General features: G+C 44.6%; 2 protein-coding genes across 3 annotated transcripts in view; both read right to left on the bottom strand.

The window, feature by feature from the left end:
* The window catches only part of RGL2 (ral guanine nucleotide dissociation stimulator like 2), a 106,264-nt gene extending 102,939 nt beyond the window's left edge, over nucleotides 1-3,325 (bottom strand). The window contains exon 1 of the mRNA XM_073598213.1: nucleotides 3,177-3,325. Coding sequence (XP_073454314.1) covers nucleotides 3,177-3,215 — 39 coding nt within the window. The 5' untranslated portion in view covers nucleotides 3,216-3,325. The remainder of the gene's footprint in view (nucleotides 1-3,176) is intronic.
* Nucleotides 3,326-10,216: 6,891 nt separating this feature from the next.
* On the bottom strand, nucleotides 10,217-53,315 carry TAPBP (TAP binding protein). Of its 2 annotated transcripts, XR_012235911.1 has the most exons (9): nucleotides 53,005-53,315; nucleotides 38,922-39,110; nucleotides 33,921-34,145; nucleotides 29,084-29,425; nucleotides 26,789-27,112; nucleotides 23,695-23,784; nucleotides 19,640-19,686; nucleotides 10,764-14,747; nucleotides 10,217-10,606 (listed from the first exon to the last, which is right to left on the bottom strand). XR_012235911.1 is itself a non-coding variant. In XM_073598220.1 (8 exons), exons 1-8 carry the CDS (start codon nucleotides 53,051-53,053, stop codon nucleotides 14,736-14,738), a joined length of 1,278 nt encoding a protein of 425 aa, XP_073454321.1. In that variant the 5' UTR covers nucleotides 53,054-53,315; the 3' UTR covers nucleotides 10,217-14,735. The 2 variants fall into 2 exon arrangements, 1 of the variants encoding a protein (XP_073454321.1); XM_073598220.1 differs by having other exon boundaries at nucleotides 10,217-14,747.
* Between the last annotated feature and the right edge of the window lie 4,241 nt (nucleotides 53,316-57,556).

The raw sequence follows: 57,556 nt of genomic DNA on the forward strand, positions 1-57,556 counted from the left end.
TGTCGCAGTCATGATAAAAATCGCTGATCGCCGCCATTACTAGTAAAAAAAATTAATAAAAATGCCATAAAAACTATCCCCTATTTTGTAGATGCTATATCTTTTGCACAAACCAATCAATAAACGCTTATTGCGATTTTTTTTTTTTTTTTTACCAAAAATATGTAGAAGAATACGTATCGACCTAAACTGAGGGAAAAAAATGTTTTTTTCTATATTTTTGGGGGATATTTATTATAGCAAAAAGCAAAAAATAATGCGTTTTTTTTCAGAATCGTCGCTATTTTTTTGTTTATAGTGCAAAAAATAAAAACCGCAGAGGTGATCAAATACCAGCAAAAGAAAGCTCTATTTGTGGGGAAAAAAAAGACGTCAATTTTGTTTGGGAGCCACGTCGCACGACCGCGCAATTGTCAGTTAAAACGACGCAGTGCCGAATTGCAAAAAGTGCTCTGGTCTTCGACCAGCAAAATGGTCCGGGGCTTAAGTGGTTAAACACCACGGCCTACCTGAGTATTGTTGCTGACCATGTCCATCCCTTTATGACTACAGTGTCCCCATCTTCTGATGGCTCCATCCAGCAGGATAATGCACCATGTCACAAAGCTCCAATCATCTCACCACTGGACAATGAGGTCCCTGTACTCCAATGGCCTCCACACTCACCACATCTCATCCAATAGAGCACCTTTGGGACGTGGTGAAAAACAAGAGAGAGAGAGCAGCGCCTCTAAGTAAAAATGCTTTATTCCATGTGATGAAAGAAAAGTAGCCACTTACATATTAGCAAAGAACGAAGCTCTCCACAAGTAGGTAACAGATAGTGAGGCTACGAATCCAAACACAAGCTCGGGGAGTGCCACTGGTCCGTGGCTGCAATGATGGCGAGGAACCGGGACGGGAACAGCCGATCATGCAGGGGAAGGAAGAGACAGCTCGCAGAGCCAGCGTGTGATGTCAGCTGGGTGAGGGAAACACAACGCATTTCAGAGCATGCGCAACGTCCGTGGGGAGCATGCGCGCTCCTTTCTCAATGGCAACGGTTGCTTGCCAGTCTTCTTCTTAGCACTCCCCCCATTTTTCACCAATGGTAACCACCTCACCCTTACTCTCCCTGTGTTGCCACTCGTTTTTCCACTCTCTCCCTTTTTCACCCCAGAGATGCCTCATGGTTCCATGCCCACCCTGGAGGGGTGCCTGTGTGTTGTGCTTCCGCGGAAATGCCCACCTCGGCTCCCGGGGAGGGGTTGTTCTCGGAGGTCTGTGACACCCTACCACCATAGTACACAGCAAATTCCAGCCCCAACCAGTGAGTACACCCTGAGGTTGGGGTTGTTTATCTGATTGTGTCCATATATTTGTAGACACTCATTGCTTCTTTATACTTTCATTGTAGATATTTCACGTGCATGCTCCTGACGAGTGGCGCAGTGCCACGAAACGCGTAGAGCTTCTTGGTGCCGTGTCTTTGCCCAGCTATAAAATGATTATCAAGCAATTCCTTTTTTTTATTTGCATCTGTTCAGGCTCAGTGAAGCCATGGGTCCTGCAGGCAGTACCTTGAATTCTACATCAACACTAATATCCATTTGTTTATGGTGAACCATGGAACTTTATAAAATGAGATTATCTGGTATACTACTTATTAACTGTACTATTGCTACTAGTGGTTTCATTATGAGACATTCTGCTAGCATTATCTGTACTGTCATTATCGTTTTACCAATTGCCTTATTATCTGTGATGTTTTACTATACTAATAAAGTTCTGCTGTTCACCGAATACCTCTTTGCTGCCATATGGTTCATTTAAAGTCCCAATTCCCCTCCCTTGTTCTGGTTCTTTGTTTAGATATGGGATGGAAATATATGACTTTACCGGGCCATAATTTCAATTAAAGTCCCGAGGGATGGAAACACAGTCTTACCAGACAGTGGATTCCTGAAAGTCCCTTTTATACAATTCCCTCCTCAAATTAATATGCCACAAAGAATTAAGGCAAAAGAGGGTCCAACCCGGTACTACCTAATAAAGTGGCCGGTGAGTGTATTTATGGAAATGCCTTATTGTAGCGTGCATGCATACCTCCCAACATTGAGATAGGAATGAGGGACACCTACTAGCAAATGTATGTAGGCAATGGGCACGCCCCCTGCCACACCCCCTTAAAGGAGAATTAACCAAAGAAAATTTAATTAAATCCACAAGTGCTTTTTTTTTTTACCACTACTATTCCTTTATATTGGGTTTTACAAATGCAGCAATTTAGAAATTGGATGAAAGGTTTATCACTGGGAATCACTTTTTGAAAAATAAAAAGTGCATTTTATATACAACTATATAGATCAGAACAAAATGATGGGGAAAGAGGGACAGAGGGACATTGCTCCAAATCAGGGACAGTTGGGGGCTATGTGCCTGAACCAGATTTGATACCCTTTCAGGGTAAAAAGCAAATGGAGGCCTTCTGTGTGCCAAATTCACACTTGCAAATGGGGCCGACTGTGATTTACCTGTGGGAGACTCAGTGGGGGGTTCCCTATGATTATCTGTAAGCGGGAAGCCCCTTTTAAATCAATGGGAGGCTGACCGTGCCCACAGATATTCATGGCCATACGCGTGTAATCAGTTATGCAGTGATCCTATGGATATGACTGGTCCTGGACCCAGGGAGAACCCCACTAATGCCCCGTACACACGATCCGAATATCATACAACAGATCGTACATCTTTTTTCGCTTAATAGTAGAAATTGAATAGGTAACTAAAGTCACGAAAATTCTCGTACGACAGAAAAAAAAAAAAATCAGAAGTGATGTCCTGTTTTGTATTTGTATTGTATTTTCGGATGACAACTATACTGACTAAAGGAAAATCGCACGATCTGGTATCGTACGAAGAAAATTTTTGCGCTTGTGTGATCGAATAATATCGGATGAACTGTGGTGATCAGCTCTCGAAAGTAGTGTACATATGATCCGAAAATCGTATGATTCTTCCTCGGAAGGTTTTCCTATGATATTCGGATCTTGTGTACGGGCCATAAGTCTCCCGCTGGTAATAACAAACAATCCCATTCATAAGTGTGAATGAGGCCTTAGAGGACATCCTGCCTTTCCCTCAGCTAGCGGTACATATAAACATAACCGGAGCATGTTGGGGCATCATCTGTTTACCTTTCTCTGTAAATGTAATTGCTGATTTGTTACGGTCATTGTGCACAGCACATTCTTCCTCTGTAGGTGTTCCTCCGCATTGTGAGGAAAACGCTGTCCGTGTTCACTTGTGAGAGTTTCAACTGCGCTCTGATCTGCAGGCAACCAGCATAGGAAGTGTTTTTTTCTGTGGTGTACTTTGTACTTCTCCATGTTTACGATTCTATAAACTAGGACACAGAGTTATTGCTCTCAATTCAACTGTGCTACTTCTACCACGCTTCTGTCATAGGAAAACTGGGCTTCATGCACGCAGACACAAAAAAATTCTTATCAATATTTTTTAAATGTTTTTATTGATTGGAATCAGTGGCATCTCTAGGGGTGGCTTTTGGGGCTATAGCCCCGAATCTGGGGCCCATAGCCCAGAGTCTCTGCAAGGGTCCCCAAAGGGAGGGGAGGCTCTCTGGGGACCCTGATGTAAGTGGGGGGCTCTCTGGGGACCCTGATTTAAGGGGGAGGCTCTCTGGGGACCCTGATGCAGGGGGGAGGCTCTCTGGGGACCCTGATTTAAGGGGGAGGCTCTCTGGGGACCCTGATTTAAGGGGGAGGCTCTCTGGGGACCCTGATTTAAGGGGGAGGCTCTCTGGGAACCCTGAGCTGCTGAATGCATGTAAATGTTAGCACAAACATTTACACTGGATATAAAAAGTCTACACACCCCTGTTAAAATGTCAGGTTTCTGTGATGTAAATAAAAATGAGACAAAGATAAATAATTTCAGAACTTTTAATGCGACCTATGCTTGCTTGCATCCTAGCAATGGAGGAAGATTGGCAGCTTAATTGAGAAGCCGCCTGAGTCTTGGCAACAGAGGACACTAGGTGGCAAAAGCGGGCTGCATCCTAGCAACGGAGGAAACTAGGTGGCTTCCTTGGGAATCTGCCTGTGTCCTAGCAACAGAGAATGCTAGGTGGCTTTCTTCAGAAGCTGACTATGTGCACATTTAAGAACTGTTAGTGCTTGCTTGCATTCTAGCAATGGAGGAAGCTTCGCAGTTTAATTGAGAAGCCGCCTGAGTTTTGGCAACAGAAGACACTTAGGGGGCAATAGCTGGCTGCGTCCTAGCAACGGAGAAAACTAGGTGGCTTCCTTGGGAATCTGCCCGTGTCCTAGCAACAGAGGATGCTAGGTGTTTTTCTTGAGAAGCTGCTTGTGTCCCAGCAATAGGGCCTTTTACTATGCGCACACACTCAAATGTTACATGCATAACAGCATACATTTTTATGCAGGATCTTGCTGCCAGCTTCTTGCATACTAGTTGTCAAATGTTTTATACAGCTGTGTGCATGTTCTATAAAGTGTTTGTTCAGCTTTGGATGGCAGTTATTTGGCATTCCAAGGGTGAAAAACATGTGAAATCCATTGTTTTTAGCGCCAGTGGAGACCAGCACTAAAGGAAGATCAGATTTCTGTCTGTGTCTCCCTGCTACAGATTGTCCCTCACTTCCTGTCTGTTAAAACTGTTAGTAGCTGGACAGGAAGTGAGTTTTTTTGTCTTGTTAAAGGGGTTGTAAAGGTTTGCGTTTTTTCACCTTAATGCATCCTACCGGCGCATGCGCTCTGAAGGGACGGTGTACCTGCGGCCGTGACTCCCATGAGCATGCATGGGAGAGACGTCATTGTGGCTCGTCCAATCAGACGGCCGGAGCATGTGAACCCAGAAGGAAGACTGGGTGAAGATGGAAGCCCTGTCAGTGGTAACAGCGCAGCGCTGGAGGTCTTCGCTCAAAGGTAAGCATTTCATAATGTGCTAGCATGCAATACATACTAGCACATTATGGCATTGTCTTGCAGGTTATTTTTATTTTTAAAGGATGTGGTTTACTCCTTCTTTAAAAGAGAAGTATGGCCACATTTTTTTTTTTAGCTAGACTTCTCTTTTGGGCCACAGAGTATATTTACTAATGTTCTCCTGTGACCCAGAGTCAGCTGACAGGGCAGAGTAGTGTCATATTCGGCAAGGATCCCAACATCCCAGTGAGCAATGGAGAAGCAGAGCGGTGGAATGACCGACACTCACCATTCTCCACTGTGAGCAGATCCAGAGTCACCTGAACACCGGTCATGTGATCTGTCAGCTCTCGGTTTTAGCCCAGGTTCACACTGACAGCGGATTGAATTGGTGCGTGTTCAGCCTTCATTCCCGCATGTCAGTCCTGGCGATTTCAGAGACATCTGTGTGGGCTCCTGCAGAGATGTCTATTGAAATCGCACCCGAATTTGCCAAAAGTAGTACAGAAACTACTTTTGGGAATCGGCGTCGCACCAATTCGGATGGTGCCATTGCTTGCAATAGCCACCGATTTGGCATGCGATCTGACACGTCAAATCGCATGCTAAATCGCATCAATGTGAACCTAGACTTAGAATGAGCGTGGGAGAGCTGCCGCGTCACATAGAGGTTACAGCATGGACATGAGTATGTATGTTTGCTTTTGTTATTAACCGCTTCAGCCCTGGAAGATTTTACTCCCTTCCTGACCAGAGCACTTTTTGCGATTCGGCACTGCGTTGTTTTAACTGACAATTGCACGGTCGTGCGACGCTGCACCCAAACATAACTGACGTCCTTTTTTTCCCACAAATAGAGCTTTCTATTGGTGGTATTTGATCACCTCTGCGGTTTTTATTTGTGCCCTCCACCCCCCCACAGTGATCCCCTGTAACACCCACCCACAGTGTCCCCCTGTGCCACCTACCCACAGTGTGCCCTCCACCCCCCACAGTGTCCCCCTGTGCCCTCCACCTCCCCATAGTGTCCCCTTGTGCCGTCCACCCCCCCACAGTGTCCCCCTGTAACACCCACCCACAGGGTTCCCCCAGTGCCACCTCCCCACAGTGTGCCCTCCACCCCCCACAGTGTCCCCCTGTGCCCTCCACCTCCCCATAGTGTCCTCTTGTGCCGTCCACCCCCCCACAGTGTCCCCCTGTAACACCTACCCACAGTGTCCCCCTGTGCCACCTCCCCACAGTGTGCCCTCCACCCCCCCCACAGTGTCCCCCTGTAACACCCCCCCCACCGTGTCCCCCTGTGCGATCCACCCCCCCACCATGTCCCCCTGTGCCATCTACTCCCCACCATGTCCCCCTGTGCCCTCCACCCCCCCCCCACAGTGACCCCCGTGCCACCCCCCCATGATGTCCCCTGTGCCTTTCACCCCCCACAGTGTCCCCTCTGTTGTGCCCTGCACAGTGTCCCTCTGTGCCCTCCCCCCCCCCCACAGTGACCCCCTGTGCCACCCAACCACAGTGTCCCCCTGTGCCCTCCACCCCCCCCACAGTGTCCCCCTGTGCCCTCCACCCCCCCCCACAGTGTCCCCCTGTGCCCTTCAGCCCCCCCACGGTGTCCCCATGTGCCACCCACCCACAGTGTCCCCCTGTGCCCTCCACCCCCCCCACGGTGTCTCCCTGTGTCCTCCAACCCGCCCACAGTGTCCCCCTGTGTCTTCTCCCCCAACGGTTTCCCCCTGTGTCCTCCACCCCCCACTGTGTCGCCTTCCCCCCTGATGGCTACCCTGAGACCCACTGTGCTGAGTCTGAAGGATCCCAGTGCTCTACTGTGTGCCCTGTGTTTTTGTTTGTGCCCTGCTATTTGCCCTACTGCTTGCCGCATGGCCTGTGATGTGACCTGCTGTGTACCCCCTGATGTGCCCTACTTTGTGACCCTTGCCCTGTGATGTGTCCTGTGCCTTGTGATGTGCCCTGCTATGTGCCCCATGCCCTGCTGTGTACCGCCTGTTGTGCTCTACTGTGTGCCCTGTGATGTGCTCTACTGTGTGACCCATGCCCTGGGATGTGTGCCTCATGCCCTGTGATGTGCCCTGATGTGTACTGCCTAATGTGTCCTGTTCCCAAGGATGTGCCCTGGGATGTGCCCTACTGTGTGCCCTGTGCTCTGCTATGTGCCCTACTATGTTCCACATGCCCTGTGATGTGCGGCATGTCCTGCTGTGTATCTCCTGATGTGCCCTGTAATGTGCCCCGCTGTGTACCCACTAATGTGCCCTGTACCCCCTGTGATGCACCATGCTGTGCTAAATAATGTGGCCTGCTGTGTACAGCATAATAAACCCTGCTGTGTGCCCCATAATGTGCCCCCTGATGTGCCCTATTGTGTGCCCCATGCTCTGTGAGGTGCTCAGTGCCCTGCTGGGTGCCCCATTATGTGTCCTCCTGTGTACCCTGTGATGTGCACTACTGTGTGCCCCATGCCCTGTGATGTGCTCAGTGCCCTCCTGTGCCCCATGATGCGCCCTCCTGTGTGCCCTTTGATGTGCCCTACTGTGTGCCCCATGATGTGCCCCATGATGTGCCCCGTGCTCTGCTGTGTGCCATGTGATGTACCTTACTGTGTGCCCCATGATTTATGTAGGTGGGGCATTGTGTAGGTGTGGATTGCATGTGGGAGGAGACATAGGGAGCCCCATGATCTTCTATTGCCCGGGGGGCACCATGAGTTGTCAGTCCGCCCCTGGTAAGAACAGCATGTAATACATCATTTGTTGATAATTGTTTATGATTTGGGTTTAGCTACACATTAACCGCTTCAGCCCCGGAAGATTTTACCCCCTTTCTGACCAGAGCACTTTTTGCGATTCGGCACTGCGTCACTTTAACTGACAATTGCACGGTCGTGCGACATTGTACCCAAACAAAATTGACGTGCTTTTTTCCCCACAAATAGTGCTTTATTTTGGTGGTATCTGATCACCTCTGCGGTTTTTATTTTTTGCGCTATAAACAAAAAAAGTGCGACAATTTTGAAAAAAACATTTTTTTTTTTTTAAAAAGCTATTTTTTTTTCAGTTTAGGACGATATGTATTCTTCTACATATATTTGGTAATAAAAATCGCAATAAGAGTATATTGATTGGTTTGCACAAAAGTTATAGCGTCTACAAAATAGGGGATCGTTTTATAGCATTTTTATTATTATTTTTTTTTACTAGTAATGGCGGTGATCTGCGATTTTTATCGTGACTGTGACATTATGGCGGACATATCGGACAATTTTGACACATTTTTTGGACCATTGGCATTAATACAGTGATCAGTGCTATGAAAATGCATTGATTACTGTAAAAATGTCACTGGCAGTGAAAGGGTTAACACTAGGGGGCGATCAAGGGGTTAATTGTGTTCCCTCGTGTGTGTTCTAACTGAAGGGGGGAGGAGACTGACTAGGGGAGATGACAGATCGCTGTTTATACTTTGTATGAACAGACGATCTGTCACTTCTTTTACACACACAGATCCCGGTTCTCGCTGTGTCACGAGCAGTTGCGGACCGCCGGGCACTCGCATCGGCTCCGGGGGGGGGGGGGTGAGTTAGGGCTAGTGGCCGCCTTAAGGAGCGAGGTAACATGACGGCAATTCGCCTGCCCGTGCCATTCTGCCGCAGTATGACTGCGGCGGCTGGACGGCAAGCGGTTAACAAGTTGCCAACCGCCCACTGTAGCTTTACTGGTACAGTGAGGGCCGGCTGTGCAGAATCACGTATATAGGTGCACGCCACTTGTGCTGTGATTAGTCGCAGCACAAGCTGATCAGCGGGTGCCGGCCAATGGATGACCGCTGGCACCCGCTGATCAGCGAGGAGGAAGACAAGGTGGAGCTCTGTAACCAATGCAGAGCTCTGTCCTGTCAGCATGGATGTGCTGGATTTTGTTTCCCTGCAAGGCACATCCCTTAGCAGGACACATATACTAACATAAACACTGGTTGAGCACACATTTAACCCTTTGATCGCCCTAGATGTTTAACCCCTTCCCATTGTCATTAGTAGGGGTGCAGCGGATCATCATCGATCCGTGATCCGATCCGCGGAGGTTGAACCATACGGGACACCCGCGATCCGCGGAGCGCTCTGTGGCCTCGGCCATAGGAAAGGCCGCGGCTTCGGCCTAGCTCCGGAGCGGCCATCTTGGTACACCCGGCGGCCGTTTAGCTTGTGATTGCTCCGTCAAATGACGGAGTGATCACTTGTAACAAACCGGCGTCATGTGTACTGATCTGTACAGTGGAGGGGAGAGATCGGATGGCAGCAGTGCCAATACTCTGCAATGCCCTGCCAATACTCTGCAATGCCCTGACAATACTCTGCCATGCCCTGCCAATACTCTGCCAATACCCTGCCAATACTCTGCCAATACTCTGCCAATAGGGAGATTGTGGATATTACAGTGGGGGAGATTTTTTTTTTGTTGATCCGAAAATGATTCGAACCGTGACTCCTGATCCAAGGAACGATCCGAACCGTGAGTTTTTTGATCCGTTGCACTCCTATTCATTAGTACAGTGAAAGTGCATATTTTTAGCACTGATCACTGTATTAGTGTCACTGGTTCCCACAAAGTGTCAAAAATGTCAGTTAGTGTCAGATTGTTCGCCGAACTATCGCAGTCCTGCTATGAGTCGCCGATCGCCACCATTACTAGTATAAAAAAAAAATTCCAGTATATATCGCATAGTTTGTAGACGCTATAACTTTTGCACAAAACAATTAATATTCACTTATTGGGATTTTTTTTTAACCAAAAAAATGTAGCAGAGTACACATCGGCCTAAATTTATAAAGAAATTGGATTTTTAATTTTTTTTTTATTGGTTATGTTTTATAGCAGAAAGTAAAAACATATTATTATTTTTTTTTCACAATTTTCGTATTTTTTTTGTTTATAGCCTAAAAAATAAAAAACCCAGAGGTGATCAAATACCACCAAAAGAGAGCTCTATTTGTGGGGAAAAAAAAAATGACAAATGTAATTTATGTACAGTGTTGCATGACCGCGTAACTGTCATTTAAAGTAACGCAGCGCCGTATTGCGAAAAACGGCCTGGTCATGAAGGGGGGGGGGGGTAAATTTTCCGGCGGTCAAGTGGTTAAAACTTACTGGCACTGGATGCACCGGGTGCAGTGGATGACCGCGGCCTATACAGTATTCGATGCACCCAGCAGAGCGAGTGATATTCTCCCTTTAAATAACACAGAGACCACCTATAGAAGAATCTCAATTTTATTGAGAAAAACAATGCACAGAAAAAAACTATTTTTTTAGATGCCATTCAACAATCACAACAATCATGGATCATCTTTTTTCTCTACTTAAATAAAGCATAAATCACCGACATACTAAAACAAAATGAAAAATTCTGCTTGCAGCAAAACAAAAGCAAAGAAGCACCCGAGATACTATACAATGTATTGATTAGGTACCAATAGAAAAGTGTTGATGTGGTTCTAGAAAACCATAGAGCTCCTCCGCAGCTGTGATAATCAATCGCCCACAATGTGGTCTCACAGCCACACTGACCACTCCAACAGACACTCATTAGACACCTGTGTGACATGGGAAATCACGTTCACCTCATTTAGGTCTGATTCACACCTATGGCATTTTTAGTGCTTTTTGCATTTTGCAGATTTGCACTACAGAACGTGTTCCATAGGAAACCATGATAAATGGACTGTAGTGCAAATCTGCAAAATGCAAAAAGCACTAAAAATGCCATAGGTGTGAATCCAGCCTTAGGCCCCATTCACACTTGTGCAACCTGAAAGTCGCGTGACTTTGACGCAACTTGCAGCACTGCCTGTGTAATCTTAAAGGTCTACGGACCGCAAGTCGCATCAAAGTCGGCCCAAAGTAGTGCAGAGATCTACTTTGAAGTCGCTGCGACTTGAAGACACACAGATCTGAACGGTACGCATTGGAAATCATGGGGGTACGGCTTGTCATGCGACTTTGCAGTCCCAAGTCGCAGGATAAGTCGCATAAGTGTGAATGGGGCCTTACTGTACCTGTACAGTCACACAGCAGATCTCTGGCAATTTAAAAGGGGATATGTCTTGAGGAAAACACCTATGTGTGAAGCGCTTGGCTGAAGCTCCCCTACTCCTAGGCTGTGTAGAGCACTAAGGCTCCATTCACATCTATGCAGTTTTAGTGCTTTTTGCATTTTGCAGATTTGCACTACAGAACGTGTCCCATAGGAAACAATGTTAAATGGACTGTAGTGCAAATCTGCAAAATGCAAACAGCACCAAAACTGCATAGGTGTGAAACCAACCTGAGGCTCGATTCACATCTATGCATGTTGCTTTTGAGCGTTTCTGCAGTGTTTTTTGCGGTGCTTGGCGCGTTTTTGAACAGCGTTTTTACAGCGTTTTTGCCGCGTTTTGCTTTTTTTTTTTTTTTTTTTTTTTTTACTGTTTTTTTTTATACTGTATACAGTGTAAAAAAAAAACAAAAATGCAAAAACCGCAAAACGCGTCAAAAACGCTGTACTTGCATTTTTTATGCTGGCCCATTGAATTCTATTACATGCAAAACGCTGCATTTTGCATGAAAAAAAGTCCCCGACCCTTTCCAAAAACGCAGAGGCACAAGAATGCATTGATGTGAACATGTTCCATAGGAACCCATTTTAAAAAATCCCCATGCATTTCTGCAAAATGCATCAAAAAACGCATTAGTGTGAATCGAGCCTAAGGCTCGATTCACACCTATGCATGTTGCTTTTGAGCGTTTTTGGATTTTTTTTTGTCATGCTTGCCACGTTTTTGAGCAGCGTTTTTGTAGCATTTTTACAGCGTTTTTGCCGCGTTTTGCGTTTTTTTTTTTTTTTTACAGTTTTCTTTTAAACTGTATACAGTCTAAAAAATTTTTTTTAAAAATACGCCAAAAACGCATCAAAAGCGCATCAAAAACACTGTAAAAACGCTGCAAAAATGGTGCACTTGCGTTTTTTATGCTGGTCCATTGAATTCTATTACATGAAAAACGCTGCATTTTGCATGAAAAAAAGTCCCTGACCCTTTCCAAAAACGCAGAGGTACAAAAAGGCATTGATGTGAACATGTTCCATAGGAACCCATGTTAAAAAATCCCCATGCATTTCTGCAAAATGCATCAAAAAACGCATTAGTGTGAATGGAGCCTCAGGCTGTGCCATTAGTAACATCGCTGCCCTGGAACTGGCTTACAGCCAGGAACTTACTCTGGGAGTGGCAGCTTCTATCTAAGGCTTCTCACGCATGTATTCTGCTTCAAGGCAAATTCCTTTTTAATACTGCAGGTCAAGGCACAAGGAAATCCTATTTATTTTAACTAAACAGATTATTCCTAATTAGGAAAAAATTGAAAAATTGCTTGATGACGTGCAGGAACTGCAAACAATTCTGGAGGGTCAATTGGGTTGTGCAATGCAAAAAGTGCAGAAGATAAGCAAAGTGCCGTACGCCATCGCAATCAATCGTCTGATCGGACCAAAGAGGACCTGAAATGGGTTGCTGTCCTTTGCACGCTGCATTGACCGAAGACTTTAGAGGACAGTAAAGACCTCCTCATTCTAGGAAAGGGAAAGATGGCGCAAGAACCAGAACACGCACAGCAAATTACAGTTTAAAAAACACAATATAGGAATTATTAAGATGAGGCGGTTGCTTTAGTTTTCTTTTCTTTTTTCTATTTCAGGCTTTTCTTCCCCCTTGGCGATCCTGCAATCACAATTCCTTTCCATGGGTGGCCATGCTCATTCCTCCACTGTATCTATGGAGGAAGCCATGGTGGCCACCTAGGCTGGACCTCCCTTGCTTGGGGGTTGATGGGATTTTTGAGGTTTTTTTTTTTTTGTGTGTCATTTTAAAATGTTCCATTTTCAAGGTTACAATAAATTTCACAAAAGAACAGAAACTGTGTTGTTCTGTCTGAATTCACATTACATTGTATTTATCAACCACTGGCCCGAAAAAAGGCTAGTTGCCTGGCTGTTGTACTGACCCCTAGGCTTCAATGCTTTCTGAGTCACTGAACAAGTAGGAGAGAAGTCAGAAGTCCTGATCCGGGACAGTGAGTCGGAAGTCTTGAAGCCTGGGGTCAATTTGACCATAAGGGCCGGTTCACATGTATGCGAATCAAATGCGTTTTTTAACTGCATCCAATTCGCATAATATGTGAATCAGACCGACTTTGAATGGGGTGTCCGCAGTCCATTTCTGAAAAGGGTCCTGTGCGATTTTGGGTCCGGTTTAGGTGCAAATTTAAATAAAAATATGCACCTAAATCGCACCTGAACAAAACCGCACCGGACTGCAAATGGCAGCTGGACAACCTAGCCTTAGCATTTCCAAATGTAGAGGTCAGCAATGGCTGCCTCCATGCCAGGTTTCTATTAGCTGTATCGCCACCTGCTGGTCACGAGTAGTACTGTTATTTTCTCCTGCGATTTCTTATCAGTACAGCCCAGCACAGGAGCGATACCGGAAAGGACTCCGCCACGCCGGGTGAGCAATTTCAGTGTTACACAAATGGACTCCTACATGGAAAGCAGTGCCCAAGAAATTTTAGGGGCTGCCCATAGAAACCACAACAGATAGTCTAGTTTCTTTTAAATGTGTCCCAATTATCATCAGACAGCCATACACACTCTGGGTCCAATAGACTATCAGTGGTGCAACATTAAAATTGTGCAGACTTTATTATTTTTTTGAGAGTCAACTAGAGATTCGAACATAAAGGCACCACATCCCAGAATTTTTTTTTTTAAATTGCAATTTTTTTACTAGTGTGACAAATAAACAATGATTTGCAATGCATGTTCCCGTTGAATGCAACACGTGCGCCAGAAATCGGGTAATCCTTATTTGCGCCATTTCATAGAAATGTTGCAGTTTGTGTGTCCTCTCACTGAAAAGTCTGCATATATTTTGGGCGCAAAGTATAAGCACATTCGTGTGCCAACCAGCAGGTGGCGCAGGACTCCTTGTAAACTATGAACACTGCAACACAATGTAGAATTTGCCACAATTTGCACCATTTTTGTGACAATTTTGCACATATTTTCCCAATTGCAAATTCACACACTGCACCACCAAAACTTTATCAAACCCTCTGTGTCACACACACAAACTCTAGGCCTGGCAAGGAGATTATGTACAAAACTGTCATTACAAAAAAGTCGCAAGTTTGAACTAATTTAGATCTTTTATGTCACAGTGACCACAGTTTATAATGAGCCCTTGCGCCACCTACTGGTTGGGACACTAATGTGTCTGTTCTATGCTCCCAAAATATAGACAATCTCTTACATATGTTGCACAAATTGCGACATTTATGTAGAATGACACAAATAATGTTTTTTTTTCCTATTTCTGCTGCACGTGTCACATTGCACAGGATGCATTGAGACGCATTGTTTATTTGTCTCACTAGTAAAATTATTGCAATCTTCCTTATTTTAATGTTGCACCGCTGACAGTTAATCGGTCCTTCTGGTGGAGATTTACTAAAACTGGTGCACAGAGAATCTGGTGCAGCTGTGCATAGTAACCAATCAGCTTCCAGGTTTTATTGTCGAAGCTTAATTGAACAAGCTGAAGCTAGAAGCTGATTGGTTAAAATGCACAGCTGCACCAGATTCTTCGTGCACCAGTTTTAGTAAATCTCTTCGTCACACACACACATGCACACAATGTTCAGGCACGTTCTTCAGCGTCTGATTGTTCTTTTACTCTCCTTAATTCTTTTTCTGAAATAAAAACAAACAGAGACCAAGGTGAGACACACGTTGTTATAATTGAATGCCTTTAGATATTTTATGACCCTCACCTCCCACCCCAAAGCCCACAATGCTGCATAGGTAGCCTATGCACACTGTAATCAGCTTTGGAAGACCCTACATCACATACTGGAACATCAGCTCCATTATAACATGAAAAATAAGTCAATGGAAATAAAACTCTCCTGAGGAAGCCAATGTTTGGTCGAAACATGTAGAGCTGAAGTTACCACACATGCATTCAAGCCATATGGACACTCTGTGATGGTGGATATTTTATCACATTCTTTGGAGTTATGATTTTGGCACCTAAAAAATTCCCTTTTGCTGTCTACTCTTCAAATTGACTATTCTTGGTGGCATGTGGTGCCCTTGATCCCCTGGCACCTGGGAATTTCTATATTAACAATAAGTCTATGGAATTTTTAAAGAATAACTGCAGTTTCAATCACAAAAGCCGACATACTACAAAATAATTAACATATACATTTTTGTAAAGCCCAACTCCAGGCAAAAAAGGCAGTGGAGCCTGTGTCCGCACTCCATGGGTCCACTGATGGTTTTTGTCTAGGTGCAAGGGTCTCCAAACTACGGCCTTCCAGTTGTTCAGGAACTACAATTCCCATCATGTCTAGTCATGTCTGTGAATGTCAGAGTTTTACAATGCCTCATGGGACATGTAGTTCCGCAACAGCTGGAGGGCAGCTGGAGGGCCATAGTTTGGAGATCCCTGGTTGGAGAAAGTTTATACTCACCCAATTCTCCACTTCAACTGGTGCTCCCCCATGATCCAGTGGTGGACTATTTCTTACGTCCTCAGGTCCAGACAGATATACGGGCATGAGGACGTCGGGGGGGGGGGGGGGTTGGGGAGTGGGCAGAAGCAACAGGAACCAGTCTTGTGCGAGGCAGATTAGAGGATTAGGTAAGTGTATCTCCTTTCTCCAATCCCCTAGACAAAAAACGAGCAGTTGACCCTTTGAGTATGGGCACAGCCCCACTCCATGGTAAAAAAAATTTTTGACCGGAGTTGGGCTATAAGTTCCTTTCTTATCCATATGGGCGTGGTGCCCTGTTGACACACTCCAGGGCTCCTTACACAGACACTAGGGAGTTCCTTCACCAATGACAGGGAAGCAGGGTCTATATGTTGCCCCCCCAATTTGTAATGATGATCTACAGAAACATCATCTACCTGAGCCTACTTTCAGAATGGGGTAATGACAATATATTGGGACCTGTACCAGCCAAGCAGTAGGAAACTAGGGTTATGCTCCAAAAAAATATAACTTTTAGTTTTGTTCACACCAGAAGTTGGGGGCTGGAAAAAATAGGCGCTTGAGGCAAGGTTTTACTGGCCCTCCTTAAGCTGCAATGGTGGCTGGATGGGATACAAAAGAAAGTTCCGCTTAAAAGCTTCCCGTTTCCCCTGCTCATTGGCTCTCCCTTCGTGCTATGGGCCCCTTCAGAAGCACGTCTCTCTCTATCCATTCACTGTGATAAAAAGCCCCGGGACTGCACTCCAGATGCACCATTTCTTAGTAAACAAGCTGACTTCAGCTACAGTCCTCACATCTAGGCCACACCCCTCTGACACACTTCACCCAGATTGGGCTTAATCATAGCAGTATGACTATCCTGATGAGGAAAAACTGTCAGAGGAATAACAGAAACTTTGTTTGCCAATACCGGCATTTCCCTGTACGCCTGCGTGGCAGAATGGCTAATAGGCGCATGCGGGTACGCAATTCAGCGGACCGCGTCACGGCGCAATGGCACACATAGACGTGCAAGTCAGCGGACGGCGAAATGGCGTAAGCACGTACGCATCTTAGCCGCACACGTGAGTTCCCCTGGCGGCCCTATAAAAGGCAGCCCAGCTCTCTGGCTTATTGCTGGTTTGTCATTTCAGCTTCTGTGTTCCTGTTCCTTGTTCTGCTATTGACTCCTGCCTGTTGTGACCCGGATTGCCTTGACCACCCTTGAACTTCTCCTGCACCTTGACCTCGGCTTGCTTAACGGATTCCTCTTCAGTCTGCTCCAGTGTTTGACCCCCGGCTTCTCTTTAAAGACTTCGCTACTGCCTGCTCCAGTGTTTGACCCCCGGCCTGTCTTGGACTCTCCCATTGATTGATTCCTGTGTATGACCTTGGCTTGTTTAAACAGACTTCCTTCCTACCGGCTTGCTGTGTTTGACCCCCTGGCTTCTCTACATACTTTGTTCCAGTTATCTACTTCAGTTGGAGCCCCAGTCTGATTCCTCTGCTGATCACCGTCCGGGTGTACCCTGCACGGACTACTACCAGACAGAAGTTCAACACGCAAGCTCCTACTAGTGCCTGGCGACCCGTGCCTCTCTGTGCCCGATACCCTCTGTGCCACCTCCAGGGGTATAGCGCACTCAGCTGCAAGGGGAGCCGCTCTCAGCATCTCGGCCCTGGTGAGTACCCTGACAAAAACTCAAATGTTATGAGGCTATTTTCTCTCCAACTTGAATGCCATTCAATAATACAGAATAGAGTAAATCAGGAAAATACCACATTATGGCCACTAGATGGAGCTGATGTACTTATTTATTATAATCGCCAGCACCATCTAATGGCCATAATGTGGTAATCTCCCAATTCGCTCCATTCTATATGAGGAATAGCATTTGACCTGGAGAGAAAATAGAATATGAATGGACATGAAGTTTCACAGGATGAATAGCTCTGCAATTTTTTTTATAAATACTCCCCTAGGAGTACGGGCCAATTTAAGTCTATGGGAGTAGAATTCAGGCCCGAAGAAATGGTCACAATTAAAAGTTTAAACTCCCTGCATTTAGAGATCCCACTATTGACTAATTTGCACATCTCCATATTTAATACAATAACAAAAAATATGAAAGGGAAAGCATGTAAAATTTTGGCCACACATAAAAATCTCATTGCACAATCTCCCCTAGATTTGATGACAATGGCGCAGTACGTGGGCCTTCCTGATGGGATATACGGTAAAGGGGTTGGAAAAAAATATGGAAACACTACATGATTTGTAGGTGTGAAAGTGAAGACATGTTTTGCGTTGAAAGTGGAAGTGATGTACCATCGGGTATCTATTGACCACGTGGTTTGTGGGGAGATGACCTTTTTTTTTACCAAAAGTGTTGAAAGTCAATGAATATGGACATCCGTGCTGGGAAATTGAAAAAATTGACTTTGCGCAACGAGAGCCGCTTCGGGTTGACTCCCAACATTCTTTTACTTCCGCGGTGTGATGAGACACCGAGCTAACAGGTGGGAAGCCTCACTTTCCTCATTCACTGCATGCGCTGCTAGTAATACGGAGTCATGTCAGAGCTTACTGAGCTTCAAGAGGGCAAATTTTTGGTGCCGCTTAGCTGGTTCCTCTGTGACTGAAGTTGCCAATTAATTTGCGGTGTCATGAGGTACAGTATTAAAGGGTATGACGACATTTACAGTTTCTGGGAAAACGTTGTTTGATAAGCATAAGTGCGGTCAACATGGTCAACATGGTAAGAGACAAAAGGACATTGCGCAGGATTGTGACCCGAATGTTTGCATTAGACATGTGCACTGACAAAAAATTTGTTTGTTTTCGTTTCATTCGTTTTTTTGCTTTTTTCGAAAATTCGGAATTCGGAAATTCGGAAAACCGAAAATTGGGTTTTTCAAATTTCCGAATTTCTGAATTTTTGAATTTCCGAATTCCGAATTTCAGAATTTTCGGAATTCGGAAATTCGAAAATCTGAAAAAAAGAAAGAAAATCTGTAAAATTCGAAATAATAACTAACTATTAAATTATCGGTATTGGAATTTCCTTTCAAATTTGGCTGTTTGTGAACGTAACAAATACAAATTTATCTGAAGTTACCAATTATCCGAAATAACGAATGCCGCATCTACACAAATGGAATGGGACAAATTAATAATAAATAATAGTAATAAAAAAGGTTTTACTGTTATTGTTGTTATTTATTATTATTAGATCGATACGTTCCATTTGTTTAGATACGGCATTTGTTATTTCAGATAATTCGTAACTTTGGATAAATTCGTACTCGTTGCGTTCACTAACAGCCAAATTTGAAAGGAAATTCCAATACCTATAATTTATTATTTATTATTAGTTGGTTATTATTTCAGATTTTTGAATTTTCAGATTTTCATTCTTTTGAATTTTCAGATTTTCATTCTTTTGAATTTTCAGATTTTCATTCTTATTCTTGGATTTGCAAATTTCCAAATTTTAGAATTTTTAAATTCATGAAATTTCGAATATTCGAATTTCCTAATTTCAAATTTTCGAAATTTCGAATTTCCGAACTTCGGAACTAGAATTTTTGAATTTCCGAAATGTTCCAATTTCCGAAATTCCGAATTTTCGGAAATTTGTAAATTCATAAATTCGTAATTTCGTAAATTCAAAATTCGGAAATTTCGGAAATTGAAAAATTCAGAAATTCGGAATGAATTTGTCAAAATTCATTAAAAAACTAATTCAGAACTAAACGAATTGCACATATCTAGTTTGCATGAAGAGTGGTATCAGATACCATTATCCACCATCCAAGACTTATATTTGCCAATTCCCAGGAGAATTCAGGACATCTTGGATGCCAAAGGAGATCCAACACCATATTAGGCAACAATTTCATTCTTTTACCATACTTGTTTCCATAATTTTGTCCAACCCCTGTAAATGTAATGGATTGTTCAGGAATGCCTTTGCACTGTAGAGATGTTGGTACATCTAGAGGAGATTGTATGATCAGAATGTATGATGTGTAGCCAGCTTAATGATGGAGTTTATGGACCACATTCTGCACATTCTGTGTGTTAGATCATTCGCTTATTACCTTTTTGTCATTCGGTTCTTCCCGAGAGGTACTAAAGAACAATTTAACTGCAATAGACAGAGAGCAAGAGGTGAGCAGGTCTTTATGTAATACTGCAAAACAGAATGCTCATGAGACAGTTATATCATTTTCTAATCGTACTATTATGAAACAAGAAATTTTTAACATTTATCTATCTCAGTGTTTCTCAACATTTTTTCAGTCAAGGCACCCTTTAAAAATGATGGACAATCTCAAGGCACACTCCAAAATTATGGACAGTCTTGAGGCACCCCATTCTAAAATGTAAAAACTGTTCTAATGATTTTACATAATACAGCAACATTCACACGTGGGACACCCAACATTAGAGGTGATTTATTTTTCCAAAGCAAATACACTTTTGCAAACTGGTACTGACTAGTGTTCCAGTGTTTCTCTTCTCCCTCACTTTTTGTCCATCACTCAGCTAATGTGACCCCAACGCTAATGGAGAGAGGTAAGGGAGGGTCAAACAAGCATGCTGTGCAACTTACATCCTCCTTATCAACTGATGATGTCATTGGTCGTTAGAACGCTTGCAGCTAGAAGGTCGTAATGGTGCACAACGTAAACCTGTGGCTTTATGTGACTAAAAGGCAGTCTTCATCCACATGCTGGCTTGTATACAATTTTTTGGGCAATTTTTAAGTATTTTGCCAAGGCACACCTGAAGAAACCTCAAGGCACCCTGGTTAAACCACTTCCCGACCTGCGTCAGGTTGGCTCCCCTGCACGAGCCGTCGTAGCTATATGTCGGCTTGCGGGGCCGGGATAGCGGGCGCGCGCGCGCCGCTGCATTGCGGGGGTGTCTGTGCTCGTGGCCGACGGTCGCGATGACCGCCGGCCACGAGCAATCATGAGCAGGAGAGACAGAACAGGGACGAGTGTGTGTAAACACACACTTGCCTATTCTGTTCTGAGAGGATTGACAGATTGTGTGTTCCTAATAGCTAGGAACCATGATCTGTCACTTCCTCCAGTCAGTTCCCTCCCCCTTCAGTTAGAATCACCTCCCAGGGAACACAGTTAACCCCTCGAGCAACCACTAGTGTTAACCCCTTCAAAGCCAGTGACATTTTTACAGTAATCAATGCAATTTTATAGCCTTGATCGCTGAATTAATGCCAATGGTCCCTAAAATGTGTCAAAATTGTCCGATGTGTCCGCCATAAAGTCGCAGTCACGATAAAAATCGCAGATCGCCGCCATTACTAGTAAAAAAAAAAAAAAAATAATAAAAATGCCATAAAACTATCCCCTATTTTGTGGACGCTATAACTTTTGCGCAAACCAATCAATATACGCTTATTGCGTTTTTTTTTTTTTTTTTACCAAAAATATGTAGAAGAATACATATCGGCCTAAACTGAGGAAAAAAAATGGTTTTTTTTATATATTTTTGGGGGATATTGATTATAGCAAAAAGTAAAAAATAATGCATTTTTTTCAAAACTGTTGATCTGTTTTTGTTTATAGCGGAAAAAATAAAAACCGCAGAGGTGATCAAATACCACCAAAAGAAATCTCTATTTGTGGGAAAAAAAGGACGTCAATCTATCTATCTATCTATCTATCTATCTATCTATCTATCTATCTATCTATCTATCTATCTATCTATCTATCATTATTATTATTATTATACAAGATAATACACCCAGGGAGGAGGTGTAGATTGAGAATAGGAGAGGTCCAAGAACAGAACTTTGGAGGACCCCGAGAGAGAAAGGAAGAAGTAGAATTGTAAGTGACACTGAAGGTGCGGTGGGATAGATTGGGTGAGAGCCAGCGAAGAGCACAGCCACAAAAGGAATAAAGTTTTTTGAGGAGGGGGGTGGTCAACCGTATAAAAGACAGCCGAGAGTGTTGGGGGCAAAATCCAGAGTGAAGGAGATCAAGAAGGTTATTCTTTATGAGGTGGCCACTCAGTTGTAGCATAGGCATTCAAGAAGTTTGGAGAAAAAGAGGAGCAAGGATGGCTTTTTAAATTTGGGGGTGACTAGGGCATGTTAGTTGGGGAGTTGGGGAAGATGCCAGAAGAGAGGGATAGATTGAAGATGAGCGTTAGAGAGTGCAGGATAGAGTCAGAGGGTGATCACAGGGTGGGGTTAAGAGGGAACTGGGTCCAGGGGACAGGTGGTTAGGTGGGCGTTAGAAATAAGTTTAACAACCTTGTCTATAGTAGCAGGGTTGAATAAGAGGAGTGTTTATTGTACCTGGACATGGAGTGTTAAGTACGGGGGGGGGGGGGTTAGATATCTGTAGAGTGGAGATTTTATCACAAATTAAATCAATCTTATTTTTGAAGTGATTGGCGATCTCCTGGGCCGTGAGTGAGTTAGTGAATGGAAGCAGTGGAGGACAAAGTAGAGTTAAAGGTAGAGAAGAGTTGACCGGGACTGGATGATAAGGTGTTAATAAGAGTGGTAAAATAAGTCTGCATGGCAATGTGGAGGCAGTCTAGTGTCTAGTGTCATCTGTTTGCCAGGGTTGAAGGGATCGGGGCCTGATTCTGTGTGTAGTGAGGGTGGCAAACTCATCCAGGGTGGAGGACAGGTATCTATTATAGACAGAAGAGGCTAGATTGGGGCAGGACAGGGGTGGGATTTTGTCATAGATTTTTTTCATTGAGGTGGTCAGTATCACAATAGAGAAGAGAAGGGTTGAAGTGGCAAAGGTTTGTAAGGGTAATTGTTAGGAAAAAGTGGTGGAAGACTGGGAGATAGTGGAACTAATAAGGTAGCGATCAGAGAGAGGAAAATAATTGTTGGAGAGGTTGCATAGGGTGCAGGGTGCATAGGCAGGTGAATACAAGGTCCAGGGTGTTGCCATCAGAGTGAGTAGAAGCATGTACCTATTGCTTCAGGTCAAACGAGGAGGTTAGACTAAGAAGTTTAGGAAGTTTAGAAGTAGCAGGGATGTTAGTATTAACAGAGATGTTGAAGTCACCCAGAATGGTTGTGGGAATTTCAGAAGAGAGAAAGTAGGGTAGCCAGGCAGAGAAGTCATCAAGGAAAGTTAATAACGGTCTAGGGGGTTGGTAGATCACAGCAATTCTTAAGGAAATTGGAGAAAATAGACGTATACAGTGAGCTTCAAATGATGAGAGGGACAGAGAGGGAGAAGAGTGAAGAACCTTGAAGGTGCTCTGTGGGGATCAGAGGATTCACACTCCACCTCCCTTGCATCCATTAGGTCTAGGGGAGTGAATCCAGAGACGGACATCATGGGAGAGGGAAGCAGGAGAAGCAGCATTGAATTCATGAAGCCAGGTTTCGGTGACCGCAAGTAGATTAAAGGAGTTAGCGTCAAAGAGCTCATTAACAGAGGTGAGTTTGTTGCAGAAAGAGCGGGCATTCCAGAGGGCACAAGAGAAGGGGAGGCTAGCTTTGGCAAGAAGAGGAATGGAAACTAAATTGTGTGGATTGCAGCTGCTGCCAGAGCATACAGTGTGATGGGTGCATGGAGTACAGGTAAATAAAGGAGGCCCAGGCTTTGGGGATATATCTCCAGAGGTTAAGAGAAACAGAAGGGTGCGGGAGGTAATAAGAGTGTGATTTATATGAGGGGACATGCCTTAGGATTCTGGGGGTTTTATTAGCATGTGGGATTCGACTTAGGAGGAAGTCATGAGTGCAGTAATAAGGAGAGGGCAAAAGTGAGGGTGATATATACACATTGGGGGTTATTTACGAAAGGAAAATCCACTTTGCACTGCAAGTGCACTTGGAAGTGCAGTCGCTCTAAATCTAAAAGGTAGATCTGAAATGAGTGAAAGCTCTGCTGATTTTATCATCCAATCATGTGCAAGCTAAAATGCAGTTTTTTTCTTCTCCTTGCATATCCCCCTCAATCTACAGTGACTTTACTTCCAAGTGCACTTTCAGTGCACTTTCAAGTGCACTTGAAATGCAAAGTGGATTTTCCTTTAGTAAATAACCCCCATTGTGTATATACAGTATATATTGAATGTTCAGTTACATTTCAGAAATAGATGTAAGCCTATAATCTATGTAACATTCTCATTTCATACTCACATTTCCTGTGAAGGTAGCTCAGAAAACCGTACAAGAAGAGGGCGACCAGGAAGAGGTACATACCGTCTTCAATAGATGGTCCCAACACACCTGGGAAATGAGGAAGCAAAAGAGTCAAAGGCTGTAGACTGTTTAAATTCTCTCCCTTTCTGCATGTCAGGGTGAAAGTTAGTATTGTAATGTATCCTATCTCCTGTCTGTACTGAAAATTTTGCTATCAAAATGACATAAAAGAAAAGTAGAATCTTTGTTATCCCCTTCCCACTGCCTCCCGGTTAACCTTTAAGTGGGCTTTAATGCCGGGAGGCAGACTGACTACCTGATCATGTGATCACTGTGATTGGCTCTCACAATGGTCACATAATCGGTAGTCCATCCTGGTGGCACCCTATCACAAAAAGTAACTGAGAGCTGTCAGAGAAACCTGCTGGAAGCGTGCAGTGAGTGCACTCTCAGCACAGAATCTCAGTCTGCCATGGTTGCATATAAGCAGCGGCTGGGTGTTATGGTCTACTTTTCTGCAATTTGATGGTGCAAAGAGGATAATTGTGGGGCTTTTAGGAGGTTAGAGAAGGTTCATTTATTATCGCTATTATTATTATTTAGGATTTTTATAACACCAACAGTTTGCACAGCAGTTTACAATATAAAGGGAGACAGTACAATTACAATACAGTGGAACCTCAGATTACGAGCATAATCCATTCCAGGAGAATGCTCGTAATCCAAAGTACTCGCATATCAAAGCGAGTTTCCCCATTGAAGTCAATGGAAACTAAAATAGTTCGTTCCGCATTGACTTCAATGGCATGCAATACCGCATGCGGCCAGAGGTGGGGGGGGGGGGGCACCGGAGAGCCTCGGAAACAGACGGAAAGGCCCGAGGACACCTCGGCTGACCTCAACAAACCTCGGAAAGACGCCGTTCCCGATGTTTGTCGAGGTCAGCCGAGCTGTCCTTGGGCCTTTCCGTGCATTTCTGAACGACGCCGATCGGCTCCGGCGCCCGCCCCCCCACCTCAGGCCAAACGCGGTACTGCACATGCTTCGGCCTGAATCGTGCTCGTTTTGCGAGATAACACTCGCAAACTGAGTTACGATTTATAAAAATACAGTGCTCGTATTGCGAAACGCTTGTTAACCGCGTTACTCGCAATCCGAGGTTCACTGTACAGTTCAATATAGAAGTAATAGGATGTCCCTGCTCAAGGAGCTTGGGGGAGAACCTCTGATAGAATCAAAGATGGAAAAGGATCTGGGGGTTCTAGTAGATCAAGGACTCAGCAATAGCATGCAATGCCAAAGCAATGTAGAAAGCAAGGCCAGCAGACTACTATCACGCATTCAAAGGGGTATTTACCCAAGATATAAGACTATAATTCTACCACTTTACAAAATTCTGGTTGGGCCGCATCTTGAGTATGCGTCCAGTTCTGGTCACCAGTCCTCAGGAAGGATGTCCTTGAACTGCATCCATTGAAGGACATCAAAGTTAATAAATAATCTTGAGTATCTCAGTTATAAGGGATGATTAGAAACATTAAATGTATTCTCCCTAGAGAAAAGGGCCTTAAGAGAGGATATGATCACAACATAAAATTTCTGTAAATGGTGACTCTAGCCATAAACTTTTTAATCTTAGGCCTCTAAAGAAGACACCCACACAATGATGTTGGACAAGAAACTATTCAATCTTACACTGCATAAGGGGTTCTTTACTGTTAGGACTGTAAGGATGTGGAACTCCCTTCCACAGTTGGTGGTGTCAGCGGAGAGTGTAGATAAATTAAAAAAAACTTTTAGATGTGTGTCACAGCAAGGACAATGTACAGGGATAGGGAAAACCATAGTCATACACAGAAACAATAGGAAAGTGGAGTGGGGATTTTAGGTGGTGCAAAAAATATATCGTCAAATGTATTCAGTAAAAAAGATTTATTTCTTATTTTGAGGAGCAAAACAAAAAATATATAAAAACAAATGACACAGGCATGTACAATACTGATATAAGGATGTTAAACAGGACAGCATGATAGAGAATCCCGACATGTTTCGTCCATAGATCGGGCTTCTTCAGGGGAGCTGTCTTTATGGAAGTACAGGCCTTCTAAAATAGACAACAAGTAACAAACAACAAATACAAAAAAATAGTAAGTGACTGAATACTAATAGAAAATATAATAAGCATATAACATGTTTTTGGAAAGTTGGGGTGAAGGCAAAAATATGAAAAACATAAAATGTACACAATATTTATGTTTTTATATTTTACATTTTATGTTATTCATATTTTTGCCTTCACCCCAACTTTTCAAAAAGATGTAATATGCTTATTATATTTTCTACTGATATACATCCTAATATCAATATTGTACATGCCTGTGTCATTTGTTTTTATATATTTTTTGTTTTGCTCCTCAAAATAAGAAATACATCTTTTTTTACTGAATACATTTGACGATATATTTTTTGCACCACCTAAAATCCCCACTCCACTTTCCTATTGTTTCTATGTCAATTTGGGGATTGGTGCTATTATCTAGCTGTACTCTCCACGACCAATTACCTGTTCATAGTCATACACACACAGGTTGGAACTGGATAGACCAGTGTCTTTATTCAACCTTACCAATTATGTAAGTATGTATGTAACTATGTATTACCCTCCTCCAGCAGTCTGGACAGAGTGTCAATAATAAAATCTGAGCATAGTCAGGAGATATTTTAGCCTCCATGGATGAGCGAGTTTGGGGTGGAGGAACTTGACTGGCCTGCACAGAGTCCTGAACTCAAACCGATATAACACCTTTGGGATGAATTAGAGTGGAGACTGCGAGCCAGGCCTTCTCATCCAACATCAGTGCCTGACCTCACAAATGCGTTTCTGGAAGAATGATCAAAAATTCCCATAGACACACTCCTAAACCTTGTGAACGGCCTTCCCAGAAGAGTTGAAGCTGTTATATCTGCAAAGGGTGGGCCAACTCAATATTGAACCCTACGGACTAAGACTGGGATGTCATTAAAGTTCATGTGTGTGTAAAGGCAGGCGTCCCAATACTTTTGGTAATATAGTGTATGTTCTTTGATTTACCAGCAACTTGGAGAGTCTGACTTTGTGACATCACTTTTGTGGAACTGGCGTGGTTGACGATGCAGGAATAGCGTGCACCATGGAGCTCAGGGCTTGCTGTGAAGCGCTGGTAGCCGGTGATGGTGTAGGTGCCGTCCTGGTTGTTGCTGTGAGCAGAAAGGGAGGTTCCAGGCATTAAAGTCGGACTTGTTTCTCCTGGAAGCTGAACCAGGAAGTCCACAGAGATTTCCAGAGGGTGAAAGTGGGAGATCTCACAGAAGAGGGTCACCTCTTCACCAGGACGGGCGAACAGCGGGGAGGGCAGAAGGGTGATCTGAGGCTTTGCTGGAGAAACAAAGAAGAATAGGGATCAACACGGGTTATATTGGGGTTCAATTATAACAGAGCTGTTTATAGAGACCGTTCAGGTCTTTGCAGCTTCAATATGATTGAAAAAGATTGTCATTCAAATTCATTATAACTCCTATTGTGTTTTAAAACTGAACTCCAGGTATGGATTGTATTATATAGTTACATTGGCCCAGCTTGGAACAATTTAAGTATGCATATGCCATAACTGTGGGAAACATAAGTAGCCAAAGCGCAGGAGTTAGTGAACCCATTATAGAATTTATTTAAATCAGTAATCACACACTTACATAAAAACAAGTGCTGCTAGACCGTGGAGGGAATCCGATGTCTGTTGTGCATGGAAGCCAGAGCCTGCAGAGTGGTCAGACCCGCCGGGAACATGAAACAATGGCAGCGTCTACGACCGTCCTCGAAAATCGTGGCAAGCACAGAAACATGAGAAGGGGGCATGTACTTGAAAAAGGAGGTGGTGCCTCCAAATCGCATTGTACAGTCAAGGGGAAAAGGTTTCCTCTATTGTTTCCTTGGGTCACTGGGGAAGTCATCCTATTGGATGCTGCTGCCCCATGTGACTCTAGCAACCATTTTGGGCCAGGCAGAGCCTATTTAGGGCCTGGCTCCTGGGTTTGGTAAGCTTTATGGGAGTGGGTAGCGTAGGGAGAGGTACCCCCCCGTCAGGGACAGTACTAGTGGTAGGGAATGGTTTCTGGACATCTTCCCAATTGGCCATGAGATGGTCAGGCTGCATTCTGCTCTCTTTACAGATGCTGTCAGTTTGGCAGAGAATCACCTCATCCTCATTGCTGCCAACTGTGAGTGCACCTGGCTGGACAGTTCCCCCCTTACCCCCCGGGTTCTATTGTGAACCGTTACTGCATTCTAAATACATGTTCTTTATTGCACCCGTCTGTGTGCATTATTGTCATCACACCATGCTGCACCTCACTTATATGCTCATCCTTTTAATAAACTATTAATAATTATTACGATTAGCTAAGGACTTCAGTGACCACACAAATGCAAGAATAACCTGTTCTAGGGAAGGCGAGGATTACAGGGCGCCGGACTAATGTCGTTCTATTAGGTCTGTTTTTTTTTTTAAGCACATGATTAGAGCCTGAGGTTCTAATTGGCTTGAAAAAGGTTGTGCTTGGGGCGTTGAGCATTGCGCCCGATCTCTCCCACTTGTGATACTAGTGTATCAATATTCTCTATTGGTTTCCGGCTTCGCCTCCCGGCCAATCCGGAGGCAGATCTAAAGAATACTGGGTTAGCCGGGATGAGAAACCGGGGAAGCCGCGGTGCTTTGACTGCTGGAAGGGTGAGTGCAGACCTGGGGGGGGGGGGTTTGTTTGCCGCCTCCCAAAAATGTTTAGCACCAGCCGCCACTGAAATGGATGAGCTGTAGCTGAGAGAAACAGACAAACAACACCCACCTCTGGACAAGCAGCCTATCAAACATGTGAAAGGCTGGGTGTGGCTTATTTCAGGCCACAGAATGTGCCATTTATTTATTTATTTATTTCAGGTACTTATATAGCGCTGTCAATTTACGCAGCACTTTACATATACATTGAACATTCACATCAGTCCCTGCCCTCAAGGAGCTTACAACCTAAGATCCTTAACACACATTCATACATATTAGAGCCAATTTAAGACAGGATCTGAATAACCTACAAGCATGTCTTTAGAGTGTGGGAGGAAACCGGAGTACCCGGAGGAAACCCACGCAGGCACAGGGAGAACATGCAAACTCCAGGCAGATGGTGTCATGGTCCGGATTCAAACCAGCGACCCTTTTTGCTGCTGGTGAAAGTGCTAACCACTACACCACTGTGCTACCCCTATTTATACAGATATCATTTACAGAAAGTGGCACAGACACTTCATAGAGGTAAGATATATTATGTAACGATCTATCATACATATACTGTATATTACCTGTGACCTGGAGCTGGATATCTCTCTGTGCCCTCAGGTACGGCACATAGATGACGCAGAGGTAGGTTCCTTCATGTGAGGTCTCAACCTTCTCCAGTATGAGTGACGCGTCACCCTTGGAATGTATGGTGGAGAAGTTCATGGTATACCCCGGGAGCTCCTCCTCAATCCTGTCGCGCCACCCATCATAAGCGTAAAGGACCATCCCTTCTCCCAGAGCACGGTGGCGCCATTCCACGGCAAAGCGACTTTGCTTTCCACGCCAAAAGCCACAGGGCAAGGTCAGAGACTTACCTAGAGGGGCATTCACCACCACAGAGGAGGTATAGACAGCTAGAGAAACTGAGAGGAGAAAGACTGTTAGTGAAAACATGAGATTGCATTGGAGGCTTCTAAAAAGGACATTTTTGATATGCTTAAAGGGGAAGTCCACCCTAACACTAAAATCGCTACATCTACTGGCATCCACGATCTAAGACTAACCTATCTAGCCCTGTAAAGAGGAAATTGCTATACATACCTTTTCTGAAGCCGCTCTGGTCTGATCCCACACTGAGCTGTCAGCTACAGCTTTGCTGTACAGGCGGGTGCAGAGGAGGCAGCCGACAACGGAAGCCCCATAGTAACTCTATGGGTGACATCACTTCCTGTTCATTTCCCAGCTGTTGTCGGCTGTGCCCTCTGCAGAGCTTCCGCCGCTGGAGACAGGACCGGATCGGCTTCAGTATGTATACTGATTTCTTCTTTACAGGGCTAGATAGGTTAGTCTTAGATTGTGGATGCCTGTAGATGGACTTCCCCTTTAAATAATTACATTTGGAATGTTATGTACGGCAAGAAAACACTTTATCGAAGTACACAGGCACACCCTCTTCCTTTTCCCTTTGCTCACCTTCTACACAACTCCCCCCCCCCCATGCCAGCCATTCCTGTGTTTGAAAACCTTGTGTAATTTGTAAATACAATGCAACATTATTGTTGCATTTTATTTATTATGTTTTATTTAATCTGCATATGATGTAATTTATACCTTTTGTTAAACCAATGATAGTTTTTCAATTTCATTTTGTTTGTGATTTTTTTTTTTTCTTTTTTAAGTGTTGAATAAAAAAACATACCTTCTTTAGGCCCCTTTCACACATGCGGACCGTTCGTTTAATTAGTTCAGTCACATTTTTTCAAAGAAAAAACTGATGAATTTACATCAGTTATTCATCCGTTTTTCATCACTTTTTACATCAGTTTTCTTACATCTGCCAACTAGAATCCTTAAAGTGATTGTAAAGGCTGAAGGTTTTTTACCTTCATGTATTCTATGCATGAAGGTAAAAAAACCTTCTGTATGTAATGCCCCCCCGACCCAGCAATGTTCACAATAGCCTTGGTTGTATGGGGACGCTCCCTCCTCATTGGCTGAGACAGCAGCGGGAAGCCCATTGGCTCCCACTGTTGTCAATCACAGCCAATGAGGAGAGATCCGGGCTGACCCGCAGCTCTATGTGTCTTATGGACGCATAGAGCAGAGGCTCGGGAGTGAGCACGCAGCAATGCCCCCAGCGCAAGCAGCTTTCTCTGGGGGCATTGCTCAAGGGAGAGGAGACAGAAGCGCCAGCGGGGGACCCAAAAAGAAGAGGATCGGAGCTGCTCTGTGCAAAACCACTGCACAGAGCAGGTAAGAATACCATGTTTGGCTTTGGCCCTCAATTCATTGCTTGGTTGTGCATGATTTATTTGAATCCTGTAGCCAAGGTCTGTATGGAAAATTCCCTATCAGCCTCCTTTCTCCTGTCCAGGGGAACAAGACAGGGTTGCAACTTTTTCCCAGGTCTGTTTGCCCTTGCTCTAGAGCCTTTAGTTGTCCAACTTTGTGCTGCAAATTCAGTTAAGGGAAAAGAAGTTGATTAAATTGAAGACAAACTGTCCCTGTATGCGGACGATACCCCTTTGTATCTTAGAGACACGTCCTCCTCTCTACAGGCAGCTCTGCGGATAATTGATGAGTTTGGCACTTTCTCTACGATTAGGGTTAACTGGGGGAAATCTCTGATTTTCTGCTTAGCACTTCACACCCTAAACCGGCTACAAATACACCGCTTTGTTAGATAGATTTAAATACCTTGGGATAGATTTGGGGGGCTCCCTGACATCCTACATGGAGCTCAACCTTCTCTCTCTCCTTCTCCCAGAGATGTGCCTCATGGAAATCACTCCCACTCACTCCAGTTGGCAGGGCAATCTTATTAAAATGCCCCACTTCCCATACCAAAAATGTTTTTTAACAAACTTGACAGTGTTGCCCTCTCTTTTGTATGGTCTGGAAAGGTCCCATGTCTTGCAAAGACAACTCTACAACTACCACTGTCACAAGGTGGACTATCCCTCCCAAATTTTCAGCGGTGCTGGTAACGGTCCGCTGGTAGTTTTCGCAGCCTAGAAACAATCCTGCAGTTCATTTGGAGGGAGCCCTGGTGGGCTTCACCAAGTAATTTTGTTTTTCGGGGTATCAGGTCCACTCCAGCTATTACCGGCCCAATGAAAACAACCATTTTAGTATAGCATACTGCTAGGGCAAAGTATCAATCTTCCCAGTCCTTCTCCCTGCACACACCTTTGTGGGGCAATCCTAATCTCTCTCACCTGTGTAGTATACTTGATCCACAGCTGTGAGCAGCTCAAGGAGTGGTGGGCCTCAAGCATATTATGTCTAACAGAAGACTAATGGGGTTTTCTGATCTCAAGACCAAATATAACTTTCTGAATACAATAGTATGTTCTTCAGATATCTGCAGCTGAGGCATGCAGTCCAGGCACAATTTCCTGCCCCCCTTACTGTTGAGTCAGACCCTATCGAGCGGTTGCATACCTCGAGCATCATGGGGAAACCACTCTCCTCTTTGTATCTTAGACTCTCTCTGGCTTATGCTAATACCTCGACTCACACTTATCAGAAATGGGCTACTGACTTTACAGATTTGGATGGGGAGGAATGGGAGACTTGCACCAGCCACTTTGTTATGGATATGATATCTGCTGGAGACAGGTTTTTGCAGTTAAAGTTCCTCCATAGAGCTTATTTCACCCAGCAACGGCTGGCTGCAATCTCACATTCGAAAGCGTCACTTCCAGTTTGTGTCAGCCTCTCCTCATGCCCTACGCGTTATGTCACACACACACGTGACTTCTTCAGAGGGTAGGGGAAGAAGTCACATGTGCGTGACCTAATGCGTAGGGCGAGAGGAGACGCTAACACATACCAGAAGTGACCTGCTAGGAAGATCGGGAGTTTCAGTTTCACTTTTGATTGATTCCAAAGCGTCTTCTTTTTAGTTATTAAACGTGAGTGTATATATTTTTTAAATAAATGGATGCTGTTTTTGTGATATACTACACTATGGGAGCTTTAAATAATCATTTCCCCTGTTGAGAGCTATGTAGAATGGCCGTATGAATTATGAGAGTTGGGATTTAGGAGCCATACACATAACCTGAGAAGTGAGCTGGAGAGGGGCCCATGTGAACGGAAGATCCATGCCATGAAGAATATATAAATCGTACAGTATGTGTACAGGCATTATTAATACTTGAGGTGAGAGTTCTGGGAGCATATATGAAGCATGTTTTGTTGTTTACTTTATTGTGGATATTAAGGACTGTAATAATCACTAATCACTGTGTACCAATTTTGCATGAATTTATTTGAATTTATTATGGAGTATCTATGGTTATGATTAATTCACCTTTTATTGAAACATTCCATTACTGTTATTTTAGCACATTAAGATATTAGCACTTTTAATAGCAGCGCAGCACTTTCTACACTATTACTGAGCAAGAGGCTTGCTAATGGGGGGGACTCGGCAGGGGGGAGGAGCCAAGACCGTCGGCAGGGGACCCACAAAGAAGAGAATCGGGGCTGCTCTGTGCAAAACCATTACACAGGGCAGGTAAGTATATGTTTGTGATTTTTTAATTATTTTTATAAACACAACCTTTACAATCACTTTAAGAAAAAAAAATAAGAATTTATTTTTAGATTTGCTCTGTGAATGGGGAAACAAACTTAAAGTGTTTTTTTCCCCCAAATATGGCAGTAAAAGTGGAACTACACTGTAAGTAGTGACAACGTTGTTACCTAATAAACAGGTCCATAGTAGAAATCAAAAAATTGCTGTGGTCCATTGGGGGTATAAAGGTATAAAAGCTATTGGCTATACTTCTGTTTCATTTTGGATAAAGTAAGTGAAGGTTATAACACCTGTCTGTTTTTTGGGGGTTTTTTTGCCTTCTGTGTCCCATTGGGGAGATTTTACTACACTTCCTGTCCCATAGCCATATACAGGAAGTGAGGAAATTCTTCCAACATGAGGGAATCCCTGGTTGTCTTCAGAACTGGTGTCCCCATTGGAAGATGTTGCCCTCTATTCTTGTTCTAGTGACAATCCTCACTTTCGCTTTCATTGATAATGGTCACAGGGCAAGTAAAGAGGTTGAATATCCCTAATGGGGACACAGACAGCAATAAAAAAAAACTGACAGGGGTTCTAATCTCTCTCTACTCCACCAAAAACTGAAAAAAAAGTTGCATTTAGTTATTATTAATTATATGAGAGGGAAACATCATCAATGCACGTACACTGACCATACTGTGCTGTAATGGAAAATAATAGTGGCCTTTTGGTCCCTTTGTTCACCCTCCCGGTCCTATAAATGCTGAATTTTGTGAATAGATGACATTTTTATGTTCAAAGTGGCATAGAGTCCTATCTACATCCCATGAGCTACCATGACTTGACATTGCACAAAAAAAAAAAAAAAAAAAAAAAAGAATTGACCTTACCTGCCATATGGTCCTTCTTGTCCCCTGCTGGTCCCAGCACGGAGCTCACAGCGATCCCTTTTTTGTCATCCCTCATGGACATGCTGTACCACTCCTTACCCAGAGATGGGGGGCTGACTTGCTCCTCGGTCAGAGAGCGCACCCAGTTCAGTGGCACCTCCTGGGGTAAATGCTGTGTCAGCTCACAGGAAGTGAACTCTGAGGAAAGAAGCTGCCCAGAGGGGTCTAAGAGAAGACAGAGGAGACTTTTATGGACAATATATGTAAGTAAGAGAAATACAAGAATTCAGTCATGTTGCCCTTGTGCATGGACAATTAACAGGTGGGTTAATTAGCACAATAAACACATAACAATAAGTGAAAGACACTTAGGAGGCACACTAGACCCACTTACAATAAACACATTATAGCAGGCAACCCCAGACAGGTGGCCTGAGCTGATGACATCAACATCTGCTATGCGTCTCTCAGTCTGATAAAGTGGAATTCATTCATCTTCATATATATATACATTCTTGTGGGATATTGTTGATAAATAATTCTGTCCAAAAGAAGTAATCTAAACCACACTCTCAGCATCCATCAATTGTCCATCACTTTCTCGGTCTCCCAGTGCCCCTAAAAGACACAGGATGACTTACACATAAGAGGGGCCTGGGGAGTTGAAACAGGAGTTTCCCAACCTCTCTAAGGTAAGCTGGGTTCCATGAGCCCCCTGCCCAAAGTGACTCCTGTCACAGTACCCATTGGCGTGAAACGCGTCAACACTTTTAGCAACAACAGTGTGCATTCATCCACCTGTTATTGTCAATGTTTTGAGGTGCGAGCCAGACCAGCACCCAAGATAGGCTCAAAAAAAGTTTATTGGCTGGCCTGTAGAGTGTAGGTGGTGCTGGTGGGGGGGTATGCAGGGTGGAGATCTGAAAAAGCAGCGACTCCCTTGGGATCAACGGCTAAGAAGGAATCTCTCGCCCTCTCGCCCTGTATTGCATTGGTTTAACTGCAGTTCTTAAAGTCTTGGAGGTTGGGGTCTTTGGAGGCATTAACAATTTTGTATCAGTTCATAGTGTGAGCCATCTAAGGTATGGCATTCTCTGTTGGATCCCAGTTAATGGTGGATTAACTGGAAAGTGGTAACAGTGAGGTATCTGTGGTGAAGTCTGTTTGTCCCCGAGCCGGTGTTGCGTGGCTGGGGATTGTTAATTAGCAATGCAGATACATAACCCGAATTTGGTTCTTTGGTGCCTCCCAACACTGGCAGGAAGGATCCCAATAGTGTATTATTGTTTAAAATAACAGCTTTTATTGAAAGAATAAGGTACTCACATAGAAAATGAATAATAGATCTATCTATTATTAGATATCTGATAGCCTGATGAAGGAGCACGCATGCTCCGAACGCGAAGCACCGCCCGCCTCACCCCGCTCCTGGAAGTGAAGACGCAGGTCAGCACGGTGCTCCACGGAGGATCCATGACCGATATCCTGGCCGCCCGGAGGCTCTGAGGACCCTCGGCACCACCGGAACAGCTACCAGGACCCAGGTCACAGGACTCACATCCCAGGAACCCCCCCACTGGCCCGTGACACCCACATCCCCCGAGAGCACGTGGATGAAACTACTTTACATGCTGGTTTTTAGCAACTCAAATGTGAGTGTTTTTATCTATTGTAATAAACATTTTTAACATACATGCTGCACTTAGAGGGCGCCGTCCTTCTTTCTTTTTTATTGTTCCAGAGCTTCTTCTAGCTTTTATAGACTGGCTGCCTTCCATTTATTCAGCATCATTTTATCCTTACATGGACTAATACCTGAACTTGTTGTGAAACATTAATTACCACCATCAAGTTCCCCCTCTCATGAACCCCCAACCCACCCCCTTCCCCCCACCATTTTTAGTTATATGTACTCGGCTACCTCCATTGTGCGCCATATTAACCCCTTGATCGTTTATTTATTCCTTCCTGCTTTGTCATCCCCTATACTTCCTTGCACCACATCTGAGGGAATCCTACCCCGGATCTACGATTGTGAGGGACGCGCTGGAGCCCATAGGTGGATATCTTAAAGGCTTTTTGGTCATATGCTTTTGCCCTATTACCTTAAGGTAAGGGGCCATTACCCACTTGTGTGTTTGTACACGAAGATGCACATGATGTGATTTACTCTGAGCACTATCCTGCAGCGATTGCATGCCAGGACGTTGCTGTCACAATTTTAAAAAAGAAGGATTCTATGTTGGAGCATTTTTTGAAGTTTCTTTTTGGGACATTTATGTTGAACCTGTTTGGATGCACTTTCGCACATTGTCACTTTATGTGATGCATGTTTGACATTTATGCTGAATTTGTGTGGATACACTATTGCACATTGTCACTTTATGAGTTGTATATTTTTGCACACAGTGTAAATCACAGTTTTTATTATAATCTGCACTTTATTAAGAAGTCATACTTTTACTATACTGCCAATTAGCTATTTTTTACGGTGATATTTATTTATTAGTATGTGGCTATTGATGACTATGTTCTCACGTTTTTAACTTATTTGTCCTATTATTACCTGAAAAAACAGAAAAGAAAGAGGGCGCACCAACCTAGTGCATTACCACTGATAAACTTTAATGCAGCATAAAAACAGTAAAAATTATACTCACAAACGAGCTAATAAAGATAGCTTTCGAAAGGGCGCAAAAGCGCTGTTTCTGTGGATCGAGACCCCAGGACCTGTTGCCGAGAGGATCAAACCAGCGCAAATGGCTGATGGCTTACGCGTTTCGGGGGAGCACCCCTTTCTTCAGAGCCTAAGCGGGCAATGGTTGGTCTCTCGAATTGCTCTCTCTATAAATGTATGTATGTGCCTGTGTCTACCCCACCCAATTGGTGACAACGCCCCCTCCCACAGGTATTAGGCACCACCCACCCATTCGGGTTAACCCCCGAAACGCGTAAGCCATCAGCCATTTGCGCTGGTTTGATCCTCTCAGCAACAGGTCCTGGGGTGTCAATCCACAGAAACAGCGCTTTTGCGCCCTTTCGAAAGCTATCTTTATTAGCTCGTTTGTGAGTATAATTTTTACTGTTTTTATGCTGCATAGTTACATAGTTACATAGTAGGTGAGGTTGAAAAAAGACACAAGTCCATCAAGTCCAACCTATGTGTGTGATTATGTGTCAGTATTACATTACATATCCCTGTATATTGCGGTCATTCAGGTGATTATCTAATAGTTTCTTGAAGCTATCAATGCTCCCCGCTGAGACCACCGCCTGTGGAAGGGAATTCCACATCCTTGCCGCTCTTACAGTAAAGAACCTGCATTAAAGTTTATCAGTGGTAATGCACTAGGTTGGTGCGCCCTCTTTCTTTTCTGTTTTTTTAGCTTGAATACCCATTGTTCAAATGAGGGCTGCAAGACGCTAGGCATTACTTCTATAGGTGGCTGCACCACATATCCAGTTCATGGACACCTGAGCGCAGGAGAGGTCTTTTTTTCTTGTGTTTGTCCTATTATTACCTAACATCTTTTTTGGTCATTGTCACTTATCACTTAAGCTGAGTTTACACTCTGTTGATGCATAATTTGAGCAAAGCCATTTATATACATACCCTATGCTTTAGTTTGTATACCTAGGATTAGCACAGCACCACCCATCTTTACCAATTTCTTTTGGTGGTATTTGATCACCTTTGCGGTTTTTATTTTTTGTTAAAAAAAATGTAAAAAGACCAAATTGTTAAAAAAAAAAATTGTTTTTGTTTTATATTTTGTTATAAATTTTAAAAGAGGTAATTTTTCTCCTTCATTGATGTACGCTGATGAGGCGGCACTGATGGGCACCGATAGGTGTCAGTGATGGGCAGTGATGGGTGACAGTGATGGGCACTGATGGGTGGCAATAATGGGCACTGATCGGTTACACTGATAGGCAGCACTGCTAGGTGGCACTGTTTGGCACCACTGGTGGGCACTGATAGATGGCACTTGTGGGCATTGATAGGTGGCACTGGTGGGCACTGGCAGGTGGCAATGGCAGGTGGCACAGATGAGGCATAATTGCCTCTTCCTCTTCGGGACCGACGTCCCTTGCAGATGAGCCGGTGATCGGCTTTTTTTTCTCCTCGCGCTGTCAGCGTGAGGAGAAAAATAAACGATCACAGAGCTTTTGTTTGGATCATGTGATCATCTGTCATTGGCTGACAGCTGATCACATGGTAGGGGTCCGGGACCGGCTGGCCCCTTACTTGGATCAGTGATCACCAGAGTCTCAGTGAGTTGGTCATCACAGCGCGCTTGGCGCGCGCCCCGCAAGGCGCGCACGGGGGAGTCCGTCATATTACGGCCTCCTGGAAATTCTGGTCCGCACTGTGGCCGTCATTTGGCTATAGCGCGGATGTCAAGAGGTTAAGGAATGTTATATTTGTTTATTAATAAATGGCCAACCTGGACAAATTTACCCCAGATTTGTGTCATTCGTCATTTGTTCTTAGTTATAAGTGTGTGTGTGTGGGGGGAGGGGGTATATGTGGGTACAATGTACAGGCTTTGAGACCTCTGTGGTATCCTAGTCATGTGTTTGTTTGTCACAGGTTGGGTCATTTAAAGCAGTGGTCTCCAAACTGCGGCCCAGGGGCAAGATGTGGCCCTTTGCTTACTCTTATCTGTCCCTTTGGGGACTATTCTTCCCTCTGATAAAAGGCACTATTCTTCCCACTGACACCAACAGTGGGGCATAATTTCTGCCACTGACACCAACAATGGGTCATTATTCCACCCACTGACTGACTGGCAGTTTTTTTGTAAAGATTAACTACCCCTTTAATAAGTGAAATGGCCATGGATGAAGTAGAGTAACCCATAGCAACTTTACTCACATCACTGTCAGAGAAGTCAGCGACTTGCAGCACTGCAGTAAACTAAAACAAATGGTTGCCCTGGGTTACTGACACTTATCCTTCTTTAGTGAATAGACCTGTAGACCACAACAATTTCTCACCTGACACATAGAAGACCAGGGTGCCGGGCTCGGGGGTCACTGGAGGTTCTGGTGTCAGCCCCGTGGAATCATCGAACACTAACAGGACGGGCTTATGCTTGATAGTGCGGGGTGGGCCCTCCTCTTGCACCAACCAGCAGGTCAGAGGATCGGCCTCTAAGGCAGGAAATGCCCCAAGTAGGATGACCACTGCAAGAAAGAACAAAATACATAAAGAAGAGAAGAGGTGAGGCCTGAGAGCGCAGTGGACAGATGACAAAAAAAAAAATACAATCAATGATAAGAATAGTGGTGTTGCCCGTAGCTACCAACCTTATTCTAGATCTTTTTTTTCTTCTCGATTTTGAGTTTAAACAAAAATCCCCCAAAATAACACAAAAGATTGTGAAAAGGAACATTAACCTCTGCAACTGCCTGTACAATGGAGGGATTCAATAAAGCATTTGCCTGGGATTGGCACATTAGAAAGTCCTGCTCCTAATTCATGAAAGCCTTGAGACAGTTCCATTTCAACATGTAATTAATTCAGGTAGTTCTTACCTGTGCCATTATCAGTGTTAATGCTTACCCCACCATCACAGGAGAGAGCTGTCAAATCCCCATATGTGTGTGGTCCACCATATCCTCCATAGCTCAGAGCTACTATGACACAGGACAGAAAGAGCATGGGATGGGGGTTTGAATCATGCTTTGTGTAAGCACTAGTCTACTATTTGGGTGAGGCAGATAGCTTTATGCTATAAGATTCTATCTGGAGCTCCTATGCTTCTTCTTTCCGCCAGCAAAACCGTGGAATTTTGTTCGAAGGGCGTTGGCTCAAACTTGTCTTGCATACACATGGTCACACAAATGTTGGCCAACAATTACGAACGTAGTGACGTACTACGTGATTTTTCAGCTCTTTAGCACCACCCTTTGGGCTCCTTCTGCTAATTTCGTGTTAGTAGAAGTTTGGTGAGTGTTGATTCAAGCTTTTGTTTTTCATTTATCGCTTTTCATTTCGTGCTTTTCAGTTAGTTTCTGAACGGCCGTTCATGGCTATGTGTTTTACTTCAAATGACAGTTTGGTAGTCGGCAGTTACATTTTAAAAAATACAATGTAAAATTAACAAGGGACACCAACATAGTTGTATCTTTGATCTTAATAACTACAGGATAATGGTGTTGTGGTAACTTGCACAAATAAAAAAAAAAAAAAAAACATAATAATATTATTCTTGATATCACTAGAAAAAAAAAAGCCTTTGAAAATTTGTTTGCAATAACTCCATCAGTATCACCAGCAAAGCAGCTTCATTATTATCCCATTAAAGAAGAAGAGACTTGTGCGCTGCATTTGGAGATTTCATAATTTGCCACGTCATGAATGGTAATTCTCCATTACGAATGCTAGTTTACAAGACCGACCGATTCCGGCTCCTCCTTGCTTCCGAGCATGCGTGTTTGTACTTTGGACTTTTGTCTGACGGACTTGTGTACACACGCTCGGAAAATTCGACAACACACATATAGTTATAGGACTAGTTTTAAGGGACTTTAGATGAAGGTATGGCCTCCGTTCTCCATCACAGGTATCTATCCAGTTTATTTTCTCACACACTGGTGGTCACTCATTCTGCTCACTCTTCCTATTTCTTTCACACTCTGATGTTCACTTCCCCAGTACTACTCTCTCACACACTCCTCCTTCCTCTTCACATCATCTCTCTACTGTGAATCATGGTTCACCCTCCATTTTACACACACAGGTCACCTTGGTCCCATGCCCGCCCTGTTCGTGGCCCCCGGGGTGCCCCCGCTGAATTGCCCGCCGCGGCTCCTGGGGGGGACAGCAAGCGGATGGCTCGTGAGGTTCGGCACCATCATGTGAACTCGAGTAAGTTTATCTGCAATCGATACGGGGGCTATACCTTCACCCCCCATTCGTATGTGCAATTAATAATATACTCCAATCCATATTATTTTTACCTCCAGATATATCAAGTGCTGGCTCCTGACTACTGGCCTTCTAGCCACGAAACGCGTTGACCTGCCATTCATACTGTCACCTATCAATACTTACATTGTTTTATCAGCCATCTGCCAATTTTTATTCATTGATCCGAGAGGCCCGAGGCTTTGCAGGCATTACAATATATTATGCTTTTACTCAATTCATTCTGGTGAATTTTGGAAGATTGGTTGCTTGCCATTTTTTATGATATTCATGTTGTAACTAATATGAACTGTACTATCCATGTATTATTCTATCGTGTTTCTACATTTTATATTCTGCTTGTATTCTATGGCAATCATTAAATTCCCAACATGTTCACCAATTACTTTTTGCAACCACGTGATTCATTTAAAGACAACACACATATGTCCGTGGAAAATTTGAGAACATGCTAACCAACATTTTGTTGGCGGAAAGTCTGACAACAAATGTCCAATGGAGCCTACACACGGTCGGATTGTCCGCCAACAACACAACCTCACATCCAACATTTGTTGTCAGAAAATCCGATTGTGTGTACGGGGCTTTGGAGTGTTGAGTTTGATTCTGAAGACTTATAAAATGATATAAATGATATAAAGAGCTAATGCCTCGTACACACAATCGGACTTTCCGATAACAAAACCGTGGATTTTTGTTCGAAGGTTGTTGGCTCCAACTTGTCTTGCATACACACGGTCACAGAAATGTTGGCCAACAATTACGAACATAGTAAGTACAAGACATACGGCAAGCCGATAAAAAGGAAGTTCAATAGTGATGCGTGATTCCGAGCACTTTGGACATTTGTCCGACGGACTTGTGTACACACGATTGGAAAATCCGACAACAAACATTTGTTGGCGGAAAATTTGAGAACCTGCTAGCCATTTGTTGGTGGAAAGTCCGACAACAATTGTTCTATGGAGCGTACACACAGTCAGACTTTCCGCCAACAAGCTCACATCCAACATTTGTTGTCGGAAAATCCTATCGTGTTTACGGGGCATTAGAAGACTTTGACAGGAATTTCCTATAGGGAGAATAGTACCTGTGGCAATTTGGCCATTTTGGGGTATTAAACCATCATAGGGTTGGTGGTTTCCAAAGCTTGAGTTCTTCGTTGATCTTGGTTTGGAAGGGGATAGAATTGGTCTGATTAGGGCCTTTAGGGGCCTGGGATACAGAGCGGGCATGGGGAACCGTGCAATGTAGGGTTGCCACCTGTACGGGATTGACCAGGACAGCATGGGTTTGTTAACTTGTGCCTGGGTTTCTGTCCCCTGGAAACTCTGGCACAACATATATCCAGCGCTTCTGTGTCCAGGTTTGTCCCCTCCTCCTCCCCGTAGCTCTGTGTTTACTATGTGGCCAGTGGCGGCTGTGCGCCTCTCTGCTCCATATCACGGTCCGGGTCTCTAGTTGGTGTAGCTCCTCTCCTACACTTATCTGTGTAAGAGCTCCTCACCTCATGAAGCCTCGCCCTCTTCCTGCTCCACCACAGCTGGGGAGACAAGATATTGAGGTGACCTCCTCCGCACAGCGGGAACCCAAAGGTACTATCGCAGCCACCCTCCTCTGTCAGCCCCCCTCCTGTCTGTCAGCCCCCTTCCTCTCTGTCAGCCTCCTCCTCTCTGTCAGCCCCCTCCTCTCTGTCAGCCCCCCTCCTGTCTGTCAGCCCCCCTCCTCTCTGTCAGCCCCCTCCTGTCTGTCAGCCCCCCTCTTCTCTGTCAGCCCCCCCTCCTCTCTGTCAGCTCCCCTTCCTCACTGTCAGCCCCCCTCCTCGCTGTCAGCCCCCCTCCTCTCTGTCAGCCCCCCTCCTCTCTGTCAGCCCCCCTCCTCTCTGTCAGCCTCCCTCCCCTCTGTCAGCCCCCCTTCCTCTCTGTCAGCCCCAATCCTCTCTGTCAGCCCCCCCTCTTCTCTGTCAGCTCCCCTTCCTCACTGTCAGCCCCCCTCCTCGCTGTCAGCCCCCCTCCTCTCTGTCAGCCGCCCCTCCTCTCTGTCAGCCCCCCTCCTCCTTGTCAGCCTCTCTCCTCTCTGTCAGCCCCCTCCTCGCTGTCAGCCTCCCTCCTCTCTGTCAGCCTCCCTCCTCTCTGTCAGCCCCCCTCCTGTCAGCCCCCCTCCTCTCTGTCAGCCCCCCTCCTCGCTGTCAGCCCCTTTCCTCGCTGTCAGCCCCCCTCCTCGCTGTCAGCCCCTTTCCTCGCTGTCAGCCCCTTTCCTCGCTGTCAGCCCCCCTCTTCTCTGTCAGCCCCCCTCCTCTCTATCAGCCCCTTTCCTCGCTGTCAGCCCCCCTCCTGTCAGCCCCCCTCCTCTCTGTCAGCCCCCCTCCTCGCTATCAGCCCCTTTCCTCTCTGTCAGCCCCCCTCCTCTCTGTCAGCCCCCCTCCTCGCTGTCAGCCCCTTTCCTCGCTGTCAGCCCCCCTCCTCTCTGTCAGCCCCCCTCCTCTCTGTCAGCCCCCCTCCTCTCCGTCAGCCCTCCTCCTTTCTGTCAGCCACCCTCCTCTCTATTAGCCCCTTTCCTCGCTGTCAGCCCCCCTCCTCTCTGTCAGCCCCCCTCCTCTCTGTCAGCCCCCCTCCTCGCTGTCAGCCCCCCTCCTCTCTGTCAGCCCCCCTCCTCGCTGTCAGCCCCTTTCCTCGCTGTCAGCCCCCCTCCTCTGTCAGCCCCCCTCCTCTCTGTCAGCCCCCCTCCTCGCTTTCAGCCCCCTCCTCTCCGTCAGCCCTCCTCCTTTCTGTCAGCCCCCCTCCTCTCTGTCAGCCACCCTGCTCTCTGTTTTAACCACTTGCCGACCAGCCGCCATCATTATACTGTGGCAGGTCAGCACGATCCCGCAAATCGCCATAGGTGTACGTCTGCACCTTTAAGGGTGATGCAGACACGCGCACGTGCCCGCTGCACGACAGGGAGACTCAGTGCCACGATGTCCGCTGGCCACCCACGATCATGAGATCCAGAACGGGGATCTGTGTGTTTAAACACACAGATCCCCGTTCTGACAGGGGAAGAGAGACAGATCTGCTGTTCCTAGTGATCAGGAACAGCGATCCCTCTCCTCCTCCAGTCAGTCCCCTCCCCCCACAGTTAGAAACATACATGAGGGAACGCAGTTAACCCCTTGATCGCCCCCTAGTGTTAACCCCTTCACTACCAGTGACATTTACGCAGTAATCAGTGCATTTTTATAGCACTGATCGCTGTATAATTGTCACTGGTCACAAAAAAGTGTCAAAAGTGTCCGATCTGTCCAACGTAATGTCGCAGTCCCGCTAAAAATCGCAGACTGTCGCCATTACTAGTTAAAAAAAAAATGCCATAAACCTATCCCCTATTTTCTAGACACTATAACATTTGCGCACAGCACTGATTGCTGTATAAATGACAATGGTCCCAAAAATGTGTCAAAAATGTCCGATGTGTCCGATGTGTCCGCCATAATGTCGCAGTCACAATAAAAATCGCTGATCGCCGCCATTACTAGTAAAAAAAAAAAAAATTAATAATAAAAATACCATAAAACTATCCCCTATTTTTTAAATGCTATAACTTTTGCGCAAACCAATCAATATACGCTTATTGCGATTTTTTTTAACCAAAAATATGTAGAAGAATATATATTGGCCTAAACTGATAAAGAAATGTATTTTTTTATATATTTTTTTGGATATTTATTATAGCAAAAAGTAAAAAAAAAAATATATTTTTTTTTTAATTGTCGCTCTTTTTTTGTTTATAGCGCAAAAAGTCAAAACTGCAGAGGTGATCAAATACCACCAAAACAAAGCTCTATTTGTGGGAAAAAAAGGACATCAATTTTGTTTGGGTGCAACGTCGCACGACCGCGCAATTGTCAGTTAAAGCGACGCAGTGCCGAATCGCAAAAAATGGCCTGGTCGTTAAGGGGAAAATCTTCCGGTCTGTAAGTGGTTAAACTAAAAGTTCAGTTGATGTTGTTTTTTTTCGTGTCTGTGTCCCATTAGGAAGGTTTTTCTCTTCATTTCCTGTGCTGAAATACAAAAGTGACAGAAATCCTCTCCAAAGTGAGGGGAATTCCAATATTAGACCGCTGTCACAGGAATATTTTTAGCTCTTATAAGATATACTCTCAACTCTTGTTCTAGTGACTCCCTGTAAAATTTGGGATTTTCCAGCATTTTTTGTACCAGTGCCCAATAGTCACCAGAACCAATAGAGAGGGTGACTCTAGCTAACAAACAGCAATAACACGACAAGGCTTCTAACCCTTCCACAATCTAAAGTATGAAGTACTGTTTATAAATGAACCAACATCAAGCGCTATTTGATCTTAGATGACCCACCCCTTGGTATCACTGGCTTCCATTAAAACAACCAAGCAACTAGCAGTTTTAGCAAGGCCAGCAATACCAACCCTGACCATTTCTATTTACTGTGACCAAACAGGAAGTAAGAAAAATCTCTCTTATGGGGACACACAGCTATAGATATCTGACAGAAGTTCTCTCTCGTTCTACTATTTTAACCACTTCACCTCCGAAAGATTTACCCCTCTTCCTTTCTTTTTTGCGGTATGGCACTGCGTTACTTTGACTGACAATTGCGCGGTCATGCAACGCTGTACCCAAATAAAATTGATGTTCTTTTTTTCCCACAAATAGAGCTTTCTTTTGGTGGTATTTGATCATCTCTGCGTTTTTTATTTTTTGCACTATAAACATCGATAATTTTGAAAAAAAAACTTTCTGCTCTAAAACACATCCAATAAAAAAAAAATGTAAAAAAAATCGAATTTCTTCATCAATTTTGGCCAAAATGTATTCTGCTACATATCTTTGGTAAAAAAAAATCCCAATAAGTGTATATTGATTGGTTTGCGCAAAAGTTCGAGCATCTACAAACTATAGGATATTTTTGTTTATTTTTTTTTAAATTTTGTACTAGTAATGGCGGTGATCAGTGACTTATAGCGAGACTGTGATATTGCAGTGGACGAATCGAACACTTAGGCTCGGTTCACACTAGGACGAGTTGTCAGGCGACCTAGTCGCCTGACAAGTAGCGTCCCGTTCTGTACAATGGAACCGTTCTAATCGGAGCGACGCAAGTCTTTTGGGGCGACTTGAGGCGACTTGCATTGACTTCTATACAGAAGTCGTTTTGCAAGTCGCCGTGGCAGTCGTGTGCAGGTCGCCTCGGTGAGGCGACCTGCAAGTCGTGCCGCCCCATGTGTGAACCGAGCCTAAGTGAAACTTTTTTGAGGACCAGTGACATTATTACAGTGATCAGTGCTAAAAATATGAACTGTCACTGTATTACTGACACTGGCTGGGAAGGGGTTAACATGAAGGGTGATTAAAGGGTTAACTGTGTGCCTAGCTAATGTTTCAGTGTAGTGGGGGAGGTGCTTTTACTAGTGGAAGGCATGGATTGGTGTTTCTACTTACAGAACGTCAATCTGCCTTGTTTACATAGGCAGACTGGCATTCTGTCAGTGTACCGAACGATCAGCGGGTGCCAGCAGAGATTGGAACCCGCTGATCGGCTCCTGCTGTGTAAAATCAGTGCCCCGGAAGTGCAGAATCATGTGTATACACAGTATCTCACAAAAGTGAGTACACCCCCCACATTTTTGTGAATATTTTATTCTATCTTTTCATGTGACAACACTGAAGAAATGACACTTTGCTACAATGTAAAGTAGTGAGTGTACAGCTTGTATAACAGTGTAAATTTGCTGTCCCCTCAAAATAACTCAACACACAGCCATTAATGTCTAAACCGCTGGCAACAAAAGTGAGTACACCCCTAAGTGAAAATGTCCAAATTGGGCGCAAGGTGTCAATATTTTGTGTGGCCACCATTATTTTCCAGCACTGCCTTAACCCTCCTGGGCATGGAGTTCACCAGAGCTTCACAGGTTACCACTGGAGTCCTCTTCCACTCCTCCATGATGACATCACGGAGCTGGTGGATGTTAGAGACTTTGCGCTCCTCCACCTTCCATTTGAAGGATGCTCCACAGATGCTCAATAGGGTTTAGGTCTGGAGACATGCTTGGCCAGTCCATCACCTTTACCCTCAGCTTCTTTAGCAAGGCAGTGAGCGTCTTGGAGGTGGGTTTGGGGTCGTTATCATGTTGGAATACTGCCCTGCGGCCCAGTCTCTGAAGGGAGGGGATCATGCTCTGCTTCAGTATGTCACAGTACATGTTGGCATTCATGGTTCCCTCAATGATCTGTAGCTCCCCAGTGCCGGGAGCACCCATGCAGCCCCAGACCATGACACTCCCACCACCATGCTTGACTGTAGGCAAGACATACTTGTCTTTGTACTCCACACCTGGTTGCCGCCACACACGCTTCACACCATCTGAACCAAATAAGTTTATCTTGGTCTCATCAGACCACAGGACATGGTTCCAGTAATCAATGTCCTTAGTCTGCTTGTCTTCAGCAAACTGTTTGTGGGCTTTCTTGTGCATCATCTTTAGAAGAGACTTCCTTCTGGGACGACAGCTATGCAGACCAATTTGATGCAGTGTGCGGCGTATGGTCTGAGCACTGACAGGCTGACCCCCCACCCCTTCAACCTTTGCAGCAATGCTGGCAACACTCATACTTCTATTTCCCAAAGACATCCTCTGGATATGACGCTGAGCACGTGCACTCAACTTATTTGGTCCACCATGGCACGGCCTGTTCTGAGTGGAACCTGTCCTGTTAAACCGCTGTATGATCTTGGCCACCGTGCTGCAGCTCAGTTTCAGGGTCTTGGCAATCTTCTTATAGCCTATGCCAGTGATGGCGAACCTTGACACCCCAGATGTTTTGGAACTACATTTCCCATGATGCTCATGCACTCTGCAGTGTAGCTGAGCATCATGGGAAATGTAGTTCCAAAACATCTGGGGTGCCAGGGTTCACCATCACTGACCTAGGTCATCTTTATGTAGAGCAACAATTATTTTTTTCAGATCCTCAAAGAGTTCTTTGCCATGAGGTGCCATGTTGAACTTCCAGTGACCAGTATGAGAGAGTGAGAGCGATAACACCAAATTTAACACACCTGCTCCCCATTCACACCTGAGACCTTGTAACACTAACAAGCTACATGACGGCGGGGAAGGAAAATGGCTAATTGGGCCCAATTAGGACTTTTGTTGCCAGCGGTTTAGACATTAATGGCTGTGTGTTGAGTTATTTTGAGGGGACAGCAAATTTTCACTTATACAAGCTGTACACTCACTACTTTATTATTATTATACGAGATTTATATAGCACCAACAGTTTACGCAGTGCTTTACAATACTTTACATTGTATCAAAGTGTCATTTCTTCAGTGTTGTCACATGAAAAGATAGAATAAAATACTTACAAAAATGTGAGGGGTGTACTTACTTTTGTGAGATACTGTACATGATCCTGTATAACACGGCTGCCCTGTAGCAGTAAATCTGCTATGAGGCGGTTGGCAAGTAGTTAAAAATAGTTATTACTGCTCTTGCAAAATGAAGCAATAGTCACTAGCTTACTTTTTACCTTCTGATGGAATTTTCTAATGTTTTTGATGTAATACTTTGATGGTTTATTTGTTGCTCTACTCGTTACATTTTTACATTGTTATGTACTCATCCTGTTCATAAATTGATATGTTTAGCTTTATTGCTATTTGAATATTGTACCACCATCCTTGTATGTACTCAATTTGTCAATCTTTGTTATATTTAAAAAATAACAAGAAAAAAAATTGTTTTATTACTGTCTGTGCCCCTGTTGGAAAGATTCTACACACCTTGCAAGTGTGCACAGTAGATGTACTCTTATCTGTAAAGCTTTGGCATATCATTTCCTCACCAGCAGTAATAGTATATACGCCCATGCCAAAAAAAAAAAAAAAAAACACCATTCACTGTAAACTTTCTGAAAAGTCCTATTTCAGCAGAAGCTGTGATCTCCTTCATACACAGCAGCTAAGTGGTTAGCACTTCTACCTTGCAGCGCTAGGGTGTTCAGTTAACGTCTGCATGGAGTCTGAATGTTCTCCCTCTGCTTGCGTGGCTTTCCGCCTACGCTCCAAAGACATGGTGGTAGGGTAATTGGCTCCTGTCTAAACTGGCCCTAGTATTTGTATGTATGTATGTGAGAAGGGAACTTAGATTGTAAGCTCCTTGAGGCAGAGGCATAACTAGAACCTTCAGGCCCCCCCCGGTGCAAGAAACCATGAAGGGCCCCCCTGGTCCCCGACCGGGGCCCTTCCCACTGATCCCAAGGCCCTTTACTCCCATCGTTTGAACCTTTTTTTACAGCCCCGCAGTGGGATCCTTCCTGCGATCTTGCCCCCCCCCCCGTGGTTGGCGGAATGCCAGAGCCCAGTTGCAAATGTGACCTTTGCGACCCTGTTAGTTCCACCAATAGCGTTGGTAGTTTGTTTTTTTTTTATTGGTTTTTTTATTATTATTTTTTACCATTTTATTTTAGTTTTTTACAATTTTATTCTTTATTATTTTTTACATATTGTTTAGGACCCCCTGTTGGGGGGCTTTGGTGAAATATCAGGGCTCTAAACAGACCCCTGATGTATCACTTTTGAGACAGAAAGGGACTGAGGACAGATTTATCAATCCCTTTCTCTGCAGCCTCAGCTGCACAGAATGAATGAACAGGAATAGCTCTGTACAGAGCTCCCCATTCATTCATTAGCTGAGGCATAGTAGTTTACTATGCCTCAGCTATGAAAAAAAAAAAAAACAGTGGCGATCACTAACTCTATTTATTAAGATAAGGAAGGGGCCGGTCAATGATACATTTCCCGGCTCTCCATCCTGATAGACCCCTCCAGCAGCGGGCAGGAGGTGGGAGCCCAGCAGTGCTGCGGGGGGGGGGTTAGTAAAACACACAGGGGCCCGAGATAGCAGGACAGGGATAGGGAGGTGGCGGGAGCAGCATGTAGAGGATTTGATGCCTTCCATTTCCCTCCTACAGCCGCTGAATGTCTGTTAAAGGGAGAGGAGGAGAAGCGGGCATTCAGCGGCTGAATGGAGAGATCGGTTCCTCTACATGACGCCAGCTTCGCATCCCTCCTATCCAAGCATACAGGGAGGTCACACCGGCCTACTGGAGAGGGGGGGGGGGGGCAGGTCGCAATGGCAACTCCTGCGACCCCTGTACGTACACCTCTGCCTTGAGGTCAGGAACTAAAATCACTATACCAGGGGTCTCAAACGGTTGGCCCTCCAGCTGTTGCAGAACTACAAGTCCCATCATGCCTCTGCCTGAGGGAGTCACAGGTGTAACTGTCAGCCTTGCAATGCCTCATGGGACTTGTAGTTTCGCAACAGCTGGAGGGCCCGCCAGTTTGAGACCCCTGGACTATACAATAGCACAGTGGCTAAGTGGTTAGCACTTCAGCCTTGCAGTACTAGGATCGTCAGTTTGAATCCCAACCATGGCACTACCTGCCTGGAGTTTGCATGTTCTTCCTGTGCCTGCGTGGGTTTCCTCCCACACTTCAGACATGCTGGTAGGTCAAATGGCCATAGTATGTGTATGCATAAATGTGAGTTAAGGGCCTTAGATTGCAAGCTTCTAAGGCAGAAACTGATTTGAATGTAAAATATATACAGTATATTTGTAAAGTGCTGCATAAATTGACAGTGCTATATACAGTGAGGGGAAAAAAGTATTTGATCCCCTGCTGATTTGTACGTTTGCCCACTGACAAAGAAATGATCAGTCTATAATTTTAATGGTCGGTTTATTTTAACAGTGAGAGACAGAAGAACAAAAAAAAAAAATCCAGAAAAACGCATTTCAAAAAAGTTATAAAATGATTTGCATTATAAATGAGTGAAATAAGTATTTGATCCCCTATCAAGCAGCAAGATTTCTGGCTCCCAGGCATGTTCTATACAGGTAACGAGCTGAGATTAGGAACACTCTCTTAAAGGGAGTGCTCCTAATCTCAGCTTGTTACCTGTATAAAAGACACCTGTCCACAGAAGCAATCAATCATTTAGATACCAATCTCTCCATCATGGCCAAGACCAAAGAGCTGTCCAAGGATGTCAGGGACAAGATTGTAGACCTACACAAGGCTGGAATGGGCTACAAGACCATAGCCAACAGCTGGTGCAATTATTCGTGAATGGATGAAACACAAAATAAACTGTCAATCTCCCTCGGTCTGGGGCTCCATGAAAGATCTCACCTCGTGGAGTTTTAATGATAATGAGAACGGTGAGGAATCATCCCAGAACTACACAGGAGAATCTTGTCAAGGCAGTTGGAACCATAGTCACCAAGAAAACAATTGGTAACACACTACACCGTGAAGGACTGAAATCCTGGAGGGCCTGCACGGTCCCCCTGTTAAAGAAAGCACATGTACAGGCCCCTCTGAAGGTTGCTAATGAACATCTGAATGATTCAGAGGAGAACTGGGAGAAAGTGTTGTGGTCAGAGGAGACCAAAATCGAGCATCAACTCAACCTGTTTGAAGGAGGAATGCTGCCTATGACCCCAAGGACACCATCTCCACCGTCAAACATGGAGGTGGAAACATTATGCTTTGGGGGTGTTTTTCTGCTAAGGGGACAGGACAACTTCACTGCATCAAAGGGACGATAGATGTGGCCATGTACCATTAAATATTGGGTGAGAACCTCCTTCCCTCAGCCAGGGAAAATGAAATTAGTCGTGGATGGGTATTGCAGCATGTCAATGACCCAAAACACACGGCCAAGGCAACAAAGAAGTGACTAAAGAAGAAGCGCATTAAGGTCCTGGAGTAGCCTAGCCAGTCTCCAGACCTTAATCCCATAGAAACAGAGGTGGAGGGAGCTGAAGGTTCGAGTCACCAAACGTCAGCCTCGAAACCTTAATCTGCAAAGAGGAGAGGGACAAAATCCCTCCTGAGATGTGTGCAAACCTGGTGGCCAACTACAAGAAACGTCTGACCTCTGTGATTGCCAACAAGGGTTTTGCCACCAAGTACTAAGTCATACTTTGCGAAGGGGTCAAATACTTATTTCACTCATTAAAATGCAAATCAATTTGTAAATTTTTTTGAAATGCGTTTTTCTGGATATTTTTGTTGTTATTTTGTCTCTCACTGTAAAAATAAACCTACCAATTAAAATTATTGACCCATCATTTCTTTGCCAGTGGGCAAACGTACAAAATCAGGGGATCAAATACTTTTTTCCCCCTACAGTACCTGTAATAAATAAATATAAGTACAAAATCTATGTTGGCTCTAATGCCCATCTAGATCCAGGCCCCTACTCAGGTCACTGGCTGTAGACCCTTTTCTATGACACCTTCACGCTCTTAGAGACCGTTGGTCAGGGGCGGACTGATAACTCATGGGGCCCCTGGGCAATAGGAGATTATGGGGCCCCCAGGCAATCAGAAATTATGGGGCCACACAGTATACACACACACACAGTATACAATCACACAGTATACACATACATGTACACACAGACAGATGTAAAAAAAAACACAGATTTATACATACTGTCCCTGGTTTTACTGAGGCTGGCAACCCTGATGGGGCCCCCTAGTGGCCCAGGGCCCTCGGGCAGTGCCCGAGTGGCTCAATGGTCAGTCCGCCCCTGCCGTTGGTTGTGTTCTGTTCATATGGTGGATCCCATGAGCATGTGAGCTCCTGTTTATTGTATAAATGACTGATCGGAATACCTGTGTATGTTTTACCTGTTCCCTTTTTTCTTCAATAAACAAATATCAAATAAAAAAAGAAATATATGTAGAGAACGTTGGCACTATATAAATATCCGATAACTCAATCTCACGCGATCAATTCCACTATACGGGTGTATCCACGGATACATAACAGACAAAACAAGATGGATACCAACGAAATGAAAGTAACTGACTTGGAAAGTCCCCAGGCCTTTAATAAAAAGGGCAAAAGATCAAAAAGGAGGAAGAGGTGCGTTAATCTATACATTAAAACAAGGATATAGTATATAGAGGGGTGGGGGGGAGACAGAAAGAGGGGATGAAGGGGTTAAGTTTGGCGCGCTAACGCAAACGCGGTGAAGGGGAAAGGAGAAGAGGGAGGGGGGGGGTGGTACGTATAGGAGAAGTCATGCACAGAATTAACTGTACTTACCCAGAGGGCAAACGAAGAATAATAATTTGTAGATTGTCGAGGGAATCATGCTGACAAAAGGCCTCGATGTCACTGTTATAAATGGTTTCTAGAGATCAGATGTTTTCCAGGGAGATCGCAGCAAATGAACGTCCCTCTGCCCCTCGCTGCGTGTCCTCACCCCCTCTAATACAACATTTACCCCTCGCTGTGTCTCCTCACCCCCCCCTCTAGTATAAGATTTACCCCTCTCTGCCCCTCTGCTCACAGCTCCTCTGCTCAGTGTGATGAAGACCTGTGTCTAAGGCTCTTTCACTTTCACTTTCCTGAAAGTTGGCAGATTACTGTATATGACAATATGCAGCCAACCGCCTCTGTGCAAGGCTGAGCCTCCAGGGGAGACGTGGCTGACGCGCAGGTGGACTACAAATCCCAGCAAGCCCTGGAGGGCCTGCTAATGTTTTTCTGCAGTAAAGCACATGCATTTCATTGCAATAATATACACCGATCAGCCATAACATTATGAGCACTGACAGGTAAAGTGAATAACATTGATTATCTTCTTACTATGGCATCTGAAAGTGGGTGGGATATATTAGGTAGCAAGTGAACATGTTGTCCTGGAAGTGTTGAAAGCAAGAGAAAATAGGCAAGTGTAATGCCGCGTACACACGGTCGGACTTTACGGCAGACTTTGCCCGGCGGACTTTTCGACGGACTTTCTGAATGAACAGACTTGCCTACACACAATCCACCAAAGTCTGTCGAATTGGTACGTGATGACGTAGGACCGGACTAAAACAAGGAAGTTCATAGCCAGTAGCCAATAGCTGCCCTAGCGTGGCTTTTTGTCCGTCGAACTAGCATACAGACGAGCGGACTTTTCGACCGGACTTGAGTTCGACGGATTGATTTAAAACATGTTTCAAATCTAAGTCCGTCCAACTTTTGAGCAAACAAAGTCTGCTGGAGCCCACACACGATCGAATTGTCCGACGAAATCCCGTCCGCCGGGCAAAGTCTACCGTAAAGTCCGCTCGTGTGTACGCGGCATTAGTCCGTCCAACTTTTGGGCAAAGTCTGCCGTAAAGTCCGCTCGTGTGTACGCGGCATTAGTCCGTCCAACTTTTGGGCAAAGTCTGCCGTAAAGTCCGCTCGTGTGTACGCGGCATTAGTCCGTCCAACTTTTGAGCAAAGTCCGCTGGAGCCCACACACAATCGAATTGTCCAACAAAATCCCGTCCGCCGGGCAAAGTCTGCCGTAAAGTCCGCTCGTGTGTACACGGCATAAGGATTTGAGTGACTTTGACAAGGGCCAAATTGCATACCTCCCAACTTTTTGAGATGGGAATGTGGGACACCTATCAGCATAAGTAGGCAGGCATAGGACACACCCCTTGCCACACCCCCTTAAAGGAGAATTGTGCTAGAAAACACTTTTTGATAGATAAAAAGTGCATTTTTTATACATCTATATAGATTAGGGTGACCAGACATCCCCGGTTTCCGGGGACAGTCCCCGGATCAAGTCTGTCCCAGGTTTTGTCCCCAGATGGGATTTGAACAGGGGCTGGGGCAATTTCAAAGACAGTCAGTGCAGAATAAAAAAAAAAATCTGAATTGCACACCCCCGCTCCACCGCACCTACTAGCTTAGGTGTATTTTTTCCATTATCTGTGCCCCTTTCTGATGATCATGTGCTGGTCGGAGCGGAGGGACCATTTCTTCAGTTTCGGGTGCATGCCCATTCAGCTCCGCTCGCATGTTCTTCTGCCTTGGCTCAAGTCCCGGCCAGCCTCCTGCCTGTTTATCTCCGATCGTGGGGCTGCCAGTGCATTCAAGGCTTCAACACAGGTGTGCTTTGGGGGTGTCTGGGAATAGACTACATTACACTTTGTCTGTCTGGAATAATGGATGGTATCATAACTCACAGGCAGCGGGCACTATATCATGGCTCTGGCTGGATCTGTCACAGTATGTTACATACCATGGCTGCTGGGTGCTGATTTTATTAACTTATTGTCCTCAATCTGGGGACTGTCCCCAAAACCGGGGATGTCTGCCTGTGAGTTATCATAACGCTGATGAGTTGCTGATCGCCTGATAGCAGATTTACTGCTACAGGGCGGTTGCGCTGCGCAGGATCACGTATATAAATGATCCTGCATTTCTGGGTATGGGAGCCAATCAGCGGCTCCGGCGGACTCGATGTCCCCCGGTATCCACTAATCTTTATGTTCAAAGGCAGAACTGTGGTCTGCCTATGTAAAAAAGGCAGATCACCGTTCTGTCAGTATGGAAGACACTGATCCTGTGTTCCTGCAAAGCAGGTACAGGGATCTATGCCTTTCCTTAGTAAAAGCACCTCCCCCCGCAGTGAAAAAAAACACTTGTTAGGTACGCATTTAACCCTTTGATTGCCCTAGATGTTATTCCCCGTCCCAGCCAGTGTCATTAGTACAGTGACAGTGCATACTTTTAGCACTGATCACTGTATTAGTGTCACCAGTTGCCACAAAGTGTCAGTTAGTGTCCGATGCAATATCGCAGTCCCGCTATGAGTCGCTGATCGCCGCCATTACTAGTAAAAAGAAAAATATGTCCCCAGATTTCATTTTAAAAATCTGGTCACCTTAATATAGATTAGACCAAAATAAGGGACAAATGAGGAGGAATGAGGGACAGAGGGACATTGCTCCAAATCAGGGACAGTCCCTCAAAATCAGGGACAGTTGGGAGCTATGCAAATTGTAATGGATAGATGACTGGGTCAGAGCAACTCCAAAACAGCGGCTCTTGTGGGATGTTCCTGGTCTGCAGTGCTCAGGACCTACCAAAAGTGGTCCAAGAAAGGAAAACCAGTGAATCGGTGACAGGGTCATGGGCAGCCAAGGCTCACTGATGCATGTGAGGAGCGAAGGCTGGCCCGTGTAGTCCAATCCTAAGAAGAGCTACAGTGGCTCAATTTGCTGAAAAAAAGTAAAGTGGAACTATAGGCAAAACTTTCATTTTTAATTTTAACTGTGAACATAGCAAGTGACAGATCTCGCTGCTGCGCAGCCCCTTCTGAGAGGATGTTATATCACGTCCACTCAGAAAGATGAAAGGCCCGTCTGGCCGTCAATCTGCTATAGGCCAGAGATGTCCAAGGATGTGAGGGACAGGATTATAGACCTACAAAAGGCTGGAATGGGCTACAAGACCATCGCCAAGCAGCTTGGTGAGAGGGTGACAATAGTTGGTGCGATTATTCGCAAATGGAAGAGACACAAAATAACGGTCAATCTCCCTCAGTGTGGGGCTCTATGAAGGATCTCACCTTGTGGAGTTTCAATGATCATGAGAACGTTGAGGACTCTGCCCAGAACTAGATGCACCAACCAACCAGCACCAACGCTACCCATCCAACCTGATGGAGATTGAGAGGTCCTGCAAAGAAGAATGGGAGAAACTACCCAAAAATAGGTGTGCCAAGCTTGTAGCATCATACTCAAAAAGACTTGAGGCTGCAATTGGTGCCAAAGGTGCTTCAACAAAGTATTGAGCAAAGACTGTTCATACTTACTGTATCTACATGGGATTTTTTTCCTTTTTTATTTTTAATAAATTTTCAAAGATTTGAAACAAACTTCTTTCACATTGTCACTATGGGGTAATGTTTGTAGAACTGTGAAGAAAATAATGAATTTAATACATTTTGGAATAAGGCTGTAACATAACAAAATGTGGAAAAAGCGAAGTGCTGTGAATACTTTCCTGGATGCAATATATCTCACACTACCTCTGATAAAGTTTTATAACTACTGTTATGCAGCTGTGAGCACTTTCTGGCAGGTGTACAGTTGGCACAGATGGTGAAAAGACAGGAAGCTAACCAGTGATTCTGAAAAATACAGTTACTGCTCACGGGTGTGAAATCAGGCCATACAGCCAGCTACTGGTAAAAGTAGAAATAAGCTCTAATTCAATGACATTTAATTTGATGAAGCACTGTCTATTATATACAATGAGGACGGAAAGTATTCAGACCCCCTTAAATTTTTCACTCTTTGTTATATTGCAGCCATTTGCTAAAATCATCTAAGTTAATTTTTTTTCCCTCATTAATGTACACACAGCACCCCATATTGACAGAAAAACACAGAATTGTTGATATTTTTGCAGATTTATTAAAAAAGAAAAACTTTTGATCTAATACAGCCATGAGTCTTTTTGGGAAAGATGCAACAAGTTTTTCACACCTGGATTTGGGGATCCTCTGCCATTCCTCCTTGCAGATCCTCTCCAGTTCTGTCAGTTTGGATGGTAAACGTTGGTGGACGGCCATTTTTAGGTCTCTCCAGAGATGCTCGATTGGGTTTAAGTCAGGGCTCTGGCTGGGCCATTCAAGAACAGTCACGGAGTTGTTGTGAAGTCACTCCTTCGTTATTTTAGTTGTGTGCTTAGGGCCATTGTCTTGTTGGAAGGTAAACCTTCAGCCCAGTCTGAGGTCCTGAGCACTCTGGAGAAGGTTTTCATCCAGGATATCCCTATACTTGACCGCATTCATCTTTCCCTCTATTGCAACCAGTCG

The sequence above is a fragment of the Aquarana catesbeiana genome, linkage group LG09 (genome assembly GCF_042186555.1).
Source record: "Aquarana catesbeiana isolate 2022-GZ linkage group LG09, ASM4218655v1, whole genome shotgun sequence".
NCBI classification, from domain to species: Eukaryota; Metazoa; Chordata; class Amphibia; order Anura; family Ranidae; genus Aquarana; species Aquarana catesbeiana.

Excerpts from the sequence above, each read along its gene's own strand:
- TAPBP (XM_073598220.1), bottom strand. The coding sequence starts at position 53,053 with ATGATTCCCTCGACAATCTACAAATTATTATTCTTCGTTTGCCCTCTG. Across the intron at positions 39,111-53,004 it reads ATTCTTCGTTTGCCCTCTGG|TGGTCATCCTACTTGGGGCA; the intron begins GTAAGTACAGTT and ends TCTTTCTTGCAG. Across the intron at positions 27,113-29,083 it reads TATCCAGCTCCAGGTCACAG|CAAAGCCTCAGATCACCCTT; the intron begins GTAATATACAGT and ends TTGTTTCTCCAG.